The sequence below is a fragment of the Anser cygnoides genome, chromosome 2 (assembly GCF_040182565.1).
Source record: "Anser cygnoides isolate HZ-2024a breed goose chromosome 2, Taihu_goose_T2T_genome, whole genome shotgun sequence".
In the NCBI taxonomy this organism is placed as follows: domain Eukaryota; kingdom Metazoa; phylum Chordata; class Aves; order Anseriformes; family Anatidae; genus Anser; species Anser cygnoides.
This window is the reverse complement of record NC_089874.1, coordinates 16,845,599-16,917,309: the sequence shown is the minus strand read 5'-3', so window position 1 is coordinate 16,917,309 and position 71,711 is coordinate 16,845,599. Positions and strand designations below refer to the sequence as shown.

The following is a 71,711-nucleotide window of genomic DNA, read 5'->3' as shown; positions in this document are numbered from 1 at the left end:
GAGATGCATTTCCCATGCACTACAGGAGCTGCTGTATTCTGGCATCCTCTCCTAATATTGGCCAGAAGTGTTTTGGTAAAGCTGAGAAGGCAGATTTCCAGGTCCCATTGCAGGAGACATGAAACAAATCCCCCAGGCAGATTTCCACTGGCAAGCTAGCAGGATGCAGCACAGAAATAAATAAATAAATCTCTATGTAAAACATGCTGGGAGGAATATTGTGGCTTGGCATGCAGACACCTCTGGCTAGAGGAGCCAATGCTTGTCAAGAGAAAACACCAGGGAAGGAGAAACTCCTTACCCAGCCTGCTATTAGGAGCCAGTTATCATGATGGGAGGGGTCCAATATGGATAGAACAGGCCTGGTAAGGTTTCTAAAAGCTTTAGCAAAAAAAGCTCACCTAGTTACACAGCTTTTGCACCTGGACCCAAGTTCCGGAAAAGTCTTCAATGTTTTGTATCTATCAACAGCGAAGCTTCAAGAGACCAAGATCTGGGCTTGAATAGTTTGATCCAAAATTTTGGAGTTGGCTGTCTCTATTCAAAAGAAAGAAACACCTACCATGCGCTGAAGTATGCATCTTGCTGTGATCTCAGTCCCATAGTTAGGCATGTAATATGAAAATGTTTCTCCCAGTGAGATTCTCTCTAGGTGGCACCCTGCTGACTTCTATAGGGCATATATTAAATGTTGTTTTTGTTTCATAAGATAGTAAGAAGAAATACCAAGGGGCAGCAAAGGCTCAGATCTTATTGATGTCTGTAAATACCTGAAGGGAGCAGTAAATCAGACTGAACCAGACTTTTCTCAGTGTTGCCCAGTGACAGGACAAGAGGCAATGGGTATAAATCAAAATACTGAAAATTCCATTTAATATTAAAAAAAAAACAAACAAAAAAATTCTGACTGTGACGGTGGTCAAACACTGGAGCAGGCTGCCCAGAAAGGTTGTATAGTCTCCATCATTGGAGATACTCAAAACCCAACTGGATGCAGTCCCAGACAAACTGTCTCTAGCTGACCCTGCTTTGTGCAAGGGTTTGGACTGGGCAACCTCCAGAGCTACCTTTCAGCTTCAAGCATTCTGTGATTCTGTGATTTTGACAGAGCTCACCCTGCCTCACCAGGCTTGCCCTGCAGCCCTCTCCCCCTCTCCCTTTCCAGCTGAGCTTGCTGGAGGCAGATCCTGCCCTCGGACCAGGAGAAACCCCAGCCAGGAGTGCCATCTGCTGGGTCTGGGGCAGCAGCGATGGATGCGGAGCTCCAGCAGCGCTTTCGGGAGGCAAGCAGGGCATTTCAGCTCGCAGCAGCGTTTCTCCTCTCTTCCCCAGGCAAGCTGGGCATGCTGCTTTGCTGAAGGTTGTGTCAGGCAAAGGCTGGCTGGTTTTACACAACGTTATTGTCACTAGGATGAGTAATAGAAAGGGGATCCCCCCAAGGAAAGCATGCTTTATACATGGAAGCTTGCCTTTACTGTCTGAACCTCATCTTTTCCCCATTGTGCTACAACTCTGTGGCACTCAGAAAGTCACCACAGGAGCTCTCCTTCTCCCAGCTGGGAGGTGCTAGCTGGGGATGATAGAGCTGGGAGCACTCCACAGTGCCATGCCTGCGAAAACCTATCCAAATCCCAGTGTTTAGGCTCATAAACAATTTAAATAACTGACACTTTCAGAGCTGTTGTGTTTCAAAAGCAGGATCTTTATAATGCAGAGTAATAGGGTCCCTTCTGATGTGGCAGCCTCGGGAGTATCAAATTCCCCTTCTTTCCTCCTCGTCGTTGCACCCCAGGGCCAGGAACCAGCACAGAGAGGAAAAGGGTGGATCACCAGTGCCACGGCGTGGGGAGGAGACCTTCCAAGGGTGCTGCCCAGAGGCAGGGGAAGCTCACACGTGAAATCTCTGCCAATCACCAGTTATCTGCAAGTTTTGACCAACTTGTGCACTGCCTGAACTGGCAGATCAGCCCCTTCTGGTTTTAAAATTGCATTATGCAAGGAGTACGTTGGGATCCAGGGGTGGTATTCAGGATGAGCTTTTGATCCTGAGCCTTGCTGCATCCCCTCCCAGCACACACAGCTCTGCACTTGGAGGCAGATGCATTGCAAACAGCCGCTGGAGCAGCAAGGAGCAAGAAGGGTCTGGAGAGGTCCCCGTGGCACTCCGTGCAGCCATATGAAGCAGTTCCCATTTTAATCAGTGATATTCATGCACTGAGGTCCTGGGCAGCCTTTCTGTTGCTCTGTGAGGCAGCAGTGTCCCTCTGAAGCTTTGGAAATCCCTTAGGCCTGGCAACTAAAGACAACATCACGGGAACACGAGACCATATTTTCCAACAGTGTTTCTGATGAGCAAGCTCCTAGAGTACTTCACAGCGTGAGTCATCTCTCAAAGGAGATTTAGGCAGGTTATAGATGGGATTTAGGGGGAAATTTTCTTAATTTCCTTTTGTGAAGCTCACCCCTCTGGAGACTCCATCCAAAGGTAAAGAGTGACCAACTGGCTCTGAGAGGAGTGAAGCTGCACCAGGATGGAGAGCAGCATTGCTAAGGTGAAGAGTCATGACTATTAAACTTGCAGGTGTCAGATCTCGAGGAAGTATTAAACAGTGATGAAAACTAGACAGTTGTTTAGACCAATCTGTAGTACTTGGTTTGGCAAGCCCACCTCGGACACATGGTTTAACAGCTAACAAAACCTCACTTACTGAGAATGTGGACGTGTCGGTCCATTTGGCCCCGGATTTTGCAACTCTCTCCACTCACAGGCTGTGATTTTACTGTCTGCAGTTCTTTGGCAGCAGGTCCAGGCCCCAGACTGCTGGCTGCTCGTGTGCTTGAAGACGTTTTTTTTGGAAAAATAAAAAATAAAAAACGATGCATTCATCCTGACAAAGAAGGGATGGTCACAAGAAGAGTTATGCATCTCCCTGCTGGTGAGTCTCTGTTTGACTGTGTGTAGCCAGTCACAGAGACGTGACAAAGGCTCTGCAGCCTGCTGTCAGCCTTGTGCTGCCTTATCCCCAGCAAAGGACATAGCATCCCCTTCCCACCAGCTCAGCCTCATAGGGAGCTACTCTCAGCCTGTGCCACCACCCTGGGATGAACAGAGCTGCAAAAGGATCTGCTAAGGCTTTCTGAGGGCAAAACCCAAGGTTTTGGGTAGTCTGTTGAAGAAGAAGCAAATGAGGTATGCTGTGTTCGTCTGTCTTTCTCATGACTGTTCCCATCCCCAAGGCAGCCATGCTCACACAGAAAAATCACCGACTGAGTGCAAAGGAAGAGCTAAATTTCCAGATCAATAAATGAGTAATTTCCCAATCATTATATGAACAATAGGACCCATTTAGAAATTATGTTGAACTAGAACATTTCAACAAGGTATTAAAGCAGCACAACTTTGGGCAAATGTGGACTAGGAGTAAACAAGCAGTGTCTGGATTAATAGCTAAAATAACAGGAAAGTTCAGCCATATACTACTGAAATACGTCTATTTAGTGAATATCTTAAGTACTGAACTACTGTGCACACCTTCCTACCATTTTCTGAGCCAAGATTTTTCATCTCTTGACAGATCTGATTTTCAACAAAAACGTCCATTCTTCGCTCACTGCCTTTATTATTTTATGGGAACTAGAGCTGTGAAATTACAGTTCTCGTTCTTAATGAAATGCAATAGTCTACTCTCAGATGAATAGTTTGAGCGGGTTTGTGCTGATGTAATCTCGGCCAAATCCTGTGTTTATAGAAGCTTAGTGACATGCTAGTTTGTATCGGACATTGAAATAGAAGCTTCCTCCAGTTCTCAGTTTCAGTACCTTACCTTCACGTCAATTAATGGTGGGGGGTGGGCACCAGTTTGTAACGTACACCAAAAAAGACCCTGAGACAGCAAAGCATATAGTTAAGCTTGTGCTTGCTTTTCCCGAGCGATGAAAATATGTAGGAAGGTGTTTCACCAGATTGGATCCCAAATAGACAAGCTCTTCAAGAGATGAGGTAAAGCACAGACAAATGAGGGCGGGGGAATGGGAATTCTACCCTTCTTTTTAATAGGGTTTACCAGGGCACGATTTGGATATGATCCAAATCTGGATTTGGATATGATCCAAATGGATATGATCTGGGGGGATGGCCATTAGAGCCGGCACGGAGGGCTGGGTGTCACCACCAGGCCACCCTGAGCTATGGTGCAGCAGGAGAAAGCCATGCACTGTGCTGGCTGTTGCAGCCTGAGTGCAATGCGGCACTGGATGCACAGCTGATGAGGCAAGTGAAAGCGAGCTTGCAGGAAGGCACCCAGCACCACCGCCCCGTGGCTGGCCTCATTCTGCTCTGCGAGCCAGCAGCTGTCATTCGAGTGCTGCTTCCTTGCTTCCCAGAGCTCTCCATGAGAAGGGGATGGGGCTGTGCACGGAGGAGGGACCTCTGCTCCCATCCGAGGGGCTGGCAATGGGAGGTAAAGCTCAGCAGAGCTAAACATTTTCACCCCACCTATATATTCTCACTTGGAAGTGTGTTTTTTATCTGTTTGGTTGGCTGTTGTGTATGCTTGTTGGTTTGTTTGTTTTCCCAAGGGCTATTTTCCCTTTCCAGAAAGCACCTTACTTTAAGGGGAACCCACCCCTCCTTCAACAACAGCAACAAAATGCATGTAACCCACAGAATAAATGCCTTGGCCCTGAATAAGCATGTTATTTGCTGAAGAAAGCGTTGATGAATTTCGTTTTCCATTTTCCATCCTGCTCCAAAAAATACCCATGTTCATGGCATTACTGGACATTTTTCCCACCTCTTCTCTTAGAGGGCAGAAAGAGATTTTGGGGCAGGAAACTTCAGAGCCACAGTTTCTGGGGGAGCTCCACCATTATAGGAAGATGCAATAGGCTTGTATGAAAATGTCTCAGCTCAAAATCCCTGCATTTTCCCACTGTATCACAGAACATCAGCCGATTAGAAGAGCTTCCACATGATGCAGAAATCATTTCTAAACTTCAGGACCTGGCACCCATTCCTGGCCATGGTACAGTGGAAAGAATGTTAATGACAAAAAGGGAACACATAAGCATGAAAATAAATTCCCTATTACAGCCATTTGTGCAATGTGTCCTAAAGAAATACTCCACGCTTAAAAATGTTTAAAGAAGGTAAAAAGGGATTTGGAACAGAGTTAACATCCCTAACAGATTAGTTTAATATGTTGTCAAAAATATAAATAAAAAGCGTTACTTTATAAAGTAGCGGATTTGTTTGCTGGCTTTGCATATGCTGTTAAACACAGTCCCTTTGGCGAGTGTTTCCTGACAGTCATACAACTTCCTGGCAATGCTGTTTGTTGTTGTTTTTCCTTTTAAATAAATCAACAGTCGAGCTACTGTCCCCGTCATGTGGGACAAAGCTGAATGCTCAGAGCCCATCCCTGTGCTGTTTACACGAATGACTTCAGAGGAAATGTTCTCACGTTGGCATCGGTGGGACCACAAAGGTTCATTGAGCTCAGACTGAAAAGGGGACGCAGTGGAGCCTCCTCCAGCTGTCCCCCTGGCACCATTAGGAAGAGAGCTTCCGAGCTGCCTGCAAAGACCTAGTGGATGGATTTAAGGGAGACCTGAGTTTTCCTAATAAGTCCCCACATGCTTTGTTTTTGTAATACCTGAAAATTCCCCATGGGAAGACCCGGTGACTGAAATCTTTAAACCAGACTGCCCAGCCCAGGTGGTGTTTGTGCTGCATTACTTCTGCCACCCAAACAGGTTTCAGGAAGGCAACTGGGAACAAGTGGGGAGCTTGCTGGAATGGGCTGGAGCACAGACCATGCGCTGACTTCAAACATAAGGCTAAACGAGGCGAGTACTGGGCTCAGCACGTAGTATTTCTAAGTAGCTCTGACTTTACCTCACCTTGTATGTACTGAACCTGCTGTTCCTACACATATCCAGATGTTTAACCTTATTATGCAAGTTATCCCTACGGAAAAGCATAGCCCTGTTGGGTTCTAACACCAATATGCAATGCATTAAGCTGCAAAAGGTATAAATCATGGATGAATTAACCCCTTTCTTCCTCTCCTCTTCTCAGGGTCTCATGAGTATATTGTATTTAATCTTCTTTCCCCCACTCAGACTTCAAGCCAGAGATCATGACTGCAGGTGAGACTGCTGCAGGTAACAGCACGTGATCTACCTCAGTGTTGCTGTCTGATAAAGCCATAGCATTTACTTCATGGTCCTGAAGGTAGCCATGGTGCTGCTGTTCCTACTCCATCACGGCTTTGTGCCTCCTGGGTCCTGAGACGGTGCAAGTAACCATCTCCGGGGTCTAGCTACAATCACTGTGGCCATGGAGACACCTTAACCTTTTTTTTTTTCAGATCATTTTTGTCCTCTGTGTAGCACTGTGATGCTGATCAGTAGGAGAAAGTTGTGTGCTCCTGGAAAGATGGAGTATGTTACGACCTAGTTAGCTGACATGGCCACAGGGACTGCTGCACTTTGAATTTCTTTTGCCTTTATTTTTTATGTTTCTATGATAAAACTCCTTTGGTTTCTCCTAATGAACCTCCAGTGTTTTCAGATTTGTATTGTTTGACACAGCTCCAGGTTAGAGGAACCAGGGATCTGAATACAGATTCTTTTAAAATTGTGTGTGTGCAGCACAGACAGAGAGCCTGTGCCACCACTTCCTTGGAAAATCCCCTGAGGAGAAGTGACAGCTGCAAGTGTGTGGCTACAGCAGAAGAGACTTGCTCATGAGCCCAAATGTTCCTGATCCTTGGGTTTTGCAATGTATCTGGAAATACTGCTGATGCTATTGTAACTTTGCAGAGTTCATTGCAGTGCCAGGACCTGGAAGGAGGTTAACGTCAGGTTCCTCACTCACCTCTGGGATCCATGAACAAACCCCAGAAGGTGGCCCAATGCATGCATTTTGAGAGTGTACAGGCTTGAGGTTCAAAGGTTTCCTTTGAACTGCCAGCCATTACACTAAAGGACAACAGGCTGAAACAACCACGCAGCCAGAGAGATGGATTTTCATTCAGTCTCAAACCCTGCTGCACAGCACACCGAGGTGAGCTCATCAGTCATGCTCATCTCGCCAAAATACAGTTTCCCAATAAAGCAGATTTTTTCTTGAAGTACACGAGCTACTCAGATTTTCCTTTGAAGAAGCAAATTTGGGAGCTAGGAGTCAGGCTGGCCCAGTGCCTGCACAAGTCACAGTGCTCCTACTACGCTCTGCAGGTGGCTCTGGGGTAATAGTGAGGTTTTGCAAAGCCAAGAGTCCGCTCAGCTTACATTATACCTCCCACAGTATCTCCCCGTACTGCAGTTGAAATTCCCATCCTTAAGAAGAGCTTATTGATTTGGCAGAGGATTAGAAGATGAGGCAGGATACCTAAATCCTGACGCGCTGCTGTGGCAGAAATCTTGTGTTTCCTGTGAGATTTATTATCATGGTCAACAGAGAGTAAGCAGGTTGACATGGCAGCCGGTGAAGAGACTCCCTTCAGCATTCAATATCTTTTTGATGCTCTGATTTAATATTGTCCTTCAGACAAGCACATTTTGCAACATCTACAGCTCATAAATCACCGTTATGAGAATTGTTATTTAGTAGACCTTCTAGAGAGCCAAATGCCCAGGAAGATGCCTGGTACGTGCTCATTTGCAGGCAATCGTGAACAATTTTGTCTTCTACATAGCTGAAACACCCCAAAAGCTGCAGACTGGCAGCAAGTCATAGATGGCTGAGAAATTTAATTTCAATAACACAGATGTCAGACCTGAACTTCTGCTGCCTTATACTTTCAGTGATATTTTCACTCAGGCAAAATAGAGGCCAGCTCTACCATCTGGAAAACCCTACGTGTCCTGCCAGGAATAATGCGGATGAGAAAATAGTTGGTTGCCATGAGAAATTGGGGAGTAACATCAGTGAATCCAGCACATTTCTTAAGAGACCTGGTCTCTTACTGATGAGCTCGGTAGCATACTAAGCAGTGGTTTAAATGGAAACACAGAAGGACCAGTGACCTCCTGCATTGGTGCACATACACAAGTGACAATGTGGGTTGCTGCCACATGTTGGTCTATCTTGGCTTATGATATGGGGTGCAGCAGTAGCCTTTTATTTTGTTTTTGTTGCACCACATAGGTGAAGAGAAAGCAAATAAACTAGCAGACATCTCATTTTAAGATCAGAAATTAAAAGGGCTCACTGGTCGTCAGAACAGAGATCTCTGGTGTATTTACTTGTAAGATTATTTTATTTTTTTTTTTTCAGTTGAAACAGTGAATGAGACTTTCTTTGACAAAGTGCTTATGAAACAAGTTTGTGGTCTGCACTTCATTTCATAGAACTTATTTTGGTGGAGGGTCATGTTTTGCCTTCCTCCTTCTCTATCTCAGAAAGAAATTCCAAGGTCAGTTGTTTTATTTCCTGGGTAAAGTGGTGTTGCAGGGGAGAGATTAGAGAAAATCACAGCAATCTTGGAAGAAGTCTTTTTGCGTATCTGGTGCCTATACATGGAGTGAACCAGATGCTGTCAAACTTTCCCAATTAGGACTGTGACATGGGTGAAATAAGCAATTCTTCTTTCTCACAGATAGCTGTAGCCCCAGTTCATTAATCAGCCATCACTCAGACAGACTCCAGCAAGGAATGCTGATAGCATCGCAGCTGGAGCAAGCAGGCTGCAGCAGGGAGAGCGATGCTGACAACACCCCGTGCCGCAGCTCCCACCACGGGGGCTACCAGCATCAAACCCTGCCATGTCTCAGCACTTTTCCATATCCTAAAGGTGAACTGCAGGCAATCTCAGATCTGGCTCTGAGCTTTTAAACAAAGGGACCTTTAATGTCTCAACAGGACAGAGTCAGGAGCCCCTCCAATCTATATGAAAGGCTGTCATAATTAAAACCAAACAGAAACTGTCTGAATTCCTTATTAAGGACACTTGCTAGAACAACTTTAACCCCTCAGTAGCCTAGAAGCTTTGTAATATTTATAGATGTTGATAGGAGAATATATCCAAAGACTCTCCTGGTTAGTTCCAAGGAGCTGGATTTATAGCTGGTGTAAACTGAGGGTGCAAAGCCTCTCAGTAAAGTATGTTAGTGATGCTGACTAGAGCCCATCCTTGACAGTTATGCAAAAACCCTGGGCTTGAATTCACGTGAGTCTTTTCATGTGTAAGCCTGGTCCAACAGCGGTGCATCTCCATGTGTTTCAGTGGCCCTATGCTCAGCATGGAGGAGGACGACATGGCCCAGATAAGGACAGGAGCTAAAAGGGCTGGGAGTGTAAGCAGGAGGTTCACCAATGCTTGTAAAGAAAGCTGCAAACAAAAATCACTAGAAATAGGTGAAAGACTGACCTGTCCAGCTCAACCACCCCCAGGCAGGTCTGATAGAACACCCCCATAGAAAGGCAGAGTTTGAGTTCACTGTCACAAAACTGCACCCACATCGGGGAACCTGGGGGGATTAGAAATCTCTTCACAGCCCAAGTTGTACCATCCTGGAACAGCACTGCCATTCCAGGGGATGCATGCACAGGACGTAGATCAGGACACAACAGATGAAAAAAAAAAAAAGCAATATAGTTCCCTAAAATATGTCCTCTATTTTTGTGATTTTCAACTAAATGAAAAAATTAAAATAAAAAAATAAAATAAAATAAAATAAAATAAAATAAAATAAAATAAAATAAAATAAAATAAAATAAAATAAAATAAAATAAAATAAAATAAAATAAAGTAAAATATAAAATAAAATAAATAAAAAGGAAACCTGAACACATTGCTGTTTTCAGCTTTTGGTCTGGATCAGCTAGGGGAAGGGTGGAGAAGACAATTAGTGTATTTCATGACTTCTTTTTAGTGACTTTATTTGTCCATATTTCACCTGGGAAAAGTGAGGTGAAAAAGCAGAATTTAAAAATAAAATTAAAAAAAATATGTTTTCCTATTCACAAATTAGCTTTTTGGGTTTGTCTAATCATCAGAATTGGACAAAATCCAGAAATATTTATTTTCATCTCTGTATTGGGGAAAAAAAACGTATGAAAGTATTCTACTACCTCTTATGTGGTATTATCAGATTTGATGCAGTTAACTCATGTGGTATTCATGGATAAGCATGGATAAACATTCAGTCTCTAAAATTACTAAATTCCCTTACAAATAGGAACAAAAATTACATCAAACATCATTTTCTGTGTTGCCAAACCACAAACAAATTCAAATACTCTTCGAAGCTAATAGCATTTCCAGTATCCTCTTGAGTGTGAAATTTAGGCATCACAAATAATCACAATAAAGAACATTCAGTATATTTCTTAGGCGGGCATGAAGACTGTTAAAGAAACTACAAAACTGGGTCTGTGACTGTTCAAAAAATACATGATCTTAATCAATTAAGAAATTTAGGGTGTCATTAATTCAAGACAATTTATATCATAACCCTTTTTTTCTCTGCATTTTCAATATTAGGGAATAGTGTAATTGAAAAATAAAGTACCATGCCTTTGTGTGTACATGCATGTCTGTGTATGTATATATATATATATGTAGATACTCCCAGCTCGCTATGTTAATCTTTTTAGCTGCATAACTTTCATCAACTCTAATATGAATTGACCAGCTAAAACTCGATGGAGAAAATACCCTTCAGATATAAAAGAAAAATGTCTTCTTTACCTCACCCCAACAAAAATTGCATGAGTCCAGACAAACCTTCGTGCTTCTATCAAAATAACAACAAAAACAACTACAACAACAACAATAACAATAAATGAATGTTGTTCGTAAGAGGTGCCGTGGCTGGAATATACCTCTGTGACTGGAAGAAAGTCTGACACAGCATTTACAAAAACTAAAGTTCAAGGCAAAGCCAAGGCATAGTTGTCAACATAAATCATTTCCTAGTAACACGGTTCAGTGCCGTTGACATTATTGGCCATTGAAACCAATGCCACCCAAAAATATTTGTAGTGCAGAAAGGAGACTTACTGCTAGCTAGGCCCGGGCGGGCTTTCCTCTTCCTGAGGGGAGCCGCCACGACAGCCTCACGGCCGCCAGTGCTGGCCCTCCCACTGCCCCACAGCCACTGTTTACATGGCAAAGTGTGTCACAAACTGAGAAGCACAAATATTCTGGGAGCCCCTGTCCAGGACGAGCCGGACTCCCAACAGAAATCATCCATCACTCTTTCATCAATAATCCCAATTATTCTGCTTGTTTAATACTCCCAGCTAGGAGAGCCCTTGGGGCTCACATTCCTGCTCCTTGTAGCACCATGCATAGAGATGCTGGCTTCAGGAGATTAAAGTCGTGAGAAGTGAGAGGAAAAGCAGGCTCATGTGAGAAGAGACTTGGGTCGTAGTATCTGACACCTGGAAGTGAGCTTTCACCTCCAGGTTTTCTTCGGAGAACATAACCAGAGTCCTCGGGACCTCTGTGGCCGACCCATTCCTCTGTCTGGAGACAGAGACAGGGCGGTGCACTTAAATCTGCAACCTCCGAAAAGCTGTAGGGCCAAGATGTCTCCAGCAAGCTGAGGTGGCCCTTGAGGACACGGACAGCCTGCTCCTGCTCCCTTCCAGCCGGCCATCCTCTGGTGGGAAGTCTTTGCACCGGATTGCGGTCCTCCTTCATGTCCAAGGGTCTCAGTGAGACAGACATGACGGCTCCCGTCGATACCCCGAGGGACAAGGTCTGCTCCGCAGGGCCTGCGCATAGCCACTGTTGAGCAGAATGGGAAAAATATTCCCATAGCGTGTGGAGGACTGCTCGGAGGGGCCACGGAGATACATTTCATCATAATACATAAATTAAGGGAAGAGTTTAGAGTTCATAAATAGTCTAATTAACCTAAATCCTCTATTTTGCTTCAGCTGTAAGAAGCTCTGGATTCTTAGCTAGTTTTTCTTGCCAAACAAAATCTCTCTTGCTGCTTCATTACTGACCCAGCAAAGTTAAGTGGTGTCGTTTTTATTGAAAAAACATGGTAAAGTGTGTCACAAACTGAGAAGCACAAATGTAATTTGCTACTGCTCCGCTTCAAGCACTGTGAGGGAACACAAACAAGTTTAGCTAAAAAACGAAGACCGCCAAAAGCTATGTTTCTGTTCTGTATTGGCCGGGTTTTGGACATGAAAGAGGGGGAATACGGTATTTTGAAAAAAGCTTGCAAATTTAAATGAAAATCTGCCCGCTGTGCAGCATTTAGTTAGTACTTTCCTGAATCTGTTGTTGTTGTGCCGGCTCTATCGTGGGGCCGATCTTTTCTTTTTGTTTATATTTTCCTAATGCAAATTGTGACTTCTACCCTGGGAACATGACAAAGTCTTTCTTCACAAATGCAAAGAAGACAGGAAGCACATGGTTCCCACAAAGCCCCTTTGACTGTTACTAGATGTGATAATTTCGTCAGCGGGATCCCAGACATCAGAGCATGGATCGGTGAGTGAGACGAATAAGCCGCAGGGGTTCCTGTCCGGCCATGGAAAGAGTCTCATCTGAGCAGGGTCCAGTCTGCTCCCCATCATCCCAGGCCAAGCTGTGCAGCTTTTCCTCGGTCAGCGTGCCCTTCACAGAGGCAGATACCAGATCCCAGCCTCTGCCTTTTGTTTCACCACTGACAAATCCAAAACAGGGCTCCTGAACATTTCTCTTAAGCCAGTCCCAGGAGAAGCACCAGCTTGTGCCGCCAGCTCTCAAACCCACTGATCCCTGCTGTGCCTGCCGTGCGGTGCGGACACCCCTGAGCTGGACCACAGCCAGCCTGGCGGCCAGCAGCAAGCTTGCCGGCAGCAGCAACCTCCGCAGAGCAAACCACGGGAGTATTTAGCCAGCTTCTTGGGTGGGTTTTGCATCCGGCAAAGTTTTGTGCCCTCACAGCCACTCTTCTCCTATGCCCCGAGCTGCCTGGTATCGAGCACACTGAGGTTTATCTACTCTGCACAGCAATCGTGGTAGCCACCGCAGTTTGACAAAACCTTCCCAAAGAGCACATTTCTCTGTGATGCTATCACAGTCCATTTGCTGGTATCTCTAAGACATGAATCACTCTTTTAAATAAGGCCTTCAGTCCCGGGAGTTGTATAACTGTATGCCCTCAGTATATTAACTCCCGGCTCCCCATGTCTTGTTACTGCTATGTCAAGCTGTACTACAAAACAGCAAGTCAAAGCTGTGCTATGGCTGACCACCTGGTGCTGGAAGAAAGCACGTTCAGATAAGATATGCCCTGCTGTAATGAAGCATTGCTGAGATTTATGGTTAGTATGTGGGGGTCTGAGCCCTTGTATACCAAGGGAAGAAAAACAGATCCAAGGCAAAGTAGTCAGGGCTGGATGTAACTGTGATATGGGGGCTGCCCAATGGCACAGGTTTTCTTCTGGCACATAACTGTGCGTCTGCACAAAAACAGCCAGAATGACCTTCTCCATGGCCACCTTCTGAGAGAGAAGCCTATGCATTCACAGGCAGCAGTTTTAACAAGCTGGTCAAAAAAATCAAAAGGTTGGATATTTTCTTTAGGAAAAAATCTCGTCAGTTGATGCAGATTGGGCCAAAATATATGCAAAATTTCAGTTACAGTTTGCAATAAGTTAATGGGCTCATCATTTGCCTGTACTATTTTTTGTCAGTTAGAGGACCTCAGATTTAAGTGTTTGCCTTTGCTTCACGCCATGGTCTCACCACAGGTGGACATGTGTAAGTTGCTCCAGCAACAGATTAAAACCATGGAGGGTTTTTTAAAAGCCTAATCATTAGCCACAGGAAATAGAAAGGTTGACGGAATGGGACCTAATTAATTATGTCTATCATACATGGAAGTAAAATGAAAATGTGAATTGCAGAAATGAACAATAAAGTCAACCTTTGTTCAGGATTAGAAATAGGCAGTTGGGACCTAATTATACAATGCAATTTCTGAGTAAGCAGATCCTGCAGGAATAAATGCTGTACAAAAATAGATCTGCTGCATAGAAAGTAATATATGAGTTAGAACAAGGATTTGGACTGCTAACAAAAAGGTATTTAGAGACTAATACCAGTGTTGGCTGTCATTCAAAGCCTACCCATTGAAAAGAAAATAATAATAGATTAATAACATGAAGCGTTATTGAACAGATGATGCTTGTAGGACCAGGAACAAGGAAATGTCAAACGTCTCCTCTCCTGCAGGAGGGCTCCCGTGCACAGTATGGGACACCAGAGAGCAGGTTCCTCATTAGGCTCAGGACCTGCAGTCCCCTCCTTGTCCCCATCTGTGCTGCAAGCTGAGGTGTGAGGGTGTCAGCCTGCGTGACAGAAGAGCATTGGTACCTCCCTCTGTACAGCAACTGTACCCGGCCTTGGGAAGCTGAGGTTGGAGGTGCCTAGACCTCCCGGTGCTCCCCGGCACGGAGCCTGGGTCCAGCACAGTCACCACAGTCCCCATCCAGCTGGGGCTTCCTCCTGCCCCTGGAAACCCTCTGTGCATGGGAGAGACTGGCAGAGGCTGGTGTTTTGAGAACTGAGCTTCCAGCATGTTTTCTGCATGGAGCAAACACGTGGAGGACACCCTGGTTGCCTTTTACGAGTTTAAATCCAGTCTTTCTGTACGTCCGTGCCTGCAGACGAAGAAAGAAAGAGGGATATCTTTTGTCAGTTCATTCCCAGGCTCTTAAGTCATGGGGTTAGGGCTGTAGTACTAGGCAGCCGTCATTTCTGCAGCAGCAAAGATGAAAGTCAGACAAAATAATCCAAAGAAGTGCTTAACTGTGACTATTAAGTCCCAAAGGATTTATCAGAGTTTACTTTCCTCTGACTTCTAGGAGAGACTTCGGCTGAAGTCCATTAAGCAAATTAAAAAGCAGAAAGAAAATAAACAGAGATTAATGGAGATAGGAATTTTATGAAGGAAAGGAAACAGACAGTCCTTGTGACAAAGCTCCTGGGCTGCTATTCAGGTTTTAAGGCCCCCAGACCTTATAAATGGAGGAGATTATTCTCTTCACGTTACCCTGCTGGTAGTCGTAAAAGAGAGTTAATAGAATTTTTTTTCCCCCACTGAGAAGTCCTGTAGAAACTAGAGCAATAATGTAATCCATAATGTTTCAGTTCGGTGCGTGACATGCAGCTATTTGTTCCTTTGTTTCCAAGCAGGGAATCGGGCTGTAAATCTTGTAGCGACACAGATACTGTACTGGTTCCGTGGCATTTTATCTCCTGCTGAAACTGAAACCCACCCGAGCAGCTTCCCACACAATTAGGGACTTGCATGTCAGAACAACCAGGCAGGATTTCTGTATTTACTACTTTGGCATCATGATTAATATTTAATCCAGAGAAGATATCACAGGCATGTTTGAAACCTCATTTTGCTTGTTAAAAAGTACTTTGAAAACCAAGAAGATGAGAAAATTATGCCATTATGGAGCCCTGTTATTTATTATCTTTAGATAGTTTAAATTAAAACAAATGCTCCTATAAGGGGGAGAGTCCTTCCGCTGCTCATCTTCTGAGTGGCTTTCTATTTTTCATTGGGTCTGCTAGTGTACATGGCCAAAAACAAAGAGATGCCAGAAGGGTAAGACAAGGGCAAACAAACACCACAGCCAGGTCCTGGATCAGCCCTGGTCCTGGGGCACAGTTAGCGCTCACTGACCTAGCTGGAGCCACCGACACACCAGGAGCAAGCACTGACCCCTTTGGGGTGTATGAAAAACCTATTTTGGGTCCTTGCCTCAAACCTGAGGGAAATGGGCATGCTCGTACTTCTTTTTACTGCCTTAACTGGAAGACCCTCTCACTGCTTGTCTTTACAGCACCTCACACGGTACAAATGTCATTTGTTGCTTTGCCACTGCTCGTTGCTTGATTTCTGTGATAATTCTTGGTCTGCCACTTAATCGTGGCTTGATAATTCCTGGTTTGCCGCTTAATTCCCTGAAGAAGTGAAAATCATTCTGAACACAGTTTTACTTGAATTTTGTTCAAGGGATCACACCCTTGCCCAGCTTGGAGGCATTAGAAACAGTTCTGCTATTATTCTCAGCGAGGAGGTGATATTCCTCTGTCTGTACAAATATCCTGCAATGTGAACTTGAAATATTAAAAAATACTCCTGCCTGCAGGCGCGCTTGAAGGAACTTTCACATGAAACAGATAATGGGCCCCAAAAGGCTAGCTATGAAAAGCAGAGCCGTGGCTGCAGCGCTCCCTGGCTGTGCTGGCAGCACCACCAGGGCTTTCTGTCTGGGCCCCCAGGTCCCCAGGTCCCCTGGCATGAGGCGGGGATCGTAGGGCTTCGTCCCTGGGTGATGGTTTGTGGGCACAGGGCTGCGGGGTTCAGGAAGGACAAACAATCAACAAGGGACACCCTGCTGAGATGATCATCCTAGGCCTGGTGCTGAGCCCCCTTGCTGGTCTCTCTAGATACACATGTGCTGTTTATGCATTTATTTGTGTATTTTATTACCAGGCAGCCCCTCGACTTTTCCTGCCTCAGTAGGACGGTTGTGCCGAGGGGACCTGTGTGTTAGAAAGACTCTGCCTTCAAAATGCTGCAGGTAAAAGAGGGTATGCAGGAAGGAGAAAAGGAAAGATGAGAGAGAAATAACCCCGAGGAAAGGATTTTAGTTCTGCTTGTTAAAGACCAGATTTGAAATCTTTCCTTGGGCAAACTCCCTGGGCATGTAGGATGTGAGTCACTGTACGTGCTGGTAACAGTGTAAAAGGCTGATGTGTAACCTAGGGTAAGGGTTACTGAGTTTGGCCATGGCTTCCTAACAGAAATGAGGCTTCTGCTCAGAGGCTGACCCGCACAGGGGTAAGAGGCTGGGATGTCTGAGCAGCTGAAGCATGCGACCCTTCCCTTGGTGGCTCCCACTTGTCAGCTCTCCAGTTCCCACGCGATACCTGACCCTTCAACACTAAAACAAAAATCTGCAGCTTGATGGTGCCTAAAGCTCTGTGTTGTCCATGTCTGCACCAATAAAACCTGTTTGTGGCCCGGGCTGTCCAGCAGCGCTGCTGCCTACGTGCACGCCTGCACGCGTGGGCGCACACCTCAGCGGCAGCGGGAGCAGCCCGGGGTCACCAGAGGCAGCCCGGGATGTCTAGCTGTGCTTTGCTGCATGATGATGTCTTGCTTTTACCTTTCCCCTGGGGACCCCAGCACAGTGGGGGCAGCAGCCCTGCAGGAATGGGGCAGAGCACCTTCCCCCCTAGCTGTGGAATAAATATTTGGGAAAGCAATCACACAAAACTCTGTAAGTGCCGGGCAGATCCAGGCCTGGGCTGAGGGTCTGCAGCCAGTGGGAAGCACCCAGGCAGACCTCCAAAGGGTTTTGCTGTGTCTGAACAGGAGATACCCTTCCATGTGAGAAAACCCAAGGACAATCCCCATGGGAGATCTAGGAGGCTTGGGCTGGAGCTCCTGTTCCTGTTCAGACCAAAAAAATCCTCTTCCAGATAGGCAGAAAAGCTTCTTAACAACACTTTTCCCCCATAGAACAGGTGGGAAGGGTCTGAAATCTTTTAAGTATAGTTGGATCTGCTCCCATTTCTTCCCCATCCTTCCATCTTTTTGTGCAGCTTCACTCCCTGCAGAGCATCTTACAGGAGGGGCTGTGGAGAGAGGAGCAGGGGGAAAATTATTCAGAAAAGAACCTCAGGTGAAAAACAAATGGTCTGTGAACAGCCCATCAGCTAGCAGGTTAGTCCCTGAAGGTTTCTCTCTGCTGCTTTCAACGTGCTTCAGAGATCTCCTTCCCCCACTTTTTGCCATCTCTTATTGCCAGGTGCTAAAGCTGGAAGCACGTAACACGGAAGCAATTCTTCCAAGAGCACCTGAGCATGTTAATCACTGAAATATCCTGGTGAACCTGGATGACGGTCCTTGCCTAGCGCAGCTCTGAGCCCTCCATGGGACTCTGGGTTGCTGTAACACAGGATGTCCGTGGAGGCAGAGCAACAAGCAGGCTGAGGAAACAGGAGCGGGGGTAGAAGACAATTCCAACGATCATATAAATATGCGGTTGTCTGAAGTCCCAAGGCATTTTGTGCAAAAATAGCGGTGTTAACCACTGGATCCTGTGTGCGTTCCAATTTGAGGGACAAGATTCTGCCTTCAAGCCCCCCCCCCCGCCATTTCAGCCAGGCTCATTAGCCTTTTTTTGCTTCCTGTGGTGGGCTGCTGCTATGCCTGGCTCACCGCAAGAGCAGCAGCATTTCAGAGCAGAGGTGAGGTAAGCAATTCGTGTAGCATTCACAGCGCACAGGCTCGGGGTCCCATGCAGTGAGCGCTGCTGTTGCACTCTGCTGCCGCCCACTCAACACCCGTGTGATGTTCCAGTGGAAATGGGGACAGAAAGTGGCAGGCCCTTGGTGTTCCTGGCCGGGGCTTAGAGAGAGCCTGGGTGGCATGAGGGGACAATGATGGCTGTGATCCTAGATGTGAGACACCCAGCCAGGGGCTGCGGGTCCTCTCCCAGGGCTGGCAACGGGGAAGGACCCTACAGAAAACAGAGATCGCTGGTGTTGGATATGGATGATAGCAGTGAAGTGCCTAAAGACTCTCTTTGATTTTCCTGTCTTCAGAGAGGGCTGGCATTGCGAGGGAAGAGGCCTGAGTGGGAGGAAGGATGTGAGCTGTGAGAAAGTCCCTCTGCTGTGGCAGACGGGGGCTGCCTCTCCTCTCCTGGGCAGGGGGAGCTCCCCCCTTGCCGCCGGGCACTTCTCAGCCAGTATTTACAAGCTCAGTGCATTCCACAAAGTATAAAATAACTTTACAAATACAGAGTGGTCTTTAAAACAAACAAACAAACAAACTTAACATTTCCACGTATGATTTAGGATCCAGCCTTAAAAGATTTGCCCCAGGCATTTCAGTGCGTGCTTGGGTGAAACTGCAACTGGAAAGGGAATGGGGCAGGAGGTGAGGGTAGACAGCACTACCCTTGGCACAGCTGATTTCTCTGGAGTTTTCAAAGGAAGCAGAAATGGAAGGCCTCATACAAGGATGCAAATGTGCAAGCTTTCAAGCAGACAGCACCTCTTATTTATATTTCTGATAACAATGCATCAAAACACAGTCCAAAATCTTATAACGTAAAACTTCTTTGCTTAAAATGCTGCACATCTCCCACAGTGCTCACACATATCTGTGCTGCAAAGTGGAGCAGTGTAAGAAAAGCACGAAGCTCATTCTCAAGCCACTACAAAGAAGAAGGAAGTCAAATTTAACCTAAAGCACATGCAGCTTCAGCTCCCTCTCAAATGTTTTGAAACCCATGGCTGCTCATGGCTGCGGGGGTGAAAGAAGGGGTGAGCAAGCTCTCCCACGAGGCACCCCACCCTCCAGCACTGCTGGTTACAGCCCTGTAACCTGCTGGTCTTGTGGCTGGGTTCCTCCAGCAGTCCCTAGCTGTGCGTAGAGCTTTTCCCAGTCCCTGTGGGAAAGGCCACGGTGCGGTGGAATAAGATGCCTGGTGGGGGGATGCCTGCCACTCGCAGCCAGGAGGATTCAGCACTGGGACAGAGAAGGTTAAAGAGAAACCCTTGTGCCACTGTCACCACAGATGAGGATTAGCTCTGGCTGTTGTTTTCTTTGAACACTTGGGAAAGTACAGAAATACAGCAGAGTATTTTTTATTATTTTGTGGTTGCTGTTCTTGTGTTTAAAAGGAGAAAAGAGGAAGAAACAGACCAACCTATTAGTTGTAAGTAGTGGGGTCGGAATCAAAATCCCTAGAGGTATTCAAAAGACGTGTAGAAGTGGTGCTTAGGGACATGGTTTAGTGGTAGAGTTGGCAGTGCTATGTTAACGGTTGGACTTGATGCTCAGAGAAGTCTTTTCCAACCTAAACAATTCTATAATTCTGTGACTCTAAGTTCTAGCACTGCCAAGCTCTGAAATCCAAGCCTTGGTACAGAGATGTAAGCCAGAGGCAGACAGACACTTTGAATGCGTGATGCTCACCACTTCAACAAAAATTTTCATTCAAATCAAAGGGCTGGAGCCTGACAGAAATATACTTTGGTATTTGAGATATCCTAATCATTCCTGTTCTAAGGAGAATCCGGGGCAAGCTACACAGTATCAGCAATTAAGGCCAACATTTTAATTTCTGACTTAGCTGCACCTTCTCTTTGTATTCCAGAGGTGGCGGCTATCTCAAATATCCGAATGTTAGTGCAGGAGTCCTGGAACAGATGCAGAAACACAGTGCAACTCTGGTCACTTCTTGATGTAATCAGTCACAGCTCTGTCAAACCACATGTCACGAAAGCTCTGGTATCTTCCTCGGCAAGATACATGGGTGACTCTTTGCAGGACCTTGAGCACTCAGAGCAGCTGCCTTCCATGAGGCGTGATTGATAGCCTGTCTCCCTCCTACTTAAGGCAAAAATCTAGGTGTCCAACTTCGCTTTTACTTGGAAACAGAATAAGAAACTTGCTTTCAACTATATCCATTTGAAATCCCAAGAAAGGCAGAGTATATTTTCCTTGTTTTCTTGGTGAAAGCAAATTTTCCATTTATTACTGGGAGGTAGTGCTTGCAGGGGAAATTTGGTAATCTTTATGAAGAACCAGTATCCACCAACCTGCAGCCCCCTGGTGACACGAGGACTGCAGGTAATCTGGCACACGGTCACATCTGAGCACGTAACTACTTGGGGACCTTGCCAGCACACATGGACAGCAGGGATCATGAGATCATCTATAGGCATATTTTAGAGAAACGAGAAAACTCCTTCCAAGATAGAAACAAATTCATTAAAGGGCCTGATCCTGCTTCCCCATGAATTTAAAGGGAGTTTTACCACTCATTTTAACAGCAACAGGATTGACCTTGCAGAGTAAGTCATCAAACAGCTCCAGATTTCTCTAGAGCATTTCAACACATCCATTATGCACCCCATCTTTCAGACTTGGACTTAAATATTCACTTGGCAGAACTCTCAGCCTACAAGTAAATCAGGGGATTTGTTTTTAACACTTTTTTTTTTTTCCCCCACTCACAATGAAAAAGAGAGTGAGGGAGAGAGAAGTAGAGCTTTTCGGTGTTTTTAAGTTGCTGGTGCTACATAAAAATGTGTATAGTCTTCACACTACCCTACCTTAAAAAATTACTTCACTCATTCTTAAAGAAAAAAAAAAAAAAGAAAAATAAATGAATTAATTGATATTGCAATCTCAATTTTCAGCTGCAAAGGGAAGAACGCGATATCAGGGGATCAGCCAGCAGTCAGGAAGCCACTACTAGAACAGGGACAGTCACTTGGCCAACGTGTGGCTTCAGGGACATCAGGACATGGCTCACAGCCCCAGGTTGTGTGCAGCCAGAGCTGTCGGGTGAACCAGGTGCATGCATGGGGATGGAGCAAAGCGACTGGGGCTGTTGGGACCAGCATCACAGACCACCCCAAAATGCAGCTCTGTGTCCAGCCAGCCATCCCTACAGCTTTGCTCTTATCTTCTGGAAAGTTATCTGAGACTGAGCTATCCGTGTAGCTACTACAGGGACGTGTAACTGTTTAGTATGAGGTTCATGAGGTCAGCTCTGCAATCTCCAGTTCCATAAACTCATATGAACAAAGCCCAGGGTGCCAGATCAGGATGCAGTCTGAATGTAGGAGACACCCCGGAGCACCACTGAATCCACGCCAAAGGTACCTCTGCAAATCCACTTTCTCTGTTTACTTTGCTACTGGCCAAATACCACTGCCTTCTTCCAACCTGAGTACGTGGCCAGATCCTTGGATCCTATAGATGACAGCTGTTCGGAGAAGAAACTGAAGATGAAATTAGCTATTTCCTCAACGGACCCCCCTTTCTTTACAGAACTACACAGCGTGTACCGGGCACAGGATGACTCACGCAAGCAGGGACAATTATTTGCTCCCAATTCAGAAGGAAATTTCCTCTGGTGACCTCTCAAAGGGCTCCTCCTGTCACTGCCACTCTGTGTGGTCTGGCACACTGGCTGCTGGCCTGCATCTCCTCCAAAGCTGCTCCTGGGCTTCCTGAGTCCCTCTTTTGCACACAATATGCACACAGAGTCCTGAAACCCAGTGTCACCGGTCCCCTGCAAGTGCAGGATGGGTGGCAGGTACGTGCTCTCAGCCGCAGGACGGTTCCTGCCCAGGCCGTGCTCCCTGCCCGCTGCCTGGCTGGTGTCCTGCTGTTTGAGCTACTGATCCCAGAGCTTACATAAAGAAACACAATTGTTTTTACACAGATCCTGAGGGAGAGGCTGGCAATTTCAGCATAATTTAATCTAAACCAGGATAATACAGTAAATATTGCTGTGTTTGCATAAGATGTAGTGTGAGTAAAGCAGCAGCTTCTGAGGAACGAAGCACTTGTGTAACTCACTGTTGTGGTTTAACCCGGCTGGCAGCTAAACACCACACAGCCGTTCGCTCACCCTCCCCCCTCCCTCTCTGGGATGGGGGGAGAGAAACGGGAAAGTGAAGCCTGTGAGTTGAGATAAAGACAGTTTATTAAGACAGGAAAATAATAATAACAATAATAATAATAATAGTGATAATGGTAATAGTATTAACAATAATAATGTGTAAGAAAACAAGTGATGCACAATGCAATTGCTCACCACCCGCTGACCGATGCCCAGCCTATCCCCGAGCAGCCGGCCCCCCCACCCCGGCCAGCCACCCCTATATATTGTTTAGCATGACGTCAGATGGTATGGAATACCCCTTTGGCCAGTTTGGGTCAGCTGTCCTGGGTCTGTCCCCTCCCAGCTCCTGCTGCACCCCCAGCCTGCTCGCTGGCAGGACAGAGCGAGAAGCCGAAAAGTCCTTGGCCTGGTGTAAACACTGCTCTGCAACAATTAAAACATCAGCATGTTATCAGCGCTCTTCTCATCCTAATCCAAAACATAGCACCCTACCAGCTACTATGAGGGAACATTAACTCTGTCCTAACTGGAACCAGGAGGATGGAAAATATTGAAAAGTTACAAAGTTTTGTAGTTTGGCCACCTTCACAGAAAGAAAAAAAAATATCGCAGAGACTGGGGAATCTGTTTAATCCTTTCTAACAGTTTAATCCCCAAATCCTTACCCATATCCCTGGCCTGTGCTCCTGTGTGAGTGATGTTAAGCAGGAGGATCTGGCCCTGTGCTCTCAGCTAAGCGTGGAGTCAGCGCGGTATAAAATCAGTAGCAGATCATCACCGCTATCTCCAAGAGATATCTCTGGGACTGAGGAGCTCAGTCTGGTGGCCGGATCAAAAAGATCAAGGAATGATGTGATTACAAAGCATAAGTACCTCCACGGGCAGAAATCCTGGGCACGGCAGAGCTCTTTAATCTAGGGGAGAAAAGCATAACAAGAACCGATGGCTGGGACTTAACTCCAGGCAACTTCAACTGAGAAACGAGTTATGAACTTTTAATCAGTGAAAGGAGATTAACGACCAGAATTAAAAAGCAGGAAAATTGGTGGCTTCTCTGGCGCTTGATGTCTCCTGACAGAGACCAGATGCCTTTCTGGGTCTGCGATGGTGGAAGGCACCTCCCAGGGCTCTGCCAGGGGGGAAATCCTACAGTTGGGTATCAGCAAGGGCAACTTGCTCACCCTCTGGCTGGACCAGGCTCAGGTTTTACCCTGCTCCAGAGTGGCTTGCCATCCCTCTCTGGATGAGACAGCTTGCTGCCACCAGTGCTGCTCCACAGCTGGTTGCTGCAGCCCCGATACCTGCCCCATGTCCTGCCTCCATAGGGCAGGGTCTAGTGCCACCCCACAGGGACCAGCCCGTCACGTCGCCCCTTGCTGCTCTCCGTATCCCCTCTACCCGGCATCCATATGGAGAGGGAGAGCCAGACAATTGTGCTAACGTTAATGGGGTCCCAAGGTCTCCTCTGGGGAGCAGGGCAGAGGCCATCCCGGACCTTTAACAGCTTGAAGGGGGGGAGTCTTAACGGCCCCAAGGTTCAGCATTTTTGTCTAACTTGCATGGCGAGGGGAAGTATCCTTCATGCTTCAGATCTCAGACATTGTAATTGAATTTCCAAGGTTATTAGATAATGGGTTGAGTGTGTTTTTACTACAACAGCCTTGAAATTGAACCTGATCTTTTTTTTTTTCTTTTTTTTTTTTTCTGGGTATCAGTGCCTTGTTGAAAATTTAGACTACGAATGCCGAGGGGTGTGCCACCGTGTGGCTCTCAAAGGATATTATTTGAAAATCACATTTGGCCCTCGGTGAGAAAAGATGATCCAGAGGACTCTTCTGGCCTGATGTCTGTGAATCCTTTAACAGCTTCTGAGACACCCTGCGTGTTTGCTTATGCCCCTCCTGGAGCAGCAGTAGGCAGGGGCTGCTGTTCCTGTGTGTTGTCCCCGTCTGCTTGGCACCTGCCCCGTTCTCCTGCCGCAGGTGCTGGTTCCTGCTCGGCTGGACCACGTCCTGGCTCCCTCCAGCTGAGATCTTCTGGGCCAGTGCAACCGCGGCTGCTGCAGACTATCTCAGGGAAATTACTTCACATTTATGCCAGATTCATTTCTCCCTCAAGGTTGCAGGACACTTTCTGTCCTGAAATCCTTCTTTCCACTCGCTGATCTTTTTTTTTTTTTTTTAACAGTTCTGGGCTGATCTCATCCGTGTTGGTCTCTGCTAGAGGAGTAATCTTCACGGAAACTTTGAACAAAATCCCTTCAGCCTCTTTTGAATTGTGGGGGAGTGCTAAAATACTTTTGTAATTGTTAAAAGGATAATCAGTTATTTTGGCAATGCTGTGAGAAAATAGATGATGTTGAAGGGTTAGCAGTAAGATAATCCTTTTCGGGGTCTTGTACTTTGCATGGCTGAAGGAATTAAAATATAACTATATGAGTTCTACCATGGTCTGGGATCTGCTTGAAGTTTTATTAAAAAAAAAAAAAAAAAAAGAAATTAAACTTGTAGGCAACCCTGCTGGATAGTTTTAATGGATTTTACATAAGACAGAAGCCCTACAGTGGCTATTTGGATCACTTTCATGAAGGAGTTGGTAAAAGGAATAACAATTAAACACATTTCTCCTTTAAAAAAATCCAAATCAACAAAATACTCTAAAACCCAAGTCTCAGTCTTACTCCCTTTGTTGCTTAACATTAGACTATAAGAAAATCCATGTGAAAGAAAAAAAAAAGATTTTATGTGTGAGGTTGTCAGCAAGACTGTCTAATTTTCTGCACCGATCTGGATAGTCTGTACTGGTATTGAAAGTTAATCAGACCCCTTTGTAAACACTCTGCCCTTGCACTAGCCAATAATGGTCCCAAGGAAGATAAAACCAGTCCCATTCACCCACAGATGATTTCGCTCTTTAGAACTGCAAAACTATAGCGTAGGCAAACAGGAAAAGAATCAGAATGTTTGTACCATAATTGAACTCCACACTTAAAATAACAAAGAAAGCAAAGTCCAAAATGTGATGCTGTTGCAGCATATGTCATAGCAAGAGTCCTCATGGCAGTTCCAGTTTTATTGGTGAAATGCATCGTGGCTAATTGTTTGTTGGAAGCACTATTATCTAGAGCTTAAAATGTGCTGGTGATGCCTTTGTGTCAGCATTTTCTGACTTTTAGCAATTTCGTTGTGCTGTTTAAAGTTGGCAATATTTTGTATTTAAGTTCCACTACTATGAGTTTTGCTTGTGTTTTACCAAAGAGCATTATAACACAGACCCTCAGGGGAAATTCCATTCCCCTTATTAAAAAATTGTGGCTATTTTATTTTCCTTATCTCTGCCATCCATTTCCTTTTGTTTCTCAATGCATTGCTGCAAATCACAAAGACATTTCCTTGTCTGCTTTACTTTGGACCCCTTTAATGAAAGCTCCTACATAATCAAAGTCACAGTATTCATTTGATGAAGTGAACTGGTTTTGCTGAAGGGTCACAGTTGGAGATTTAGTATTTCAGAAAAGCAAAAGATCTAAAGACAGGAGAAATGGACAGTTTTTACAAGATATCAGATAAACATGCAGTAACAGAATGAAATTCAGCTCTTACAAAGCAGAACAGCTCCGTGTGATCTGTCTTAACTACAACCAGGTGATCGGAGCCAGCCTCCCTGCAGAAAAGTGAGCCTTGCTTCCTTTGCCTCATTAGTCTGTTTTCTGTGGCATGATGTCATGGCCAGGAGGTACTTTGTACTCACCGACACGGGGCTACAAGAAGAGCTGTAACATAAGAGACAGGAAAACACGAGAGCAAAAACTTTTCCCTATTCACTTGCTTGTAGATACTACTCAGGCAGCAGAAGATCAGACTTTCTGACCCTGAGAAATCGTGGCCATTGCCCTTTTGCTTTCATCAGAAATGAAAAGCCAAATACATGAATTTGAATAGCCAAAGTTTCTCAAGAAATATAATGTTCTGTTAAATGTCTGTGTAAAATACATATAAATATACATATATATATATATCTTTTTTGACATTGAAATACAAAATATTTTGACATTCTTCGCTGAAAATCTGTGTATAGATGTGTCCCCTTAAGTCCTTGCTGCTGCTGCTGGGACCATCCATTCAGGTTCTTCACGTCCCCAGCTCCTGTCTGAGGGCCAGGCTCCTTGCCAGGGCACATGTCCCCCTGTGAGCCATGACCAAATGGCTGCCAGAATGCACCAGTGTCCCCTCAGAGGAGCCTTGGAAAAGAGCTTCCAGGAAGGGGCCTCATCTACATTGGTGTAAAGCAGACACAAAGCACACATCCCATTGCAGGCTCATCAAGATGAAAAGTCTTATTCTGAGCAAGCTAGATATGAAATGTTTCACTTTATTTCCCATATAAAATCAATAGAAAAGGACTTTCCAGAACCACTTTTTTGGTTCTAGGATCTAGGCTGTTGTAAGGGGGCACAGCCTAGGGCACCTGGTCTCAAGAGAAGGGAGTTCAGGGAGTAGGAAATAATCAGTGCAGCTGCTGGCATCAGGCTTAGACTTTCTCATGAAGACTGTGGTGTATTTTTAGGCAGAATTAAGCATTCACGGTGGGATTCAGCTCACCTTAAAGTAGATACTTCTTGCCTACTGAACTGAAAAATACACAGAGCTCCCTGAACTCAATTTAGTGTTTGAACACCGACACCTAGACCCATTATAGGTAACAGGAGTTTTTCCATGTGGCCTCCAACTGTATCTCTGGAAGCATGCAGATCTCCAAATCTCCATCTCAGATGTCCATCATGATACATCCCAGTCAGATACCTCCCCAATATCCTAGAGCATCTCCTTTGGCACTAGCTAGTCTTATTTAGACAATTGAATCAAACTCTGTTGGACACATTGATTGGGAGTCTGTCGACTATAAAGAGAGTTGAGATACCTGGTGTTCAGATGCACACTTTAAATTTAATGCCTGCATGAGAGTGGCTTAATCCTATACCTAACCCCAGGATGACTGTATCAGGAAAAATGTCTGTATCATCAGTGATCCCAGCCACTGCAAGAAGAGTGCACAGAAACAGAGGCTTCCTGGGTGACTTGAATCCAACACTGCCATTCTACCTAAAGCAACAAACAGCTTGTAGATTTTGCTTATTTTTTGTCCTACAAACTACATCTGATTCTACTGTTCTTTTCTCACAAATTAACCATACGAGGGTTGTAGTTAAGGTTTGAACCTCACGGAATTCCTGCTGGCTCAATCAGTCCCCTGTTCACCATGCCATGTCCTTCAAAATGCACATACAGGTTTGCGAGAGAGATACATCTAACATGAAATGAATTACAAGCAGAAGCCAAATTCTCAAAAAATAGGTGGTTCCTTTGAAACATACCTTTACGTCTTCATCATTCTTGCCATAATTTCCAAAGTTTGAACTTCTCAAAATTTGCCATGACTAACTTATATTTACAGTAATCAGCGTATAAGTCACGAAACTGCAATTTTCTCCTCCAAGACAGATGTAAGCAGTGAATGAGCTGCTAACATCTCATTACACGCAACGATGTCATTATGTGGAAAATAACACAACGGGGATGCCCGAAGCAAGATTTTTAGCCACTGAGATCTGAGAACTTGGTCATAAAATACTGACTCAAATTGAAGTAGTCAGGATGAAATTCAGTGCCTTAATACCAGCAACTCATACCCTACTATGTTGCATGGGCTTGTCATTCTCCTTGTTTCTTTAACATAGTTAAATTATGTTGAGGTAATGGGAGTGGCATGTTTGGGAACTTCAGACCTATTTTAATTCAATTGTAACATTGGCAAACCCTTACATTTTTACAGATCCTCCAGTAACAGGCTACAAAACCCCATAGGAGTGTGCTAAACCTTGTAGCACCTGACTGAGATGAAAATATATTCAGAAAGGTACTTAGTGAAAGGTCTTGTTCTTTTCTGGAACGGCTCTAGCTTTGGCACACACTGAGGTTCTTCCTTGATAAACCTATGATACTGGAAATTCTGCTAATCTTAGACATAAATCTGAGCAAAATTAGATACACTACATCAACTGGAGTGTCCTTCTGCTCTGTAGATGAAGAAATGAAAAGTAACAATGTTAGATGTACCCAAGGCTATCTATTGTGTAACAATGCAAGGACGTGAGCCTAGGTTTCCATGGAAAAGCACTCCAGTTGCGGGAACATCTGTCTTCTCTCTATTATTTTATCTTTGCTCTCCATAGGCTTCATATGAGGCAGAAGATGTGGATGTCTGGGGTGCCTGAGGGGGCAGCTGAGGGGCAGCTTAGGGGAGTAAAATCCACAACCCAATTTAAATCCCGTGGGGTGTAACACAAACCTCTCATCTCCAAGCTGCTCCTTATTCTTAGGCTGTCTTGCTTTCTCCAGGGAGGAAGAGCTACTGTAGTCCTCGGACCGAGGCCAGCACTCGAGTTGTTCCAGCAGCCACTGCCTAAGCAAAATAAAGCGCAGCACCAAGGGAACAAGAGCGCCAGACTTGCTGCAATACAACCCCTGGGGTGAGTACGGCTGGGGACACTGCTCCGTGCTGTGTGGTAGCAGAGGTCTGTGTAGCTGTGGGGAGGGATGTCTTCTGCTTTCTGGAGAAGCCTCTCTGAGCATGCACTGGTGCTCCTGAAGGGTGGCTGTTCCCTGTCCCAACAGTGAGGACCGCCACAGCAGCCAGCAGCCCTCCTGGGACCTCCACCAGTGAGCAGAAGAGGAATATTTACTGCTCCTCATTATGAAGGGTTCAGGCAGGGGATGAGTGGAGAATATATGGCCCCTCTAAGCTTATTCCCACTGCTGTTTGGGCAGAGAGACAATGGACAGGCTGGGAGCTGCCTTTCCCTCACGGCCCGGCAGGGCTGGGGTTCGGGGGCACATGGCTGGCCTTCAGAAAGGTCCCACCACCTTGCCCAAGGTGTTGGCCTGCAGCCTTGGAGGCCACCACACAGCCCTGGCTCTCCATGGCTTGCTGTCCTCATCCCACCATGGGTGCAAAGGCCCACAGATGGTTAAAATGCAGCCCCATTTTCCACCAGTGCTCCCTGTTTTTGAGGGCAGGCAGGGGACAGGCAGGCCTTCAGCCCCCTCCCCACACACCTCTCCCTCACGCCCACACAAAAATCATTGTTGCTGAGGGAGAAATCACCAAGATCTCTCACCACTGAGGAAAGCGCACGTACAAAAAGAAGCCTAAATTCACAGAGTAATCAGAATTACTTTTCAAAACAGTATCTGGTTACCAGCTAAAACAAACAGCATGGTTGCCGCCCGGGGAACTGCAAGGCGGCGCAGAGGGGCAGATCGCAGAAGATTAAATACTCGGCTGAAAAAAAAGAGAAGGAAAAGGGCTCTTTCTACAAAAGGCTGCCTCAGCTGGAAATTAAAGGGAGCGAAGCGAGAAAAGGAGGATTATCCCCCTCCCTTTCCCCCCGTGTGGCAATTAATCTCGGGGGGAGAAGGGGAAGAAGCGCTGGCCGGGGCTGCGTGAGAGCTGCAGCGCCGTGGGCCGGGGCTGCCGCCATCCCGGCCGGCCTGCACTTTTGAACTGTGCCATTGAGTCAGGCCCTGCGGACCCACGGGGAGATGGAAACAGGATGACTGGACCTTTGAAGTTGCCAGGGTGTAATAGCGCGAGGAGACGAGAGAGCCTGGGCTCACAGTAACCCACTGTCTCTCATCAGCAGCAGCACATTAATTTGCCGTGTGAGGATCATGCGAAAGAAGCGACGGGGCGGCTTGTCAGGGAAAAAGCACCAGGGAGGAGGCCCCAGAGAGGAAGGGGAGGGTGGGAAGGGGAGTTTGGAGAAAATTGCTCAAAATTACAGTATTCAGCTTTTGCTGACAGTATATCAAAGCCCAACTTCTGCCTTTATGATATTTAAATCCCTGCCGCTTCCCCAGAAAAACAGCGTTGGCACAATAGAAACATTATGTGCTGGCGTGGGGATGGGGGGTGCTGCTGAAACAGGACTGGTTTTGGGTAGGGGTTGTGATGTGGACTTCGAGGGCCTGATGGCTCCACCACAGAGATGAACAAAGTGCCTGTTTGCAGCGACAATGTCCCGAGGAGGCACTTTGAATTTGTCTCATGTTACACAGCTTGAAACACACACTCACCACTGCCCCCAAGGATGTGGCTCAGTTGTTGCACAGGCTAGGAGAGCTGAAGATGCAACAGTAGTAAAATTAAACTGGAAGATAAATCATAACTGACAGTGCAGTAAGAGGATTAAAGACCCTGCCAAGGATTTATGTCTTCTTCCAGTTACAATGCTCTGGTCTCCCTTGTGGGATCTGTAGCCTCCTTATTGGTGGTGCCAAGCACACCTTTAACGTTGCCACCTTCTTTGTTGGCCAGAAGGGAACAGGAGGGGACACCAACCTGTCTCAGGGCAGAGCCTTGGGAGATGATATCAGGGAGTTAGGATGCCAGAAGTACATGAGATGCAGGACAGGGGAAGACCTGGGGGAGGGCAGGTCTCTTGAAAGGGTGTGCATCCATGGGAGACCTCATCTGACAGCCCCAAGCAGGTTTCACATGCAGCTGTGTATGGAAGAGACAGTATTGGAGCTCCTTGCTGGCTGTGTAATAGCCAAGTCCCACCAAAACCCCAAGCCAAGCAACTTGTCAGAGATATGCCTACAAATGGCAGAGCCGATGGGCTGAAGGAAAGGCTGCTCCTCCTGGCATGATCTTAATGTCAGGTTAAAGCCACCTGCATGAGGCTCAGTCCAACAGGATGGAACAAGTTAGCAGATATTAGCTGGTCAAAAAAAGTTATGTTCAAAGAAGCATGCAAACATCAATGCAGCTTCACAAGACCCCAGGAGGGAGGCAGACCTCTCCCATCTCTCCAGATGAGTAGAAGAGATACAGTGCTCTCCAAGCTGCCCTCAGGAGAGCAGAACTGAGCCCTGGATGGAGAACAGCTTGCACAGCATCAGCTGCCACCCCCCCAGCAAAGGGTTGAGCCCATGAAACCATCTATTACCTCTAAGGGACCATTTGCTGAGTAGCAATATCAAAGGCCGTTGTGTTCATAAACCCAGCCTGGTTCCTTATTAGAAGAACAACAGATCTGGCATCTGAGCTTTGTGTAGACTGACTTGCTTTTCCACCTTCAGGCTGCTCCGTCCTGCCCCTGCTGTCCCAGGTTGGTGACACCTTTCTTTCCCAGGATGTGGATAGAGGAGTAGGGAATGACGAGAAATTAGGCTGGAAGCCAAAAGCACTGCCCATTCAGAAATGTGAAAGCCTCCTGGAGGAAATTAAAGTTTCTTTCAATAGGAATGCCAGTGGGGTTACACTGGGGTTGCAAATGGTGATCTGAGGAAGCATGAGGAAATACAAAAGTATCCCAGCAAGACCACAGAAGGAGACCTTGCCCTCCCACCAACTTTCATTATCCCCTGTATCTTCGAGGGAGCTGCATTTCCATGAATGTCTTCCTTGGAAGAATAATCTTTTGCTTCTGAATCATCTCTGAAAGCAGAAGAAGACAGCAAAATGAGCTCCATTTTCTGTCACAACAGAGGGTGGGGAGTGCTCTTCAAGGCTACCAAAAAGGAGCAAGGTATTTCCAGGAGCCTTTCATTACAACCCAGCCAATAGCTCATAGCTGGAATATAGGCTAGTGAGGCTAACAGCCCAGGGAAGTATCAGCTCGGGGCCTCACACGGGATATCTTTTGGAAAGACTATGGGTTTGTCTGGGGAAGCTCAGTAATGAGACACTAAGACACTTGGAGCAAACCTGGCAGTCTTACTAGAGGAAGGAAGGTTTTCATCCAACAACGTTGCCTTCTCTGTTCAAATCAGGAAAAATCAGAACAAAGATACGGGCAAATCTAATCCTCATGCAGGATGGGGAGAAAAGGGGCCTTTGTTCTGCATGGGTTCAGGGCAGCAGCCCATCTTCGGCAGTGAGACCTCCTGCTTGTACTCCCCCCGTACCCTGTGCTCCTGCAGCACATATGTGGACACCCAGAGAAGAGGGTAGGTACAGACCCAGCAAGCACTGACACAGGCTCTGAGTGCTCCCCTGGCATTCAGTAATTCATAGCATAGGCACCTCTGAGTATGATATGGTGTTTTTATTATTTTTATTTTTAAAATAAAATTTTATTATTATTTTTAGTAGCCATTGCTAGATTTTTCTTCTCTAAATTTGCCTTTTTAACCCCTTGCAGTCTTTCAGCACACAGAGCTTCTCTTGGCAAGGGGACTCTCAGTTTCATTATGCTTTTTGGTTTGTCTGAGAAGATAAGACTGGTGCACAAATGGTAACATGTCCTAAGATGAGAAACATCAAATCTATTTTGCCATCGCTACAAGTTCTGCAGAAGTTAGGATTCACACCTCACAACGGATCCTCTGCCTTCCACACTTGGCTTCCCTATGGCAAGATTTTAAAATTTATTTGGGGTATTTTGTAAACCAAATTACTTCACAGGAAGAGGACAGAAGGTGGAAGAGGTGCTAAATTTTGCACTTGCATGTGGGCATGTACAATGGATTTCTGACAGCCTTTACCTTTGCAGTTTTCCTGTGCCCCAAGGCAGGATAGGGATTGGGCCGCAGTAGGGATTGGGCTGCATATTTATACACCCTAAAGCCAGCTTGAAAAGAGGGTGTGCAGAAAAGTTGGGTAGGAGTGTCAAATGTTTATTCCTCGGTTTCTTTCTGTACAGAGGGAGGAGAGAAGATCTTCCACAAAGCTGTTGTGCAGCTCAGAGTGCATGTAAGTACACACTGCGCTTGTTGGCTGGGAATTGCCCTAGAAGATCTAAGTATTGTTATGTGGTTTCTTCCCTTTCCAGGCATCTTTGTTCCCCAATTTCTGGCCAGGAACAGAACCTGGAGCGCCCAAGCACTGCGGTGAAGCCAGCTGTCATGACATTTCCAACCCAACCAGAAGTGCAGGAAATCTCCCAAGAAAGCTTGTTTTTATAGGCTCCCAGAAGGCTTGCATATGTCAGATATGCTTATCCAGACCAAACCCAGCCTTCCTGAAATTCATTCCTCACTAACATTAATGCTTTTTTCCATGTCAATTTGAGCGGTGTGAGATTTTTGGCAATAAGGGAGTAGTAAAGATTTGTTTACAGCTGTTTTGGAATGGATGCTGGTTTGTTTATTGTAATTGATGCCAAAGAAATATTTCATAACAAGTAATATATTCCAACTTATTCATTTTTTTTTCAGCGATTTTAATTTACTGTAGGGCTTTCATCTCAACAATGTGTTGCTTAGCTGTGTCCAGCCACATAAAGCAAATGGAAGAGAGAAAAAGAGAAGACATTTCATAAGATGCTACCCCATTCTTCAGAATTTCAAAGGTAAAATCTCAGGCTGACGCATACCAGTTCAAAAACAAGGGAGGAGCGTTACATTGTCATATTTCTTTCTTTCTTTTTTTTTTTTTCATTTATCAAAGTTATATAGTGGTGAATCAATCACCTTTATATGGTGATTCAACCTAAAACCTTCTGTCAATTCTATCACGTCCTTAAATGAGCATTTTTAATCATGTTTCCAGTGCAAATATAAACTGCAAGAAACCTGAAGTGAGTTTTCGATGACCATTTACATATAGTCAGGTTCAAATATTTTCTCGTTTAAATTCAAGCAAGCAAACTTTGATTATCCAAATGTGAAAAGAAAAAAAAAAAAAAAAAGGAAAGAAATTTAAAAGGCTTTCAATGCCTGACATTAATTTTCTTTAATAAGTAAATATTAGCCAAGTATTTTTTGTAGGACTGTCTGGTGTAGGAGGTTAAATAAGTATTTAGCCCCCAGGTAAGATTCCTTGTGTAATGAAAAATAAAGCCACATGGTGCCCATTGCTAGGAAAAAAAAGGCACAATTTCTCCTCAAAAATAAGTTTGTTATGCATTCCTGTTTATGTGAAGATTTCTAGCATCAGCAAAGTTTATGTTCTCAGTAAAATATGAATAATTGGAAGATCTGCTGAGAGCTGCAGAACTCATCTCAGAAATGCAACTTTCTAGGCCCCATTGTCATTATCTGATCTAGAATGCAAGATATATCCCGCATCAGAAGATACAATCTACGTTTCCCAGTGTGTTAATAACTTGACCCCCTCCAAAGGTCCTGCTGTGTGTATTGAAGCTGCCTATTAATTCCCTTGTGGACTGCTGGTTTTGGCATTTAATCTCCAGGAGGAATTTAAGAAGGTCAAAGTCCCCTTCTTTGAGGAATGCCATACAAGTAATAAAACAAAGTAGGTTTGCCCCCTCAAAGAGCTAGAAGTCTGGGAGCTGTGTTGACAAGAGACCTTTGGACTATTTATACCACTAATAGGAAGGGTGGAAAGCAGAGACATTGTTACTGTAGTTTAATAAGTATGAGAAGATAGTTAATATGCATGGAATTTCACACACACACACACACGTGACATTTGAGTCATATTAAACAGAGTGTAGAGTCCAAAGTCTCTTCTCACTGTAATCCTATTGACTGTTTTGGTCTCTGCATGGTGGCTAGAATTCACACTATGGTTGTTCTCTTGGAGTAAATAAGGTTAGGAAGTAATAAAAACTCAGCAAAGTTCTCATAGATGGATCTGCTCATGGTTGTAGGACATCAGCATGAAATGTCACTAAGCACAAAGACCAAATAGAAAAATCCCTGAAAGCTGTACTTGGCAACGCGAGCACAGTCCTAAATCCCAGCATCAAGCAGACCTTCCCCTGTTTTCAGAGGACTTCCAAGATAGCAGAATTAGAGCCTCTCCACTGCTCAGAGAAAATTAAATTAAAATAAAATAAAATAAAATAAAATAAAATAAAATAAAATAAAATAAAATAAAATAAAATAAACAAAATAAATATAATTTACGTAGTTCCTAATACAGAGGCTCCTTGTTTTGACCCCCACTGGGCACTCTGTGCTGTTATGTCACAACAGCCATGGATTTGTGGCCAAAACTTCCATCAGTCATTTCAAAGCATGCATCTGTTCTGTGACTGTGGGCACAGCTGAGGTTACTCCGTGTGCAGACAGGTTCTTCGTGCTAGTGGAGCACCCACCACCAATTTGCTCCTTGCAGAACAGGGCCTGCGATGGGTTGCCTAAGTTACGTGGTATTACCTCAGGTATCTCATTAGGTTACTGGTCTTCCTAGCTCAGCCTTCGAAGAAAAAAACAGTAAATATGATGGCGGTGTTTGTTTATTTTTTTTTTGTCTACCCGTCTGTCCCTTCAAGCCTGCTGGCCAATTTTGATTAATCTTTGCCAGTAGACGATTCAAGGGAACATGTTCTTGCAAGCTGATTTAAATTGCAGGGGGTACACAGAGCCTAGAAATCTCTCTTCAGAGTAAAATCTGCTACATAACTTCAACTCTGTTCAGCTCCAGGAATTACAAGGAAAGGCAATACTAAAAATGAAATTTCAGTTGGTTCTGCAGCTTGTGAAGCTAATTCTATAAACACTGGAGGCCGGGGAGAGATGTAATGAGCAGTCTGGTGAAAGTCTGCAAACCCTTCTCAAAAAACTTTAATGGCATTTCCCCATTATCCTGGAAAGGAAACGCCATTCCAGCCCAATATTCATGGGAAACTGGTTGTCAAGCTGTGAATACCACAAATGCAAATAATTTTCTGTACATACAAAACCCCCGTGCATGGTCAGGAGTGGATGCTGCGGTCTGAGCTGGACCGTGCTCCCAAGGGTCATGGGTGACATCCCCAAACCTGGTGGGATACAGCTTTTTCACCCTGAAATCTCCGAGCAGCAGCGGACACACCTGGGCTCTGTCTCTGCTCAGTGCCCTTCACAGTCCAGGTGTGGGCAGATAATGGCTTGGACTTCCCTTTTACTGCTGCTTTTATTTTATCTGTGCTGAGATACCATCAGCGGCAAGGCAAGTGTTGGGAGATTTCTTTGACAGTCCTCTCAGACATCTGATTACAAAAGGCCCTCGCTTATCCAACGCCTCTCTTAGCTGATTACTTCAAAGGGACTGACTCTCCCTTCTCTTACTTCTGCTGCCTGAACAGTTTCTTTTCCAGGGCTCCGTTTCTGGCCTTTTTTTTTTTCCCCCACAAAGTGTATCAGTGCCGTTGCCTGCCCAGGGCTGGATCTGAAGAGGAATCTGAGCTTCTGAACTGATAACCCTAAACCTGGGGACAACCTGATGGAATTTGAGGTTTTATGAACCTTTTGAATGATTTTTGTGTGTTCACAGGGTTCAAAAATTAGCTCGAGTTCATGAACCTTTCCCCTCCTCCTCCTGTCATTTGAAACTAGGGTTTTTTTCCAAGAGCAATTCGTTCCATTAAAAGCGTATTTTCCTAACTAAATGGGAGTTCTGTGCTACTGCATGTCCAGACAGGAGATGTTATGAATCATGAGATGGAAGAACAACTTTGGAAGGAAGAGCCCATCACCATGATTAGAAACCATGGATAAAATCCTGGCCCACTGAAGCCAGCAGAGTAATACTACTGACCTCTATGAGAAAAGGCTTTCACTTCCTTTTTTTTCCATTGGAGTTTTTCTTCACTCCTCCTCATCATGGGATCTGTCTTTGTTTTCCTCCAGCCCACTCAAGGGCTTTTTTTTTTTTTTTTTTTTCTTCTTTCTTTTTAACAGCCTTTAGATTTATTTTATCCACAACTGTTTCTTAGACTGCTTCCCTTCTGTACAAATCTGGCTCCTGAAGCATCTGAGTTGAACTTTAAGCCGGCTGAGAACAAGACAAAATAAATTTGCCCCTGGAAACTTCATTCTTTCCACAGTTTTCTGTGGCTTTCACCACCATGCCAGCAGAAAAATAGATGCCTTACATATATTTTTTAAAGGAGCTCGATTTGCAGGGTAAGTTTCTCACAGCCAGAAGAAGCCGGCACAGCTACAAAGTGCAGTGCACAAGGATGACAGGAGGGCAGCATTAAGGATATATATATATATATATATTTGTACATTTATATTGGGCCAGCTCTGTATGTCAGTGAGAAACAGATCAGCACAAACCATGGGGGAAATTGCCCAGGGCCAGCAGGGGCCCTGAGCTTGGCACTGTGGGCACTGTCCCCAGTGCCTGAAACTCTGCTAATCTCAGATTTCTCCTGTGGATCTAACCAAGTGCAGGATTTCTCTCTTCTCTCTGTCGGCCAAGAGTTGAACCTCTTCTTTATCTTTCGGTAGAGCTGAGAAACCCTGGCCTCAGTGCTTAGCTGCACCACCAAAGCACATGAAGGCACAGTCCATGTCCTTGAGAGTTTAACAGCTCAGTTTCTCTGCTAACAGCTTAATTTACAGCTTGGTATTAACTTTGCCACGTTAGTACTGCCCACATTTAGTGTTTGGGATCTCAGTGACATCTCCTGTGCTGCAGGTCAGCTTCTGTGGCAGCTTACCGTAAAGATGTTTCAGAGAGGACTGATTTTGTAACCAGTACTTTGCTTCCAAAAAGCAATCCGATGTAAATGGCTGCTGCCTGTCATTCCTTGGGTGTGCTAAATCTTTGGAAATCCAACCGCTTTTAGCTGCTAGCCTGGAAAGCTGCTGGGCTGACAGCAAACGAGCCTGCCATGCTCCGTGCGTTCGGCACTAGGAAAGCAATCCCGGCAATTCCCCGATGCAGAGGGCGCCTCCAGCTCCGGGCAGCCCTTGGCACCCCCGTGGAGGTGTGCAGCACAGCCTCCAGGTCCTGCGCACCGCGTGCTACTGTACAGAGGGATGCTCGGAGCGGCGGAGCCCCGCCAGCAGGGCTCCTCGGTGATGGATGTGGTGTGCTCCAAAGCCCCTCTTCGCTTGGGCCTGTTTCAAGTCCCCGGGTTATCAGAGCGCTGCCATTATAAATGTAAACTGCAAATGGAACATCAAACAACAGCCCCGTCCTGCACAGCGTCACTGCCACGGCTCGGCTGGGGAGGAGCTGCCTGATCATTCCCAGCTCCCAAACTGCCAGGGAAGGGCTGGGGAGTGACCAGGATAAAGAGCAGCTTTGAGAGCAGCCTTAAACCCCTTCTTCTGGAGGGCTAAGGTTACATTTTCCTCCTACGCTCAGCTTTGTTGTATTAAGTATAATTCTCTTTACTTTTATGAAAACAGGTTAAGAAGAAGAATTGGAGATATTTGGATTAATGTACAAGAACAGGGGGATTAAGAGGCCCTGTCAATTAAGGTGATCCCTTTAAGGCTCTGCCCTTTCACCCTTGGAGCTTGGCTTTAATTCCTGCTCAGACTGATGTGACTAAACTCCTTCTAATCTGACAGCTGATACAGGTCAAAAGTTAAATGTGTCCAGGCAGAAGACAGCCTTCTCATGGTCCCCGTCCCCCGGGCTGTGGAGCGGGAGTCACGCTGACCCAGCAGCCCCAGGCACCCCACAACAGTGCCGTAACAGCTGAAACACAAGGGGGCTCGGCCGTGACAGGCTTTTTCAGCACCTTCTGGTGCTGGCTCCTCGTGGGGATTCTTGCAAATCTGACCCTTCGTGGCTTCATCCTCACCACCATATTTGATGCTCCGATCCCATCAGAGTACTGCAGGCACATAAAGCCTTGTTCCTCCCCACCCCAGGGTTTGTCCTGGCACCTGGGGAGGTATTTCAGCATTTTCTGTGTGCAGAGTGTCCAGTGCCATCTGTGAGCAGTGACCCTGACCCAGCTGCATGTGTTTGTGGACGGAGGGGGACCAGGCGTGTGCCATGTGAGAAGGCTGGGGGTCATCCCACCAAGCCCTGCAGTCAGAGGTGTGGCAGCCGCTTCTCCTGTGCAGTCAGAGCAGCTGAGGAGATGGCTCTGGGGATCATTCTCCCACCTTGTTTCCACACCCCTGCTGGCAGGAGGTATGTCTGCCAGTGTGAGCCTTGTGCTAACAGCTGGCGAGGCTGATGGGACTGCCTCAGTCCCCTTCGCTAGCTGCTGGGCATCCCGAGGCTGGTGAGCGGGATCCGCTTCTCACCACTGAGGCTTGCAAAGCTTTCCAAACCAAACCAGAACATGATGTTACTTAAAAGTGAATGTCGTATCCAAACGAGGGCACTGAAGATGGTTTAGGAGTTGTGAGATCTTCCAGCTTTTATAGAAAACTTCTATCCAAATCCAAATCCATATCTTGGAGGTACTGAGGTTGGTGCTGCCTGGTCAGGGCTGAATGGACCACCTAAAATGAATGAACTTCTCAGCAGCGTTAACAAAGGCAACCTGAAAGCTGTGCTTTTTCCTGCAGACGATGCCACAGGTCTGGGCTTGGGCCCTTGCTGGGATCAGTTTTCTCTGTATCATCTTGCACCTGCTCTTGTTCAGAAGACTTTGAAGCCCAGAAAGACTGAGCAAGCAGCTCTCTTAGACCACACGACAGATACCATTCAGAGTATTTATGCTGAGAAAGCAGAACAGCCTTGCCCCATCTCAGATAATTAGAAGGTATGTCTGGATCAAAGCCATGTTAAGGCTTCTTTCTGTTTCTTCTAGCTGGGCACAGCAGCAGTGGGGATGAGGAGAGCAGGGAGGACACAAATAAGGGGGAATGGAGCCCAGCACCACAGGGTGACAGCCCAAACCCCTCCTCCTCCTGCCCCACATCCCCATGAAGTCCTCTCCCATTGATCTGCTCCCTACTTTTCTACCTGTGACTTCTTTTTCTTTTCCTCCTCCTCCTGTTTTTGGTGAAGCAGCTGAGAAGTTTGATCAGATCAATTTCCTGTCACCAAAGGGCTTAATTCCAGGCACACAGAAAAAAATGAGCAACCACCATTCGCGACACCAGTGCTTTACCAAGTTTCAGTCTCCCAGAAGCTGTTCTTCATTTTCCGTGTTTAACTGAGATGACGCTTTCTATGAAATCACTTTCTTGAGCCAGCTCCATCGGTGTGCACTCCCTTCCACATACATTCTGAGCTCCTAGCTCTGCTTTCAAGGCATCACTGATCATTTACGTCCAATTGTGCCCACTTACAGCTTGAAAAAGGGAGGTTTGGGGACTCCAGTTTCCTGAGGTCTAAAAACCTTTGCAGTCATCAGCCAGAGACGTGTCCCTTCATCTCCTGAGCCACAGCACTGCCACGTGCCTTAAGCAAGCTGACTGCAGAGGCTCCTCCTGCCGCAGCTTCAGGGTCCAAAGCCCCTCTTGCAGACCTGCCTGGCCAGGCTAATTCCTGTGGTGCCTCAAGATGCTTTTCCTGAGCATCTTCTGCAAAAGCTGAGGGACCCTGCATGCCTGACCTGGCTCGCGGGCAGAATTCACCTTCTCCAACCGCTTCCAAAATGCTGTAGCTCCAGAGAGCTCTCCAAAGCTGGCCTCGGGCACCCCCAGGGTGCAAAGCCGGCCACACGTAGGAAGGCCCAACCACAAGAAGGAAGCTTGGCTCAGAACCTCGTTATTTTAAGGCCAAGGAAAGGAAGAAGACTCCATTTCCAAGCGATCCAGATGTGGGGAGGGCAGGCACTGTAGTCAGGGTGGGTTTGCCATCCTCTACCTCCATGCTCAGCAGCTCGTCCCAGCACATGGTCTAGATTAAGCCCCATTCTCTTTTTTTAAGACATTAAAACCGCGATGAGCTCTCCAGTCCCCCAGTGGGCTCATCTTGGAAAATCTCGCAATAGCTCCGATTTCTGCCAAATCATTCTGATCTGAGCTTTCAACTTGTCTTCCACCCTGGGGGCTTGGCTTCCCTGTTGGTAGAAGGATAAAGGGCTTGTACAAAGGCCTCGGGAGAGGTGTGCGTGGGTTCCCTGATGCTGATTTGAAGCAAAGGCAGAGCCCGCGTGTGGGGGTGTGTGCACGCAAAACTCAGCACACCAGTTCACCTCGGGGGCCACCCACAGACTCCAAAATGAATTATTTACTCATATATCTTCCCCACAATAAGAAACCTGTCTGCTGCAAGACGACAGAGGGAAAAAGAAAAATTGCTAGTGTGCTAATAGGTAGAAACCCCATAATAAATGTGTTTTCTTGAGGTGTTGTGGAGTTCCTTGGTGGGGAGGCGGGGCAATGCGGAGACTTTGGGGCATTGAAAGCTTGGCTGTGTCTGACAGATGTTCAGTTCGTACTAAATCTGGTCCAAACCCATGTCTGAATGCTTACACAGAGCTGAGCGGATGCTCTGGAAATGACCTGATGTCTTAGCTCATCTGTGCCATATGGAGAAAACGGTGTTCTCAGGAGAAAGACACCAGTTCCTGACTCTGCCATTGGTTTTATTTTGTCAAATGAAGACAGCCCTCATCCCTTGGTAGCCCTCCAGCCGTCCCAGTGCCTCTCCCACCAGGAATGCACGGTGGGGCTGTGGCCACCTCGCCAAGGCATGTACGACGTGCCTAGGGGCTGGCAGCCACCTTGGCAGCCACCCTGTGAGCGCAGGCCAGTGCTGGGCTCGGTTAAAGTACGTTCACACCAGAGGGTGACAATTTTGACACACCAGAAGTGTTTGGGAAGCTAAGACAGGCAAATGAAAGCTTTAGTCACAAGGCTGGGATGGGAGCTCTGTGCAAGGGGTAGCCCCCCTTGCGCCTTTTCTCATGGCTATCCATCACTCCGGCATCCTAACTGCAACGTTTATTTTAGTGCCACAAAAATGTCCTTAAATTCATTAGCAGATGTGCTGTGCTTTACAAGTGAATCCTTTAAAGACTGCCTTTATGTTCTATCAGTCTGTGGGTACAGCCTTCCGAGTCCATGTTAAACAAACAGCTGCTGAGTGAGACAGAGGGGAGTCAGAAATTAATAAAACCTTTCCCAGGCTAAATGGTGAAATGCTGCGTAGCGGGTATGTAATCTAATAAATACACCTGTTGAATGAAGGGGTAAGCAAAGAGAAGGAAGAAAAATGTTGCCTGAGGCCACCCCAGGCTGGCTGCCAGCAGATGTTCGAGCAGCGCACGCAGGCGCAGAGGGTGTTGGTGTGGCAGAGACGGGCCGAAGGGATGCATAGCAGCAAGGATGCTCATGCCACTTGAGTGTGACCAGCGCTAGCCCAGGTCTTGCTGCGAGAGCCCGAACTCTTAAAGTCACTCAAGCAGACCAAGCACAGGCGCACTCTAGGGCTTTGCAGCCCAAGTCCCGCAGTGGCTGGCCAGGGATTAAATCAGTAAGTAAAATCACGGCATTTTTTTGTTAGAGTCTTGGCAAACACGAAGCAAACTAAGCTTCTGACCTAGCTCTTTGCATGCAAGGATTAGCCAACTTCCTTCAGATGCCTGTTGGGGCCACGTACGCTTGGTGGGTCTCTGTAGCCAGGGAGACACCAGACAAACAGCTCTGCCAGCCGCAGGTTCGTGAACGTGTCCAAAGCCAAGTGTCCCTCACAAGCATAGCGCCTCCATTGCAGCCTGTCCCAGCAAAAGAGAGAGGAATGCATAAAGCATGTTGTGGAAAGAGAGGAAAAAAATACTCCTGAATGTTTCGGGTCCCTGATGGTTTTTAGAACATTGTCAGGGTCTGTAAGATATTCATCACGGAGCTGTTTCTCCAGAGAAACTTGCCATCACGTGTGTGCCTCATCTGGCCCTTTTTCCTCCTAGTAGCTCATGCCTCCCCAGCCCTTCTGCCATGGCAATGTCCCTGCGCCTGAGTCCCTCACACTGGGACACGTGCTGGGAAGAGAGGGTGTCTGGACCCTGCTGTTGATACGCCACAGCATAAAGGAGGTGCCTTAAACCATGTGCCTTACCCCTGATCATTTCCCCATAAAGGAATATTCCTAAAGTGCTTTGAGATCCCTGGATGAAAGGATCTGTTAGTAATAACACTTTATTACTGCAAAGCTACTGCTAAAGGTCCGTCAGCTTTTCCTTTGTGCTTATATACAGTGGGGTTTACCGCAGAGTTACAGAACACCTCCCCAGGCTGATACTTGGCAAGCCATCACCCAGTCCTGAGCCATTTAATTTTTTATTCATTTTCTGAAAGCTTGTGTTGGCTGATTTTGAGCCTGCAAAGTGAAGAAACAGAAGAAAAACAATAATACCTGAACTGTAAAATCGGCACGCTGGTGATTTACAATGAAATAACTGTTTGGATTAGAGTGACTATTGTTCTAGCAGCACTCTACATCATCACTGAATGGGACAAAAAATAAAAGGAGAGAAGACAGATTCTCGTGTATATGAAGACATGGAAAATCATGGTAGCTTAACATCTCTGAACACCTACAGCTTCCCCCCTTCCCAAAGCAAGCACGAATCATGTGGACAGGAGCACAAGTAAATCCTCATGTAGGCAAACTTGTGCCTGCGATGTCCTCATCCAGTTGGTTTTTGCCAGCCAGCCCGGGTGTGGAAATGTGGTAGCTGTTCAGCGAGGTGAGGAAGGATCACTTTTTAACTGTAAAAAGGTAACTTGTAAAAATGGTTTTAAAGAAAGAAACGGGTCATTTGGTCTCTGGCAAAACAGCACGCTCTGCACCTACGTCATGACGGAGATGCTGCCTGCGTGCATTTGGTGGCACTGCTCTTCTCTGGCCTGGGGCATCGGTGTGACTAAATCCCTTGCTCACATAACTCTTCCTAAGCAACTTGGCTTGGGAGTTTCTGCAGGGGTAGGATGAGGAGAAGGTCTCTCACCCAGCTGCGACCCAGGCAGTGACCATTGCTATTCATTGCTGTGCTCTGCCTCTCTTCAGACATCACCTCTCAGCAGCTCAGTCCTGACTTTGGAGCAGCACCAGGCAGGGGATGGAAGATGCTCCTCCTGGGCTCTGTGGCCACTAGAAGCAATTAAACAGGATTAAACTGAAGCCAAACAGGAACTGGAGAATTGTTTCTGTTTTGTTTTGTTTTATTTCTTCTTTTTTCTTTTTTTTTTTCCAGCACTGGGGTGGAGTCTGCCCATAATTGTGTCCTCTTCACTGACCTGACAAGGACAGAGATGAACAGGCCCTCTCCCCAGGCCTGAAGAGCTCACACTAGCTAGGACAAAATCTCACATAAGAGTTTTTTCAAAGAACAATACGAAAATGGAACCCCTCTGTTAGCCAGAAGAAGCAGCAAGCGCACTCACCAAACTCACCAACTACAGCCAAAGACAGTGCCCTCGGGGGTACGCTGCATTTTCTTTTTCTATATGAAAAAAGCATTGCTGAAGCCCCAGCACAGAATTTTAATATAACACAAGCTACTCTGCATTCATGTTTAAAATAAGCCAATTACAATAATACGTGATGACACTATGATGACACTAACTTCCAGATTGCTTGTCTAGATTCAGTCACTGAAATCAAATTATTTAAACTACTGTAAGGTTCAATATGCTGCAAAATTATTGACTCCATTCTGGATGAGCTGAGGTCAAAATTACTAAAACAGAAAGCACATGAAACAAAATTACCACTTCAACAACCTTCTTTCAGGGTATATCAAAATAGAGATGAGGGAAAATCTAGTTTCGTTGTAATGTATTGTACTGCACAACATTTTTTCATAGTAAGCTTTCACTACATTCCTGCAAGACAGGCTGCTCTTGGACTGTAATATTGGAAGGGTGTCAGGAAAGCTATAACTATATCTTTTTAAAAATCAATGATTCTGTAAGTTGTTGGCATGTTTGGAATAACACAACAGAAAATGGAGCAAGTGATGAAAATAACAAAGCTAATGACTACGGGAGCCGAATAAAGCAAAGAAGCAAAATGGAGGGGGAAACTGAAAATTCAGTCTTTGAGAAAGGTGTCCAAGAATGTGCATGGTCAACATCAAAGCACAGAGCTTGCAAACATCTGCTGAAGCCGGGAGTTTAAAATCACTCTGCCCATAAACTGCAGCTTGCAGCAGGGATGCTGCCAGAACAAAAACCTCTGGCACAACAGGTAAAGCGCCTTATTTCTGTAAAGAATGGAAACAATCCAAACAAACTGAGACTGGTTCTATCTATAAAATTATAATGAAATTTAAAGCCATATTCCCATCCTACTGGGCTGTGGGCAGCTGGGATGCTGCACTGATTCTCAGAGCGCAGGGATTTCTGCCAGAACATGGACCACAAATCCCAGCGCTTCACCTGAAAGAAATGATGTCTTTAAAGGCATTGGACTTACACCAAAGCTGATAAAATGTCAATAAACATTCCTCGGTATAAAGAGGTGAGCATGCATGGCGCTTGATTAAAAATGCCACTTTGAAACATCAAATGGCTTTTCTCTTTTTCGTGAATCCTCTCTAGGAATGATAAAAAACAACTAGGAAAAAAAATCTAACAAAAATAAGGTGACACACATTCTGTCTTATATACATATCCAGGAGATATTCTTCAGCAAAAAGTAAGGCAATATTTCATCTAGCTAAACCAAGGATGTAATTGGAAAAGTTTCAGTCAGAAATTGAAACTAGTAATGTTTTATACATATGTAAAATCAAAGTTGGACATGTTTTGCTTTGAAAAATCTGATGAGAATTTGGAACTACTTAAGGCTCATGAAATATCCCAAGAAAAGAAGAGTGATCTGGACCTAGAAATGCTCCAGAAAAGATTAAGCTAATTCTTGGTTCATTTAGCAGATGAGCCACATTTCAGTTAGAAAGAAAACATATTAAACGACTGGGAATGTCATAAAAATGTTATGCTTCAGCTGTATTAACTGGCAAAAGTTGTACTTGCAGTTCCAGTAATCTATGTGAGTGTTGAAAGAACATTTTCAGGACTCCGGTTTATCCCTTCACCACCGAGGTCCCATATTTCAGAGCAAATATCAGAAAATGTTGCTTCAGTTTTCTCAAACAAATTATTCAGGAGAAGCATGGTTGTTTGACAACAGGACAGCAGTAGAGTATATTCTGCAAAATTTCAATGCAAGAATGAGTAATCAAAAAAGATTCAATTTCGAGCTTCAACTTTTTCTTTATACTTCTATTAAATCAACCTAGCGGTCTAACCAAATCTTATTTTTTTTTTTTCATATCATGAATAAAAGCAAGAAAATTAAACCAAAGGCAAGACAGAGTGGAAGAAAGGCTTGCTTGGCTCGTGACGTAAGCCCCACGCGGCTGCCCAGATGCTGCGGAGCTGCATCACCCACCCGTGCAGAGTCTGGCCGCGGCTCTGCTTACGGCTGCCCACCTGGGTGGTACCCGCAGAGCAGGATGGCCGCAGGTCACAACGCAGCTTTGCACCTGCTCACAAGTAATACAGAGCTGCTTGATAGCTTTTCTCTCACACCCTCCGTCTGGAAAAATAATCTCCATGGTTCATTTCTGTAACTATTTTACTGATCGGCAAAATTATATGACACCAGAAAACATCTAGGAAAGGCATAATAAACTGATAAGGATTTTTTTTTTTAACTGGATGCCACTTCTCAGTAATTAATTTCTGGTCTGTGTTTCACTATTGTTCCTCTGCACATAGGTTGAAACTTGAAAGCATGTTGGTATCAAAGCGCATGCGGTCCTTAGCACACAGACCCCACTAAGCTCATTTCCTACCCGAACGCAGAGCTCAGTTTAAAAGTTAATTCCTCCCCTGCAGAGGTTATGGGTTACAGCTATATCCCCTCCTTTAATGAGGGGGAATACTGCTGTGCTGGGAATATTTCCATGGCCAAATTAAATTCTTGAAGCAAGCCCAGCATAGCCAAGAGAAAGCTCTGCAACCTTTCCTTACCTCTCCTTACGGTCTGACCTCACCACAGCAGCCTCGAGCCCCTAGCTGGGAACAAAGCACGGGGCCCAATTCTGCCCTCAGATACACGGGGCAAGCCTGCCTTCTCCAGGAGGCTGCTCAGGTAACACTGAAGGCATTGCCGGACCACGGTCTTTGTAGTCTACCAGAGCAGACTGGAAGTCGTGTACTGAGGGAGTCTTTTAGCTTAGTATGTCTGGTGTTTTCCTTTCCTTTTCTTTCCTTTTTTTTTTTTTTTTTAATCCTTGTGTTTTACCAAGCGCTCAAGAAGGCCTTTAAACACACAAAAAAAGGCCTTTAAGCACACAAAAAAAATGAAAAACAAAAAAAAAAAGAGAAAAGAAAAAAGAGAAAAAAAAGAAAAAAGAAAAAAGAAAAGAAAAAAGATAAAAGAAAAAAGAAAAAAAAGAAAAAGAAAAAATAGAAAGAAGAAAAGAAAAAAAAAAAGAGAGAAGACAGATACTCTTGCTTGGTTTGAACAAATTTGACTATCCCTTAATGCTCACAATAAAATACTAAACGCTGATGATAGAAGAAAGTAAGGCTTTCTTAGCTGAAAGAAAGAGTGAGAGTATATTTAGGAGAAGCAAGGAAGTTCTATAAATAGATTAAACGATGCACACTTTGTTTGAGGGAGCTTTCAACACAGTACACAAATTAAACATTTCCAGAAATTCTGTTAGGCCTACGTAACAGGGTGCTATTGTGGGCTCTCAAAATGACCTTTCATATTTGAAAAAGATGTATTTGTATATATAATGGAAAATCTGCCTTGATAAACATAAGGTACTTTGTTGACTGTGGTTGAAAACGGACTGTTGAAGTAATCTAGCACATGGACACAAAATGAACCCTTGTTTTATTTATTTATTTTATTTTACTTCTTCAGCAAGGTCATGGGTTTACAGACATTGCACGGAGAGAATGGAAACTTGTACCTCATCAAACTAGTAAGTGGAATCCAATACAGCTCTCTGGCACGCTCACTGGCCAGCTCGGTCAAAGCTTTCACCAATGCATCTGCAGAGAAGTGTTCTCATCTAAGACTTTGGACGTAACACTGCAGTATTGCTGGACCCACCTTGGTGCGTCTGCAGAGGAGAGGCAGCCCACCCTGCCCTCACCTCTCTCAGCCCTTGGGCAGCCCTGCCCTTGAGCATGCTGCCTTCAAAGCTTTTGACATTCATTCTACTTAAATGAAATAAATGTGTTTGTTTGTTTGTTTGTTTGTTTGTGTCCCAGCTTCTTCTTACTTGGTACAGGCAAAGGAAGATTTACATAATCTCACCTGGGTGCTTCAGTGAGCTGATCTGGCCCTTCTCCATTTGGCAGGGTAACAACTCAGGAACTGCGAATCAGTAAATAATAACTGGTAAAGTGCCTGACAGCCCAGTGCCCTCAGACCCTTTATCAAGGGTGTGACATTTCTAGGTGTCTTATGGTATTTACTGCTTGGCCTGGAAAGTACAAAGTCATTGTTTCTTCCCACCTTTTAGGGATGCTTCCTGATGCCTTCTGTACTCTTTCTTATGCTTCATAAATCTTACTGCATTTTAAGTCATTTCTCTTTCCAAGTGTCTACAGCAATACCTCCCTTTCTCCTCCTCTCCTCTACTTCCTCTGAATGCATTGATGCTGTTTGGGGAAGGAATGACAAGCACAGCTCCCTTGCTTGCCACCATCTGTTCTGCCAAAGGATGCTAGCACTTGGATGCTAGCGTCTCCCAAAGCCCAGGACAAATCCTCTCAGTCTCCACTGCAACGTGGCCGAGGGATGGGGCAGGGCACTGTGCAGAGCAGCCCAGTGTTCAGCCCCTGGCTGTAAGAGTAGTTTGCCTCCCTGTGTCTCCATATCCCCGTCTTTGAATTAAGACCTTCATAAAACACATTGCAGGTAAGGGAAGAAGAATTACTATTCACTTTTCTGCAGTCTGGGGAGTAGCAAGGTGCTGTCTGAACTGGGCTTAAGTTCCTGTCTTCTCTGCGATCAGGGCTAGTTTCCCTCTGTGGCAGTAACAATGTCTGCTTAACAGGATCCACAACCCAACTCACTACTTTGTTATTAAATTACAGACCAAGAAATGCTTGAAATAAAAACTGATTAGATCAAACACTACTTGCTTAGCACATCACCATGGAAACTCCCCTTTCTCCATCTGTTTATTTACAATGATAATGGGCTCTGCAATAAACTTTGAAATAGATACATAGATAGAAACAAGTCAAAACAAATGGCAGAAAATGGATATCTTAGCTGGCAGCGAGTAAGCCAATCACCCTCTGCCCCAGGATACCACTGCTGTCTATGCTCAAGTTGAAAAAAATTGTGGTGACCAAAGCTAGCACGTAAGCAGATGTAGTATGCAAAATCCCCAGTCACTTGCTGTGTTAACCATAGATACTTCAGGATATTTTTACTTTTAAATTCTCCAGACACCCAGTTTCCCACACTCTGGAGGTTCTCAGTATGGTCTGCCTGGGCAGCACATTAGTGGTGATAGTATATAAGCACTCCCCAGAAGGATCTCTGCTTGGAAAATACCAGTAAAAGCAAAATCATTTCAGCTCGCCACAGTCCTTCACCTAATCTCTCCTTAGCTCTATGAATCACTCCCAGCTGACAGTGAAAATACCTCATTATCACGTGAAACTAGACAGGCTTCTTGCAGCCAGCCTCTCAAAGGTGCTCGCAGTCTTCTGTGGACGGACTTTTGTGAGCTGCAAGAGCACTGACACCAGCAAGTATAGGAAAATGCCAATGTCAGTGGTTGAGCCTCAAGCCCTGGGGTCCACTGAGGGAAACCGGCACCATCAGAGGTGATCCATCACCCTCCTGAGATGCCCTCCTAAGCACAGAGGGAATCAGCAACAGGAGGTGGAGTCCACCCAGGGACACAGGTGCCCAGTGAGCCACCCAAACAGACAGCCCTCTGACTAGGAGGGACGTGCCCATGCATAAAGCTAGGAGGCAAACCAAAGCCCTGAATGTGAGACCTAGGAGGGTTGTTCAGCACTGCAAAGCAAAGCAAAGAGCTGCTAGATCCCATCCAAAACACGTACATGGTCGGTTCAATGCCCTGAAACATGGCTCCGGCACGCTGTTCTCCTTTATATTCACAGATCTTTCCCCAAAGCCCAAATTTCTGTGTGTTTACACGGATGCACACAGTTCCGGGCAAGGCTGCTCTTGGGACGTATGCCCACGTAGGCAGGCAAACAGGATCTTCACAATCAAAGAAATGCATTCACAATTCGTCCGTCTTTATTTTACTGTTTATAAATACCCAGTTAGGAATTAAGGAAAAACCACTGTGTGGTTTAAGTAGCCAGCCTTATACCACAAAAGATGAATAGTGAATAGCTGAAGTGAATGATTCCCAGAAAACTCATAGTCTGAAAACTGTTTGTCTGTGTTATTCAGCAAATGCTTATGAATAACGAACAAACAAACAGAAGTCAGAACACGACCAGAGGATGGATCAAACTGATCAGAGGCTTTATTCACAATTAAATATATTCATGTGTATGTGTGTGTAGGGGGGTGTATTTATATACATCATGCTCTTATGCAAGTATAAACAAGCCAGAGCACTGACAGCAGCATATCATTATCAGATGGTAACGAGCAACACACTAATGAGAGTGCAGGAAATGGCTGTTGCTGGGTGCTGTAGTGCAACACCCATACACGAACCATACTTTGCCTTCTCCTTTCATGCAGGGTATAGGTATAGGTTACAAGCACGATCAGTACACACACTGGAAGCTTAACAGCTATGCATCAGCAGGTGTTTTTAACACCTGGGTGTTAAAAAAGGGCAAGACCTGACAAACTTCTTCATAATGCTCCTTGTTGGGATCCTATTGAACCTGAGGCAAGAGCTGAGATGGAGAATCATTCTATGAACACTGCCACTAAAATTTCCTGGGCAAGAGACTGTGGGAAATGTTACCTGCAAGGAATCCAGCCTCCTGGCTTACAGAAGTTCTCCTCATGCTGCAGTGATTTATCAGCCCTTGAAAGTAATCTGGAAGGGATGGTCATCTGCCTAGTGATTTCTTCAGGAGTGCCACACTGTAAGACCCCTGCTTGCAAAACCCTTCATGATAGTCCAGAGTGGGAAGCTGTTATAGGGTCAACCACAAATTATCCAGAAATATTTATTCTCCTATTAAGGTGTGTTCACTAGGTCACCAAGCCCTGTCAAATTCTCCAGTAGAACTGGGTGAATAATGGATTTTTTTAGCTCCCAGCTGGAAAGAAGCATTTGGGATTGATTTGAAGTTTTCATTTTTAAATATAGCCTGATTTCAAAATGAAAATATCATTTTTAAACAAAATGTCAAGATGCTTTCCAGGTTTCTCCCTGCTTTTTGTCAAAATGATTTATCAGACTTGACCCAAATTGATTCAATTGCTCTAAAACTGCCACAAATGTATATATTAACTGAAAATATTTTCTGCTCAGCTTCATCCAAAACATGTATAACACTTAAAAAATTAGTGGGGGAAACTGTGACGGGGATGCAGAAATATTTAAACATCCAATGCAAATAAAGTACAAATGTAATGGCCTCACTACTACAGAAATGTCTTGGCATGTTTCCACCTGGAGCCAGCTAGATGATTAACTGGCCACGTGCACTAATTATTTGAGGTCGATGTTTACATCAGCACTGTGCAAACTGGGTGCAGTTCTGCTCAAAAAATAAAAACATTCAACTGAAGATTGGAGACTGGACCTTCTGTCCTTGGGAAAAGTTGAAATAAGGTACAGGAAAATGAGCCTCTGGGATTTCGAAGCTGAGGCTTGGGCAGACCTGAAGAAGCCAACATCCTGGCCAGGGAAAGCCTTTGCTTGTGCCGGCTGCAATAGCACCCACAAGGTTTTCCCAGAGCAGGCATCACTTGTACGGGAACTGCCACCACCTCTGTCCCTCATGTGATGTCTATAACAACCTCCTTCCCCGAGACTGAGATAGGGAAGCATGAATCTGACTAAACGTTATCTGTAGAAGTCTTAACATTTGGAAGAGCATTTTTGGAGTGCTAGTAGATCAGTGCTATGCTGGATCCAGCCAAATGCCTTTTTCTGACTTTGTCCTCTCTTGTTCCACTACTGATTCCTGCACAACTGATTTAAGCCTTAGGTTACTTACAGTGGATGAGACGTCCTCTCATTTGGCAAGAACTGGAAATAATTCTCCAGATATCAACATAAAAATGGCATAAACCAGGTGATCTGGAAGCATAGAAGTGAAAAAAGGCACTTAGTTGCTGTGTAATGATAACATACAGCTAATACAAATGCAAGTGTTTTGCAGAAAAAAAAAGTCTGCACAGAAACAAAGGACAGGCTTCTCCCAAACCTCCTTGAAATCCAGAGGCCAGATCCTGCTTCAGCTCTGAGTGAACAAGGTACAAGTCTACTAAAGCAAGTAAAACTTCAGCAGCATACACTTGGGGTTAGAGCCCCGTTGGTTAGTTTCCTGTGCTGCAGGGAGTGCCACTCAGCAAGCAAGTACCCCGTGCTCTCCTATATATTTCCTCCCACATATGTCTTCAGGCAGCACCTAAATTTGCAGCCTTCCTATGGATGGAAACAAACAGGCTTGGTCTTCATCCACATCTGGAGCAGGCACAGCTTTTGCTGAAAGATACCTGTCAGCCTGGCTCTCCGTGTACTGACAGCTTAAAAGCTATGTTAAAGCTTAGCTTAAAGGTTGTTTGATTTGAACACAATCTACAAACCCAGCTCCCGGAGCGCTCAGGGGCTGCAGGCAGCCTTACTGTTCACTGCCTCTTTTATATATTGCAGTGGCTGAGTCTTATCTGTTCTCTGTTTACTATTTGTGCATTTTAAACCAAGGGGAGAAACAACCGCCAAGAAAATTCTGGCACGTTTTGTGTGTGTGACAGACACGCTATAAATAATAGAAAATTAATGCTTTCTTTTTTCATATCTGCTTGCAGATGGCTTGTCCAGTGCATTTCAGGCAGCAAAATTACATCAGTAGCAGCTTTGTCAAACATGTTTTTTTCTTACCAAATGTTCAGTTTCTGTCAGAGCCTGTCCAGTCAAGTTTTCGTGAATGGCTGATGATAAACTGAGATCTTCTGGTGCTCTTCAGCAGCCCCATGCCTCCAGGGTTGGGCCAGACAGCTTGTTCATAGATCAGTGCATCTTTTCATGAGACAGTGCTGGTAAGGAATGAATGGACAAAAGAGGAGAGGTCAAGTGCAAGCTTTTATAACCGTTTGTTTAAACCTGCAGTAATGAGAAAACATTTTGCTAATGTGAAGTGTGAGGGAAGGCTACTTCTGGGGCCTGTCTGCCCACTAGATGGTGCTAGAAAATAATGTAACTGCCCTTTCTCATGCTGCACCACTGTTGAAGCAGCACTGCTTCACTGATGCACAGATCTGCAGCGAGCAAAGTGTGTAGCTTATAAGCAGTTGGAAGCCAATACAGTTTCTTCTCTGATCTGATCTGCTTAGTTTACAGATGTGCCCTAAAAGAAAGGGTTTAGTTCAGATGCACTTCAGTGTCTCCCGTTTTTCTCAAACTGAGTACCCTCATGAGCAGCAGATGCTGGGCAGGCTGGTGCAGTGCATGGCGTGGACGCAGGCTCAGGATCCTCACCTGTAGCAACGCTGCTCCAAGAATTCACTCCCCCGTCCATTGCCCAGGTGAGCTGGGCACTGGCTAACGCAGCACCACACTCATATCCATGGCCAGCGTGGCCTTCAGCGAAAGGTCAGCAGCCAGCAAAACAGAAAAGCCTTTCATTCCAGCCGGCCAAGTTCTCAAACGCCTCCTGAAGGAGAAAGCGCTGCCAGGACCGGGCACAGAACGGAGGTGTGTGCTCACAGGCGGGAGCATCCCCATGGGATCTGCAGCTGTAGACATGGGCTTTGCACTGTTCCTCTCTGTTTCGTGGTCCAAGAAAGTCAGTCAGGAAACTGATTTATGAAGGATGTGGGTGACATGTCATTTCTGCAGCAGCCCCAGGGCTGGGAAGCCGGCACTGAGATGGGTGATGGCCAGCAGAAAATTCCTTTGGCGAACAGTGGCCAGTGATGTGTGGAAGCCCCAGACCCAGAGTGGGAAGGAGAGGACATCTTCCTCCTGAGTAGGGCTCCCGAGTGGGACCTGTGGGGAAGGGGACCCAGCAGACTGAGGACATCAAGCACTGCAGCACATCCTCTCATGTATTAAGAAAACCATTACAGTTCTTTTCTCAAGTTTGTTCTTATTTGAAAGAATGCACTTACCACAAAATAACAATTACTCATGTTAAGTTAATACAGGGCGCAGCTTTCTCATGGATGCACATGCAGGTAACACAGAAACTCCAGTTTCTAAATGTTTCTTACCAAATCCAGCTTTCGTTTTTTCCCTGTACCACTTTCAATTTCCTGAAGAAATTAATCACACTCGCTAATGGACAGAACAAGCTGGATTCAGATTCAGACCTTAATTCAGAATTATTCTGATGACAGATGGTTTCTCTGATTTTATGAGTGACAGCGAAATCAATTGCTGGCCCATTCACCAGTGTTTCTCATGGTGTACAAAGAATATTCAAAGCCAGACTAAAATGCTCTCAAAGTCAAAGGAAAATGATAGGGACAGTGTATATGATAGTATAAGTGATGAATCTGCCCCTTAAATCTACTGTCTTGTATAGGCTGGAAAAGCTTTCTGGGTAGAAAGCGGGGCTACAAGTCAGAGCGATTCCTACAGCGGTCACACAAAGGCCAGCTGAGGTCAGGTCATCTGCCATAAGCAGATATTTCCATGCCGGAGCACTAGGTAATGTGGTCCTGGCACATCTCTGTTCCAAACACATGTCCAATATTCGGTATTACAAATCATTTATTAAAGCTCAGCCAATCATAATAGTAAATTTGTACGCATGTGGAGATCTCTATATTTTGCCAAAAGTAGCTCATGCATAAAAAATATTACATAAACTTTCTGAACGTATATCAAAATAAATATTACAAATTACAGGAAATATGCTAAAATGACTCCCATTAAAATTTCAGGATTTGTTTAGGATTACTCCGATGGTTATAAAAGTGTCTCCTCTCATATCCTTCAGTTGGAGGAACAGCTTTGCCTTGGTCATTTTCTCCCCCTTAAAAACATGCCAGATTATTTTTACATCCAGCAGAACTGCTACAGGCACAGTGCAAAGTCTAGACACCTGCACTTGTCCAGACCCAGCGCACTGCTGAGCTGGGTGCCCCCAGGTCAGAAGCATCCTCTGGGCCAATTTTCCAGTGCTAATTGATGCTGGCCCCTCCATGAGAGCCTTCCAGCCGCCATCTGCAGCGGTCACCGTGTGCCTGCGGGCCGTGCCAGCTCTTCCAAGGCAGGTGTTGACGCCCTTCACAGAGCACGACGACAGCAGGACTTGAACTTCCACTGCGTGTTGCAAAGAGGGATGAAGTCACTTATTTGCTTCCCCTGATGGCTGTCAGCCTGCCCTTGCTCCAGCTCTGGCTATACTCACTTCACGGCGCTACGGTGACCGCGGTATCATGGCATTAAAGCACATTTTGGGACAGAAATCAAGCTGTGAGCCACGTATGCAGGAGGGAACTACCAAACAGCCAGGAGATCCTACAAAACTTAGATCCACAGCTCTGAACTAGCTGCCCCTGCTCCCTCCCCAGTACATATCCTCTAGCCCAGTCAATGAAAAAGTATTTCAAACTGTTGGGTAAATCCTTAAGCCTGCCCTGACAAGAATAATTTGGTCAGCACTGGTCAGTCAGTGTCAAGAAATGATGTGGAGGTAGTGGGAGCTAGAAGGCAGGAACTGAAAAATGATTACAAAGGTAGAAAAAGAGCAACGAGAAACACTCGAACTGTATAATTCAATGAAACTGAAAAGTGACACTTTTAGGGATAATTTTAAGTTGAACAAAAGAATTGTTATATCACGTTATCTCTGGCACATACAGCCTCATGATTTCATTTGAGCCATGCCTATATCAGGTTTCTAAGAGGATAAACGAGATCCATATGAAGACATACATCATTAGGATGAAAAAAAAAAAAAAAAAAAAAACCTTTTGTTAGTCGAACTACTCCATCGCTGCGTATTACAGCAATTTCTGTACTTTCCACAGGGCACCAAGCGCTTGGCACTGAAACACTTTCATCCTGCCCCACGGCCACTTCCTCGAAGGACGGGAAAGGAGTGAAGAAACCCGCCCCTGAGGGATGCAAGACTGCGTGTTTCTGGGGCTGTCCCCGCCAGCCCGTGTGGCAACACCCGGCGGGAGGTGACCGAGGAGCTCTCCCCGAGCGCCCCCGGCCTCCTCGCCCCCTGCGGGCCCGCTCGAGGCCGCCATCGCCGCCTCCCCCTCCCCGCCGGCCGCGGCTCTGCCCGGGCCCTGCCCGCGGGCGGGAGGAAAATGGCCGCGGCCTCCTGGGCCGAGGGGGGCGCGCTGCCCTCTGCCGGCCTCAGGGCGAAACGGGGAGCGGGGAGACGGGCACGAAAGTCAGCCTGGGCAGCGCTGGGGTGCCTCACAGTCAGGCCTGTCCCCTTCCAGAGCCCTAAAAGGCTTTGGAGAGCACAGGGCTTTCATTCTTCCTTCCAAAGGCGGAGACGGAGGGGTTACCCCAGCCTCTGAGGTTCTACAGCCCATCAGCTTCACATCAGCATCCAAACCTTGCAGCCATCAGGACCGGACTGTTTGTAATAAGGAAGAAAATTTTCATAAATATCTGCCGACTCCAACTGTACGGGAGTCAAAAAAAAAAAAGAAGCTTATTGCAGAATTTGGGGTAATTTGCAAGCTTTGTCATTGCTACAACATAAATAGGGAAGTGCTATTTATGTTGGGGAAGGGAAATTGTACAAAGCGTTTTAGGGGAGGATGTAATGTCTTTAAATATAATTAATTTCCCTGTCTGAAGACTTTCACCCTACAGTCACACAGTTTTTTTGCTGGTGTATATTATTTCAGCAGGCACTTTGTTTTATTTCAGTTCCAAAATAAATGAATTTGAGTGAGAGATTTGCAAGGGTTTTTAATGAAAGCATTAGTAGTGTTTAGTTCTGTAAATGCTTGTATATAGAAGTGACACACGAACATACTTGCGAAACCATTTCCCAAACACAGACTGCCCAGATGGTGAGCTCACCTACACATAAAACGTCAAGATGCTGTTCTCACACGATCCAGCATGAAAAACCACTGGAAACGCTTCCATCTTCCCACTGACAACTCATCCCCACCTCAATCCCAAACAGTCTGAATGCGAAACATATGATTTTCGTTTGGTCCTAAATAGAAATAATCCATTATTGCTCAAATTATGAAAAAAAAAATGACAAAAAAAAATGACCAATTTCCTCCCAAAACCAGGAAATGTCACTCAGAAAGAGGCAAGGGAAAGTCTGTAAAAACTTACACCAATTTAAGAGCTGCTTCTAAAATCAGCTGCTAATGACAGGCGTTGAGGTGTAGTGGCCCTTAAACCAACACGGTTACAAAAAATATTACTAGTGAAAAGATTTGGAAGACTCCAAATGACTGAGGACTCTTTTCATCAGAAACCACTGCAAGCAATGGCTTTTGCTTAGATGCCAGTGGCGAATAAGTGGTTTGTGTATGACTTTTATTGAGATGTAAGTTCCAGGCTTGTAGAAGACAGGACCGGTGGTTTATACGTCAAGGAAATGACATTGTATACTGAAGATTATTTTTATAGGTCTTGTTGTTTCCATTGAAACATGAAAGCGCTTATCTTTATGTAGCTTCCTTTATCGCTATCAACTATTCGTAAACTCTATTTGATTTTCCAGATCCTTTTCAGTCAAATGTTATTTAATAAGCACTGTACTGTATACAAAGCAGAGCAGCCAAAGGGCAGTTTTAATTTGCAGGCTGAAGGAAGCAGCATTATAGCCAGGCAGGGAGGAACTTCCTGGGCATTTTTTTTATAAACTAATAAACTTTTTGAGAGAAGGCGGCTCCTTACTGCATGATTTCTCTTCACCTGGAACAGGAACCCCTTGCCAACAAAAGCAAAGCTGTTTGCTTTTGTTGGGGAAAAAAAGGAAAGAAAAAAAAAAAACACACAGCCCCGCTCAGCCTTCACAGTCCTGCCTGCGGATGAAGGAGGGAGACACACTCCATATATATTTAAGTCCTTGCACAGTTGTCAAGGAAGTGGCATGAGCTCCTGGGAAACCCATAGTTCCTGTTTAATATGTCAATTGGTCACAGTGTCGTGTGGCCCATACAAGCAAGTGGACTGTGTGGCTGTGCAAGCAAGATGATGTTTATATGGATGAACAGTGATAATAACCACTGGGATGGGATGAGTTTTGATTCCTGCCAGGTGTATTATATTTCCATCTGAGCTGCACACATAAGTATTGACTTTATTTATCCTTACTGGCATGTGCTCATCACATAACACCAATGCATTCAGCCAATTGCACTTATAGCAGTTTGTAGGTCTTCACGCTAGCTCAAAACTGAGTGCACACTACTTTTCTCTCATAATGACCTTTGACTGAGAATGAGTGCTGTGTTTGAAACCTTCCCATACCATATGCTGGACAAGCCTTCCAAAACTCAGAAGTCCCAAATGATGCAAGGTTTGCCTCCTGTGCTCTGTTGGCGCAGAACCGCTGGGCTGCAGGGGGAGGTTGGAGGGGGCCTGTAGGAAGTTCCTGGTGCTGCTTACCCTCCTGGTCCTGAGCTGGAGTGGTGGTCAGTGCTGCAGTTGTCACCCACTGTCTGATTTCAGGATGAGTGCAGGGCAGTGACCATGGTGTGCGTGGTCACACACCGCCATTGAGAGAGGATGGCTGGCTTTCTGTGCTAGTTTTAGTCCTTTTCCTCCTTTCCTACGGCACGTGCTCTAAAAACCAGTTATATCACAGCATAAGTGTTACTTCCACTAAAGCACGGTGATGTTTTGAGATGTCTGCACAGCTCAGGCTTCTGAATGCAGGAGGAATACTTGGATTATTTCCTGTGCCAGGAGAGGAAGAACCAGGTTCAGCCCTGTTGTCTTCTTACCGAGAGCCAAATCAGTGCTTGAGAAGGACTCAGAAAATTATTTTTCTGACCAAAAAATCACCGGTGAATTGGCAGAGGTGGGTTGTTTTTTCGTTCGTTAAGGTTATTTTCCCAGTGTTGGAGGAGTCCTGAGTAAGTGTTGGTCTGTAAGCTGCTTTCTTGTGTATTTCAGAATGAATGGACAGTGTCCAAATTTTTGATCTCTTTAGGCTAAACAGAGGTGATGAACACTTTTGCTTTGAAAGACCTCAGAAAGAGATTTCACTGGCAAATGGCTTGTGGTTTTTGAAGCTAATGTTTTACAACTATTCAGCACTACTGGTTTGAAATCCACTGGAAATCCCCTGCACCTATTGGGCAGTTTCTGGCAGTGAGTTCATTTTCTAAAATACTACATAAAAGGGATGACACAAGCGAAGTGAGGTCCAAGAGCCCTTGTTTTAAAATTCTGACCAAGATTACAACATAAATAAATAAAACCAGTCCAGCTCTGGTAACAGTGAATAAACCTTTTTTTCAATTCCATTTCTCTTTGCATCTTTCCTTGTTTTCAAGGGTTACTGGTTACTTCCCTCAGTTTATTTATTTTTATCCCAGCTTTTATGTTTTTGTTCCCTCCCTTCCACCACGAGTTACCTCACTGGAAAGTCCAAGAAAGCCTCACCATAAAGTTTGTGAGTTCTCCCAAGGAAAAAAAAAAAAATCATGGTCATTACTTCCCATTTGGTTGTAAACTGTGGTTCCAGAAATGTTCTTTTCAAGGCCGATACAATTACAAGGGAACAACAGCTCCAGTTCTGGGGTGGAGCGCCAGCAAAAATCTTCCAAGCCTCAGCTGTTAAACAAAACATCAACTGTATCTTATATTTTTATATTGATTGTATTTGTATTTTTCACAGATTGTGAGGCAGCTGGGTGTTGGGGAAAAAGCCATGGTGAAGTCACCAAATCCTCAGGTGGCAGCAGAAGGCTGCTCACAGGACATGTGCAAGCAGGCTGGGCGAAACCTGGGGAGCTGGAAATTGGGCAAAAGCAGGCAGAAAGGGCAGCTCAGGCCTTCTCAGACTGATCACCCCTGTGCAGTAATTAAGGCCCCCAACACCGGAGCAGTGCTGCAGCCTGGCTGATCGCAGCGTGCCACAGCAAATATCTGCTTCCTCCAGCGCCGCACGGAAAGGGAACCGGGGGCTGACTCACGCCCAGTGGAGTTTTGGGTGTTGGTAGTGAATGGCAAAAGCCGTTTGGGTGAAAGTGAGACCAAGAACGAAAGGGAGAAGTAGAAAAGCTGTGTATCAGCAGCGGCACAGAGAGAAGAAAGTGCTGATGGCGTTTGCACAACGGCATGGTGAATCAGCTGCGGGGATGTGCCCATCGTGCCCGGAGACCTTTCGGTACCACCCGGCCACCAGCACGAGCGAGAGCACACAGCTGCACTTGGGTGCCCCGTGGTGACGTAGAGGAAGGAAGACACTAGAACGGAAGAAGAGTGGAATTAGAAGAAGTTCCAGGAAAATAAAATTGGATTTTAAAATCAAACGGAAGGCAAAAGATAAGCTACGTGTGTCAGGGTGCCTTTCCACAGCACACTGAGACTGCAGGTTTGGGACTGGAGGCTCTGCAGCAATGCAGCTGAAAGCATCCCAGCTCCCCATCCCTGCCTGCTCACTCCCAGATTTATTCAGTTTCATTGTGAGATCCTTTTTTAGTCAGATCCATTTCCAGGTAGGAGTGAGAGGGAGGTGTGGTCTGCATGGGGATGGGGACAAGTGCCTGGAGAAGGGCAAAGGGTCCCTTGTTGCAGCTTTGCAGCAGGGACACACTCGTGACACCTTGCGAAGAGGCAGCCTGTGACTGCCACACATCTGCATCGAAGGGCAGAGCCAACAAACTAGTGATGGTGTTATTTAACCTTTTACATATGTATTCTTTTTTTTCATCTTGTGACTATGGATCCTCCTGCTCATGCGGCACAAATATTTTAGGACATCTCCTAAAAGTTTTCCTTTTAATAAAATTCATCTGCAATGAATGAATCTGCATCAGTGGAGGAATAATAGACAAATGCTTATCATTTTCTATGGATCAGTTTAGTGAGTTCATTTTTACAAAGAGAACATTTAACTGCTCTGTGGTTTATGTTCTCTGCATCACATTAATTCTTGTATTTGATGACTTTATAAAGGTTTGTCCTGGATTTTGTGGCAGCAAAGCTGGGCTGCCCGTAAAATGCTCCATATGACCAGACGTACATCACTGGTTTAAACTGTGAAACACCAGTGAGCTCACACTGTGCTTGGGGATTTAAACCAAGCATTGCTGAGATCCTGCCCCTTAGTCAGTGAGTCCATAAGGTGGCTGGTGGCTGCCCACTGAGCAGGGCATGACCAAGTGGGGCATTGCACGCACCAGTAGCACATAACCCCTGTGCCATCCTGGCCATCTGCGCAGGCTCAGCCACATTTTGGGAAGATGACATCCCCAGAGAACAGCAGGGACCTGGCAAACCGCAAAACCAAAGCCAGCCCAGCGAGGTGACAGCAGTTGCAGTAGCCCTGCTCTCAGTCAGTCTTTATTTATTTATTTGTTTGTTCCCTGTCCCGTTCTGGGCTCTAGTGGATGAAACTGGCTGGTGCCAACCGTGAAGTTCCCGAAAATGTTCCTCTACAAAAGATATCACTAGATGGCGATAGAAGCTTTCAAACGGAGCTGGAGTCTGAGGCTTTGCACAGGGCTTAAGGGCTCAGGCTTTCCCAAAACTGCCCAAGGAATGGGGCTGATGTGGACCTCACCTGATCTGCACAAATGTCAGTCAGAGAGAGCAGGAAAGACCTTAAATAATATGTTAGCATTGCCCTGTACAGTGCCAGAATAACAGGCTAACATATCCCCAGGGGGCAGAGACTGTAGCTTGGGCTGTTACTGGGCCTCTTTAGCTCTGGCCATCACCGCTGTTCCCTCCTTGAGAGGCAGTAAGCTGCATTATATTAATATTTGTTTCAAGGCATGGAGCCGATATGCTGGGGCAGGGATATGGAGGCACCTGGAGGACCTCTGCTTGCCAGTGGGGCAAATTATCTTGGCCAAGTAACCAGAGCTTGGCCAGCCGGCCAGAACACCACCACGGTGCCCAGAGAATCCTTTGGCATGTCGTGCAGGAATAAAAGCTCGCTCCGGGGCACAGCATGCTGCCTTCCCACCCATGAGTCTTCACCCCAGCACATCTCCACCGCTGGGGGACACTCCTGCTTGCAAGACTGAAGAATCCAAGAAAAAATAAATTTAGTATTATATACAGTAAAAATCTTCTGCAGGGAAGTCACTCGCCATTCTGGGTGTTAAGGTACTCCCTAGGGAAGCTGTGGGAGGTGTATCTCCTCATTATATGCTGTAAACATGATTAACTTGTTTTTCTGTGTAAATGACCTCTATGATTCATTGTTGTCAGGCAACATGCACAGAGTTTCAGTTCCAGATGAATTTTAGAAAGGGTTTGAGTAAATCTTTGGTTTTTTTCTGGCCCATCACACACAACTGTGAAATCACACAAGGGTTAGTTACCTAAGCTGCTTTGGCATACTAGTGAAGTTTCCAGGGCCAAGGATGCTTGTTTCCTACATGTTCCTGCTTGCCCTCTGCTCTGCTGCTTGCTGAGCCATGGTAGGGGAGCAGAGGTGGCATCCCAAAAGCTCTGGTATCCCTCTGCCTCCCAGCAGGGACAGCAGATCCTGCTGGGGCGGTGAAACTTGTTCTCTGCTCCTCCAGTACCCATAGCCATCATCTTCAGCATCACCTCCATGGGCTTGCAGGGATGTATTTCATGGACATTACATGCGCCTGTGCCCCAGATCTGCCCAGTGACTCAGGAGATGTCACACCTCGCTAAGGGCAGGTCATCTCCTCCCTCGAGTCCAGGGTGCATGCAGGCACAGGCAGCATCCGTGGCCTCTCTGCAGCATAAAAGTGAGTCCTCATGGTACTGGGGTGGAACCAAGAGAAAAAGCACTTTGCCATGGGCTTCATTTCCATGTACCACCCTCTAAACAGCATGTTGTTTTCATACACCCCACATCATTCAGGGAGCATCTGGATGAAATCGTGCCCCGTGAGATAGGAAGAAGAGGCTGCGGTTAAGATGACAGTGTTTTGGTTTCAAACTATTAAATGGAGCTGAAGGAAATAGACCCCTCAGATGCTTCACTGCCCCCTGCAAACCCTTGCAAGGCTCAGTGAGCAGGACATTGCCGTGCAGCACCACGGGGAAATGCGTCGGCACTGCCCCCAGCCTGATACCGGCACGGCTTCGGGTAAGTCCGGTGCTCACAGGTGACAGCCCCAGTAGCTGCTCTGTTTTTTCTCAGAAACAGAAACCCAAACCACACACCTCCCCAGCCCGTTGCCACTTGGAGCACGTCTGGTGTGGCTGTAAGGGCAGAGCACGGGGTGCCTCAGCAGGCAGGGCTGGCATGACGAATGTTCACCCACCGGCTTGGCTTGACTCCTCCTGGGGCCAAGGGTGCTGCCGCGCAGCTCCTGCAGTTGCAGAGGCTTTGCTAAGGAAAGGTCGGGATTGCATCACCCACTTCTCCTACCAGTGGAAGTGCTCACAAACCCTGATGGGCCTGAGGATCTCCTGCTGAGCTAGAAAGAAGTCTTCTGCCAAAATAAGGGGCTTGGGCTCAAATGCCTCCCTCTCCCAGCCAAGGCAAGGTCCTGGTGGGGCCCCTGAAGGATGTGTTAAAACTGCTGATATTAATTGTGTCCTGACAACATACCAGGATAAAAGGACAAAGGAGAGTCCCACAAGCTGCAAAACTGAGTCTTGACCACTTGTAGTCTATGTCAGCAATTTAATATTTAATCTCTGCATCTGGATGGGCAGCCTCCAGGCAGCCTGGAGGCAGATGACCTGGCCCTCGCTCTGGTGATGATACCTGCAGTTGCACCAGCTGCTCTCTTCAGGCTTCACCGAAAGCTCAGACCAGTCTGGGAAGTTTTAACCTTTTCTTTTTTTTTTTTTTTTTTTTTTTTGATTGGTAGTTCATAAAGTAAATATATTGTCTTTCTCCTGTCACCACCATTTTCGTTTTCATGTGCTCTTAAGCTTCTGATTTCCAGTTACAACTGAAAGCAGAAGTGAGAGGCAGCAAGAAAGGCAGTTCTCAGGGTATTTTAGGTTCAGACAGAGTCAGGAGGTTTTGGAAACAAATTATGAGATAATTTGGTTTGTGCTTAGCTAAAGGAAAAGCAAATTTTGACGCTTCCTTATCCCCGTGAATAAGCCACATACTTTCTCCTCCCTCTGAAATACCGACTTGGTGTCAGCATCCACAAGTCTGTTCCAGTTTTGCCAAGCAGAAAAAGTTTCTGAGTAATAGTGTTTCTCTCTTCAGTAGGAATTCCTGTTTGAGGGTCTGAAAATACCTGATAACCTAATTTTGACAAAGTAAGAGCAGACAAACACCAGATTTTCTGAACACAAGGCTTTACCTTAGCTGCCCAAGCTCAGGTCCTGTTGCTGGGATAGAGCCCAGATACACTCTGTCCTTATGTAATCAGTATTTGTGCACATTTTCCTTAAGCAAGTAGGCTGATTTGGATAAAAATTATAATTGTCTCCTTTTCAAAGTCACTTTTATACAGATTTGGTGTTGGTCACTCAGAGAGGCAGAGCCTCTGGCCAGGATGGGGAGATGAGACGCAGATCTGTTTATATACCGTACACTTCTTGCAGGGGAGATAACAGTTGTTTTTTTACAGAGCAAACACGTTTGCCAACAGCAATGATACGAAGTGTGGACTTGAAACAGAAAAGATATTTGAGAGCAGCGAAAGCCTATGGGTTTTTCTTTATGTTATACTAAATGACCGTGAGCAAATCACACTAGAACGGGTCAGCACAGAGCAGGTTATGGAAGATGCTTAAAGCAAAGGAGTTTTAGGTGGAGTCCAGTGGAGTTTTCAGGCCACAGAAAAGGAGTTCAAAGTCCTAGCTGCACAGTGAAAACAAGCAGATGTTTTCAGATTTTGTGCTCTAAGGACACTGTGGAGATATAAGACCTTAGGGAGACATTCACAGCATGAAATCCATCTAGCTGAAAGACTTACCTTTGGAGGCTGGATACAGCCCAGCTGATCCTACAGGATACTTCAAGGTAAAAACAAACAAACAAAATTATTTTGAAATTTAGATCTGGGCAGGGAATTGTTCTTGCAGCTTATAGCCTATTATCAGGACAACTTCCTATTCAACTCCAAGTTTCAACTGTTGAAAAAAAGTTTGTGTTTGCTCTGCCTAGTCTTACGAGACAGGAAGAGGAAAATAAGATAGAGTAGGAGATATAAGAAGAATGTGTATCAAGGAGAAAGGAAGTAGTCATGCTGATAAGGTTAGTTATTAAGGAAATATTACAGTAAATGAGAGAACTGTGCCTGTTTCCACTAAGAAATATGTTGATGTCAGACAGAAAGAAAGAACACCCCCCCACACACACACAAAAGAAAGAAAAAGAAAGAAAGAAAGAAAGAAAGAAAGAAAGAAAGAAAGAAAGAAAGAAAGAAAGAAAGAAAGAAAGAAAGAAAGAAAGAAAGAAAGAAGGAAAGAAAGAAAGAAAGAATAGAAATTGAAGAGCATTGAATAGAAATTGAAGAGCATTGTACATAAATGTAAGCAGCTCAGCTAATAAAGTGGAGGAGGACCTTGATCTTCCGGTGAAAGACACGTAATCCACTGGTAAGGAGATAACAGCAGGGAAAAATTCTCTCAGGATTGTAGGGTTGATAGAGGTCAGGAAAGAGAATGGTACTGGAGAATTTTGATCTGTGTAAAAATCAGTTTGTTGAACTGGTCATTAAGTGCTAGCAGGGCAGTTTTAGAAATCTGTCATAAATTCCTCCCGGTCGAATTTGCATTGTGATAGCAATCTCCAAGTTTTATCAGAGCAGAGGTAAAGATGACAATTTTGGAGAGGAACTTCAACTCCTGCATTACTGAATAGGCAAAAAAATAAAAATAAAAATAAAAAACAGCAACGGCCTGGAGGTGGTAGCCAGGAGGTTTTTCTCCTCCTGGACTTGATGAACCACAATGCAGAGCCAGCAGGGATGTCCTCTGCTGCAGAACCAGAAGTGCCCACATATTCCCATATTCCCACGTATTCCACATATGCCCACACATATTCCAAGTGTCTGGATGGTCAGCCAGGGTATGCCAAAGAAGTCTCTGTTTGACTGCATGCATGGACACAAGTCACGTAGGAGAGAAACACCACGGAGCCCTTGGTAGCCAGAGCAGCAGGGAATGGACTGTGGGCTGGCAGGGCCATCCCCTTTCCAGGTGTAAGAGGCAAACTTATTGACCATATTCTTTGTGATCCACCAAGTAGCAAATGCAGAAGCTGTTTGGGAAAAATGCCCCTCAAGAGAAAGAGGAAGACTGGAAAGGCTGCATCCCTGATGGGATGAGTTAATGTCCTTTCAGGTGCAAGCAGGAACCCGCAGAGACTGTGAAAAGGGACTGAGCAGTTGGGGTCGTGCCTTGGATGTCTCACAGTGCAAGAGGAAAGTGAGAGCTGTCATGAGGCAACCACACCAGCCAGAGGACATCAAAACAAACAGGAAAGCATGGGTTAAATGAAGTGGAGAAAGAACTCACCACAGGAACCCTTCCTCTTTTGTGCAAGGTCTGCTGCATGATGTAGCAGTGTCGGGGGTGTTGCACAAACCAGCAGGGCTGTGCAGACATTTTCCCTGACAGTGTTTTTGCTACATCCTCTTAGTTCTCATTAGTTCAAGTTTTCCTCTGGTTTCTAGGGAAGTCTCTGCGTAAAGAAAAAAAAAAAAAAAAAAGAAAAGAGGAGGCTTTAGACATGATGGAGGCCTGGCATCGTCTGATCAGGTGCTGGACTTCAGTTTCTAAGTCCTTTTCAGGATCTGTCTCCAGACACTTTCCTCCTTCAAGCTCTCAGGAAATCCCCCAGCTGGAAAGGTTTAAAATTAAAACTAGCTTAGACTTCCCAGAGCAGAGAAAAGCGCCTGAAAATGTAACAGAGAAAGAGTTTTTCTCTGCATTCAGGTGAAGTCTGAAAGTGGGTTTTAAAGTAAATTTTCCACTCTGCCAGCTCATTTCTGCACTGCTCTTGTACATAGGAAACATCACCCTGAGACAGGCTTTTCCAAGAAAGTCGTCAAGGGGGGCACAAAACGGAGGCATCCCCTTGCTGAGGTCACCAGCCTGCCCCTGCCCTCATGCCCAAAGTCCCTCTGCTCCAGGTAGTGCAGCCCAGGGGTGCTGAGAGGCATCCCCCCTGTCCAGCCAACTCAGCATCCAGGCCTACTTCTCCGCTCTCCCCTCGATGCCTCCAAGGGCTTGCAGCAGAAGCCCACCCGGCTGAGGTCTGCGAGGCCTCTGTTTGCAGCTGGTGTCACACAGCCCCGGCATTCAGGCCTTCTCCTGTCCCTGAAGTGTTTCCTCCACTGTTCTTCATCCCCACCTGCTCCGGGGAGCAAGGGAGGGAAGAGGATTGGAGGGACTTTGTGTGAGAGGACCTTTAGCTTGTGTAATACACAAAGTTAGACAAGATGATAACCAGCCCTCCTAGTTTTAAGGTTTCTGAACCACTTCCTCTCTATCTTGTACGTTCACTCTGTTCGTTTTGACCTGCGCTGGAGCTTTCCCCTCCACCTGCAGCCCTGGAGATGAGCCGGCCTGTGGTGAGGTCTGGCACCCGGGGCATCTCCTCCGTCCCCACAGGGACTCCACAAAACCTCGCTGTGGAAAGCCCCTCTAGGGCTGGGGAACCACGGCCAGGGAGGGCTTGAGACAGAGAGCCTGCTGCTACTAAAACAGCCTTCCCATCTCCTCCGGATTTGATGCTGATCTCGGGCACCAGCCTTTCCTTCCCCACCCTGTGAAAGGTGAGACAAGCTTCAGGCACTAATAAACAAACACCATGCTGCACTTGGCTCCCAACAGCAAGGAAGTAAGCTGAAGCCTTATGTGGCTGAGAAACCCCTTACAAACCGGGACAAATGCAGGAAGATATCTTGTCCTTGGCACCATGCCCACGCAGTCGGCAGCATGATGCTGGGAAGCAGCTGGAGTGAGCCTGGGGGGGCTGTGGGGGCTGTGAAGGAGCCGACGTGCACCTCCCCGTGATGGGAAGCTATGTGAAGCTCGTTGCCAGCGGGAACATAGCTCCCTAAATATATGTGGCTATCTGTTGTCCCAGCAGATGTGGAGCAGACATGCTCCGTATGGAGTTTTTGAAGTGCCTGCCTGGGTCTGTGCCACTGGCTGCCGAGGAGGAGGTGGAAATAATTATAAGGATCCTGCCACAGGGGAATAGCTGAGAGCTCAAGTGTCTGAGTGGCCAGAGGCAGCTTAGCTGCCAGGGCTGGGTCCTGGGGAGCAGCAGGCTCAATGAATGCATGCAGCTTTCCACTTTTGCTAGCTATATAACACCGTAGAGACTTCACAAGGCTTGGGTGAAAGGCATAAAAACATCAACCTAGCAGGGAGCAAGCTGCTAGACAGTGTTCTGTGTGAAGGAGTGCGCAAGATGGAGGACCAGGGGAGATCTGTTTCAAAGAAAAGAGAAACCTGTGTTCATGTTATGGATAAGTGCATTAGACAGACAAATATAGCTGGACTACATCCTGTGTCTTTCTCCACTTCTGCCTCCCCAGTGCCCTTCTGAAGGATGTATCACCCTATGGCTTTGACTCATGAGCTGGCAGTGGAACGACTTTGGATTTACTGCCTCATGTTCTGAAAGAAGAGGTGGAGGCAATGACAGTGCTGGGAAAGTGGAAAAAAACAACCTGTCACCCTTCTGCTCTGTGTGCCAGCAGCACACCAGTGCTCCTGCTGGGGCTGCTCAGCTCTGGTTCGTGAGCAGCGCAAGACCTGATCCCATGGTGGTCAGCTTCCCCAGCACCCGGCGTGGGAGCCAGCCTCACAGGCCTCCTCTGATCTTCAGCACGTCGTGGGGACAACGTGGTTGTGCCAAGTCTCATCCTGTGCTTGAGGCTTGGATGCTTCCAGGCTTTCTGCCTGGTTCCTCTCCCAGGAAAACATCCCTCACAAGGACTAGTAGGAGGAAGCACTATCCTCATACCACAGCACTAGTGCTTAGGTGGACGTTTCTGCTTGGAAAGGCACTGAGGTCTTGGTAGTCCCTTCTCCAGAGACCCTGGAGGAGAGGGGACAGCAGGTGACTCAGCCAGGCAGGAAAGCACAGGGGACAAGGGGACAGTGCCCCACAGCCACTGGGGACATCTGTGCCCCACAGCACTTCTAAAGATGCAAGAATGGGGGAAACAAGGTTTCTTTCTGTAGTTTCTCCTCAAGAATAGCCTGGGGAAACATGGAGCAGAAGACCATGTGTATCAGGGAGATGGAAATGATAACAGCCATTCCTGTGACCTAGTGAGGTGAGGTAGTCGCTCAGCCAGGGTGGTCGGGTGAGCAGGCAGAGGCAGACAGGTCCCACTGCTCTGGGACACCAGGCAGATGTGAGGGTGCAGGTGGAGGCTGCAGGGAGACATGGTCTGCCATGGCTTTTGGACCAGGTTGCCCTTTTGTGCACCAGCCTCTGCTCTCCGTGCAAAATGTGGGTCAGTGGGCAATGGGGTACAGTGTGGCTCAGCCTTCTCCTGATGCGCGCAGCCCCCAAAAATTCAGGCCTGCAGGGAACAAGAGATGTCTTGAGTCCAACCCCTGCTCCACGCAGGGCTGGTTGTTTAGGGCCTTGCCCATTCATGCTTTGAAAACACGTCCTATATCTGTAAAAAAATACCAATTTACAAGCTTAAGGTGACTGGCCTTATAAATGACACTGGGAAATGTGCGTGCAATCTTATGTGCCCAGTTGGTTGCTCACGTCTTCAGAAGCCAGGCCTGAAGCTGTTATGTCACTGCGAGCGTGTGACTTCAGAGCAACAGTCACAGCCTCGCGGGCTGGCGCTGGTGAGAGGAGCGCTCGGGAGGGATGCTGCGGGGGTGAGTCAGCCCCAGCAGGCTGGTGTCCAGTCACTGGCATGTTTCCCTGGTGCCTAACCTCTGTCTCATTTCATAATCTTTCAGGGGCAGAGGTGATGTTGTCTGAGACGGTGTTGGCAAATAGGGCACCATGTTATCGTTGCTGAGAAGACAAGATGTCTGTAGGGATTCTGGTACCGACTGCTCTTGTGTGCACCTTGGCTCTGCCTTGATGGCTTTTCACATAGAATCACTACCCAGTTCACTAAAACCACTACCTAAATATAAATAATAAGACCTTTCCTGGTTAAAAAGGCACAATGAAGTACCAGAACCGTCACTGTTGTGAAACCTAGAAGAATAGCAACAACTGAAATATAAAGGCTGAGCAAAAAGTTGAAGTCTATGAGAAGGTAAATTCCAGTTTACAACTGAGGTTTGCGAGGAGCATCACAGTTCCTTGCCTAAATCCAGAATTTTCCTCCTTTCCCAGCACACTGAAGCAAGAAGGGCCTGTGTTGCCCGTCAGCTCCAGCAGGCCTTCTGGCCATGCTGGCTTCATCTCCCAAGCATCCTGGCCAGCGGGCTTTGTGAGCATGTCAGGTCATCTGCCAGATGACCTCCAGAGGTCCCTTCCAACCTTAACCAATCTGTGATTCTCAAACACGTGGAGAAAACAACTTCCCCTTGCCCATGCGGCCTGGAGGTCTGCATGGGAAGGGACTCTTGCCCGCGACGGGCCCACCAAGAGGCCTGGTGGCTGGTTTTCCTCTCCCTTCATGTGCCAGCAGATGAGGGGTGCAGGGACACCTGCTGACAGGCACGTGGGCCAGGCACGCACCAAAGTCTGGCTGCCAGTGGCTGAATGTGAAGTACTGCCCAAGCACCCGCCTGCTAAATGCGAGCTGGAAGTCACCCCGCGCTCGTCATGGAGGCAGGAATGCTTCTGGCCCCGTGCACAGCTTTAATGGGTGCAGGAGGAAATACCACGCCTCTCCATAAGATGTGCACGCGCAGAGACGCACCTCAAGGCCTCCTCCTTCCACCTCATTTCTGACTTCTTATCAAACATGTGCTTATTCGTGTGTGTTACAGGGAAGGCAAAGAGCTACCTCCATGGTTAGTGCTGGAGTCGTGCTGCAAAGCTGGGAAATAAACCCTAGCTGTGGTAGCAGTTGCATAAATGTGCAGAAAGGGAGCCAGAACTTCCTGAACATTTTTATCGTTTTTTGGGTCGTTTCCCTTCCCTGAAATGTTGCTCTTTTGGCAAGATGAATTATTGATGTGTTGCAGCCAAGAATGTTTTCATATTCCTGTGAGGGAGCCAACTTGACTTCAAGGGGTAACCTTGCTTGCATGAAAAGATCTTTTCTTACACAGAAAATGATTCAGATTTCCCTGAAAATAATCCAATGTATACATGAAAACGTTTTTTGGCTAACTCTGGATGAACCAGTGAAGCGAGGTTTTATGTTCACTCTAAACCACCGCCACTGGGAACCATGGGGATGCAGCACATGAGTCCTTGCTGCAGCAGGTCTGCGGGCGAGCAAGGAGCCACTCTGACTAGCCATAGCTGCACAGGGTTGGATGATTTTTCATACGTGTCCCTTAGCAGGAGCCTTTGCCAGAATCCCTGGTGCT

General features: G+C 46.0%; 2 long non-coding RNA genes across 3 annotated transcripts; one reads left to right on the top strand and one right to left on the bottom strand.

Moving 5' to 3' along the window:
• Positions 1-28,595: 28,595 nt before the first annotated feature.
• LOC106042658 (uncharacterized) lies at positions 28,596-46,502 on the top strand. 2 transcript variants are annotated; one of them, XR_007168329.2, is made up of 4 exons: positions 28,596-28,952; positions 33,132-33,181; positions 33,646-33,779; positions 46,325-46,502. It is a non-coding gene; the product is annotated as an uncharacterized lncRNA (long non-coding RNA). The 2 variants fall into 2 exon arrangements; XR_001211268.3 differs by lacking the exon at positions 46,325-46,502 and adding an exon at positions 35,043-35,558.
• A 4,477-nt stretch (positions 46,503-50,979) lies between these two features.
• On the bottom strand, positions 50,980-54,488 carry LOC106042654 (uncharacterized). Its single transcript, XR_001211264.3, has 3 exons — positions 53,676-54,488; positions 53,079-53,233; positions 50,980-52,274 (listed from the first exon to the last, which is right to left on the bottom strand). It is a non-coding gene; the product is annotated as an uncharacterized lncRNA (long non-coding RNA).
• Positions 54,489-71,711: the final 17,223 nt, after the last annotated feature.